Raw genomic sequence first — 72,089 nt, forward strand, 5'->3', positions numbered from 1 at the left:
CTTGGTAGGGTCTCCCATGCCAAACTGGTCAAAGGGTAGAGGAAAGCCTAAGAGGGTGGTCCTGCTCCTCCAGGTTTGGGGGTTCAGTTCAGGGCTAACAACTTTGACTGGTAAAACAAAACTATAATGGAAACAGCAATGAAGAATCCGACATCTGAGTGCAATTGTATTCCTCATTCTTCACCCAGGAATTGCATGACTGACAGTAGTGAGAACTGAGAAGAAGCGACTGACATGATGGAGGAACTCCAGCAGAGATGGAGGACCTTCATTGCTGCCCTAAACACCAGCAGTGTAACAGGCACTAAGCAAGTATGTAAATTTCAAAGTGCAGATAATAGCATGGAAATCACAAGGCAAAATTACCCAAGCTGACTGAGTGCACCCTAAGCATTAGCTCAACTTTATGTTACCTTAACTGGCACCAGTATGATTAGAGGCTGCCACTGGCTAAGATCTGCACCTTAAAAGGGAGATGCAGTGTGGTGGAACAACTTCTAATAAGGGTTCCATAGGGAAAATTGAACTGGGTAAAGCAAACAATGACACAATTGAATTAAAAAACAAAAGAAGAACAAATCAAGCAAGGAACTAGTACAATTGAAACACCATTGTGGCTTAAGGATGTGGAACTACATCACAGGACCAGGTGCTTTGGCCCACAATGTCTGTGCTGAACATGATGCCAATTTAAATTAATCCCATCTACTTGTATATCATCTATATTTCTTTATCCCTATATTTCACATGCTTGTCTGAATACCTCCTAAAATTACTATTATTTCCACTGAATTCCCCAGTAATACTTTGCAGGATTCAACCACTCTCTGTGTAAGAAACTTGCAATGTTGATTTCATTAAAACTTCCCTTGCCCCCACCCCACCCCTCTCTCATATGTTTCAGTAACTCAGTCAATGATGCTTTTGAACTTGGCATGGATACTTGGACGTATCACCTGCACACTGCCATTCAACTACTGAAGTTTGAGTAACCAGGTTCCTAAATGTATTCACCATAAATTGTGAAGATTGCATTGGCTCTGAAGATTAGCTCCACTCCGATTGGGAAGTTTGTTTGAAGGGAGATGCAGCATTGCAACAAGAAAGACTGGGGCAATGAAGCGGCTTTGTTTCTGCGGCAATCCCGTTTTTTTACTATTAAGGCTTCTATGTCATATAAGAATTCCTGTGGGCATCCAAATTGGAGGAGGATGCTTTATAGACCTTCCCAAAAGATGAAGTCAAAAGCTTTGGTAAGGCCGAAGAAGATCATGTATAATGGTTGGTGCTGTATTCTGCATTTTACTTGGTGTTTCACATAATGAAGGTCAAGGTCATGGTGTCAAGGTCAAGACAGAAAGTCATCACAGAAGTATCAAAGACCAATGGCCTCAGTATAATGTGAAGAGTGAGAGGTTTAGAGGGGATCCAAGGAAGAATCGTATTTTTGCCCATTGGCTGTTTGCATTCTGGAACACTTTGCTGAGAAACATTTGGCCGAACACTCAGTCAAGACATTGTAGGTCGTGGACCAAGTGTTGGTAAATGTGATTAGCACAGACAACTATTTGATGGTCAGCATGGATTTGGTGAATCAAAGTGGCTGGTTCTATGTTCAATTAATCCATGACAGTGTTCATCCTTTGATTCAGGAAGCAGCTCTTCAGTCACTGGGAGGACGCAGTTGAGGAGAGTCTGGTCATTATAATCTCTCCAATACATCCACAGTGACTCCCATCTTCACAGTGGCAGATCAAAATGCTCCAAGCTTTCAAAAATCTGCATTAACAGAAGAAATCTTTGCCAAAATTTTCCCAGATAAAATTCAGCTGCTTTTGTTTTTGTTGAGAGTTTTTATTCTGATGGGGCTTTCACAACTTTAAATAGCCACATGAGCCAAGGCTGAATCTCACCTCCACTTTATTAACAAGACATACAAGCCTATGTCAAATTTAAATATTAGGAAATATAATCTAAAAGGTCCTTATTATCACCTCAGGATTGAGCCTCAGATAGTATCCTCCTATCTGTATTAATTAATGCCCTGACTTTCTCTTTAGACCAACTGTACCCAAGAAGTGGATGTATTGGAGATGGCTCCATTTAATAAATAATACAACAGTAGCCAACGAGGGAAGTCAAAGCTAATGAAAAAACAAAAGGGAGGGCATACAATAAAGCAAAAGTTAGTGGGAAGATAGAGGATAGGGAAGTTTTTAAAAACCTACAGAAAGCAACAAAAAGAATCATTAGAAGGGAAAAGATGAAATATGAAAGTAAGCTGGCAAATAATATCAAAGTGGATAGTAAAAGTTTTTACAAGTATGTACAAAATAAAAGAAAGTGGTGAGAGTGGATATAGGACTACTAGAGAATAAGGCAGGAGAAATAATAATGGGGGACAAGGAGATGACAGATGAACGAAATGAGTGTTTTGCATCAGTCTTTACTGTGGAAGACACAAGCAGTGTGCCAGATGTTATAATGTATGAAGAAAAGAAGTGGGTGCAGTTACTATTACAAGGGAGAAGGTGCTCAAAAAGCTGAAAGACCTGAAGGTTCATTAGTCACCTGGACTAGATGAACTGCATCCTAGGGTTCTGAAAGAAGTAGCGTTAGAAATTGTGGTGGCATTAGCATTGATCTTCCAAAAATCATTGGACTCTGGCATGGTGCCAGAGGACTGGAAAATTGCAAATGTCACTCCATTTTTTAAGAAAAGAGGAAGGCAGCAGAAAGGAAATTGTAGGCCAGTTAGCCTGACCTCAGTGGATGGGAAGATGTTAGAGTCAATTGTTAAGGATGAGGTGATGGAATACCTGGTGACTCAGGACAAGATAGGATGGAGTCAGCATGGTTTCCTTCAGGGAAAATCTTGCCTGATGAACCTTTTGGAATTCTTTGAGGAGATCACAAGTAGGATAGATGAAGGGGATGCAGTGGATGTTGTATATCTGGACTTTCAGAAGGCCTTTGTCAAGGTGCCACACATGAGGCTGCTTACCAAGTTAAGAGCCCATAATATTACAGGGAAGTTACTAACATGGTTAGAGCTTTGGCTGATTGGGAGGAGGCAGCGCTTTGGAACAGAAGGATCCTTGTCTGGTTGGCTGCCAGTGACTAGAGGGTCGGTGTTGTGACCACTTCATTTTATGCTGTATATCAATGACTTAGATGATGGAATAGGTGGTGTTGTTGCCAAGTTTGCAGATGATACAAAGATTGGTGGAAGGTCTGGTAGTGTTGAGGAAACAGGTAGGATGCAGAAAGACTTAGACAGATTAGGAGAATGGGCATGAAAATGGCAAATAAAATAGAATGTTGGAAAATGCATGGTCATTCACTTTGGTAGTAGAAATAAATCTGCAGACTATTTTCTAAATGGGGAAAAAAATCCAAAAATCTGAGATGCAAAGGGACTTGGCAGTCCTTGTGTAGAACACGCTAAAGATAAACTTGCAGGATGAGTTGGTGGTGAGGAAGGCAAATACAAAGTTAGCATTCATTTCAAGAGGTGTAGAATGCAAGAGCAGGGATGTGATGCTGAGGTTTTATAAGGCACTGGTGAGGCCTCACCTTGAGTATTGTGAACAAGTTTTGGGCTCCATGTCTTAGAAAAGATGTGCTGACATTTGAGCGGATCCAGTAGAGGTTCACAAAGATCACTCTAGGAATTAATAGGTTATCATATGAGGAATGCTTGATGGCTCTGGGTCTGATCTCGCTGGAATTTAGAAGAATGAGGGGAGATCTCATTGAAACCTTTCAGATATTGTAAGACCTAGACAGAGTCAATGTGCAAAGGATGTTTTCCATGGTGGGAGAGTCTAGGACAAGAGGGCACAGCATCAGGATAGAGGGATGTCCAGTCAAAACAGAGATGTGGAGAAATTTCTTAGCCAGAGGGTGGTGAATTTGTGGAATTTTTCACCACGTGTAGCTGTGGAGGCCAGGTATTTGGGTGTATTTAAGGCAAAGATTGATAGATTCTTGGTTGGACATGGCATCAAATGTTACAGGGAGAAGGCTGAAAATGGAGTTGAGGAGAAGATAAAAAACAGGATCAGCTATGACTGAATGGTGGAGCAGACTCGATTGGCCAGATGGCCTAATTTCTGCTCCTATGTCTTATGGTCTTCTCCACTTCACCCAGTTTTGCTCTTACAAGCAAACTGCCTGGCCTCATAATGAAGCTTCCCCTGAGAATCACTTGGATTATGTTGTGAAAGATTTTCAGTGAAACATATCAGGAAATCAACATTTCACGTGATTTTCTGCCTAATAGTCTCACTTATCAGAAGATTGTTTAGTGAGGAAAGAGAGGAACTTCTGCCTTCATTCTTGATGTGTTCCTGGACAGGTAATGTTAAAGACAAGAGAGATTATTCTTCACCCATAATTGAAGCCCCACTTACTCACTGTTTTGTTATCAGCAGTGGACTGGCATCACAAGGGATGATGAATTTGTTTCTGTCTCTGCATCCTCAGGGAAACTGAGTTTTTTTTAAAACAGAACATGCAGTGGTTTGTACTATTTGCAGAACTTTTCTCTAGGCCTACTTACACCTAGAATGAGTGATCCACTGAATTTTTGCATTAAATGAATGATTATACTAACTTCTATCTTCAAAAAAACAGAAATAAATTGCTAAGTTCTTCATTTCTTAGATGATTCTTGCATTCTTTGAAAAATGTATTTGTTCCAACATCTGACGGTGTTTCTGCTGGGAGACAATTAGAACAATAAATAAACATTTGATCAGCGTTAAAGTCTGTACAACTGGATCTACTTTCAGCGTTGATGCACAATTGCTAAGCACATTTAGTTCACCACTCAGCATTGATTGAACGTTGTTACTGAGGCCTTGCACAATTTCTGAACATAATCATACATATACAACTAAGCTGATTATTGCATAGTTATTCTACTAAACCAAAACTGAGTTTACCACATCACCTCCTTTATCAGAACGTTGTGTGTCCAGGTCCTATTGCACGTTTAATCACACCAGATATTTTGGTACAGTGCTGCAAAATCAAAGGCGTAATTTCTAAAATGCGAAAAACAAAGCCCTCTTTCTGCCTGTAATGATTACAGGTGGCCCCCATTTTTCGAACATTCGCTTTACGACAGCTCGCTGTTATGAAAGACCTACATTAGTACCTGTTTTCGCTAATGATGCACCGTCAATAACTCTCGGAGACTGGAAGCGAACGATAGGCTTTTATTAACAACAAAAAGGGAGCACGACATCTCGGAGACTGAGGGAGGAGCAGTGCTCCAATCGCCTTTATACAGGGGTCTGTGGGAGGAGCCACAGGAGCAGTCAGCAGAGGGGCGTGTCCAGACAGGTATACATAGTTTACCACAGCTAACCAAAGAGGATTTTCACTTTTATGAAAAAAAGATGACCGCTTTATACGTGCGTTTACCCCAAGAAAAACTACCATGACCATGAAGCCTTGTGCGGGCAGTTGTGTGCGTGTGCATGTATGTGCGTAGGCGTGTACGTGCCGACTTTTTTTCCTCCAAATCGATTTTGGCTCACTGTCTTCCCGATTTTAATAAGTGAAACTACATCATACATACAATATTTCTACTTTATATAGGCTGTATATTTATTATATCATTCCTGCTTTTACTATATGTCTGTGTTATTTTAGGTTTTATGTGCTATTTGGTATGATTTGGTAGGTTATTTTTTGGTTCTGGAAACACTCAAAAATTTTTCCCATATAAATTAATGGTAATTGCTTTTTAGCTTTACGACATTTCGGCTTACAAACGGTTTCATAGGAATGCTCTCCCTTCGGATCGCAGGAGAAACCTGTATATTTCATTTCAATAGCTTCATTTGCAGAAAGCAAGCAAATTCTTCTCACGCTTGGCCCAAAACTTACCCTGCAAGTAACTCTGAGATAGATCAACTGGAAAGTTACCGCAATGTTACATGACCTAGCTGCATGCAAACTGGTTGTCATGTGCCTACACTACTTACATTTCAATACTAATCTATTTGTTGCAAAACATTCTTCCATATTCAAGGTATGTAAAAGGCACAATTTAAATTTAAACTCGTTTAATCCCCTAGGAAGTAATAACCACAAAAGGATCTTTTGTTTTATATTTCATTTTTTAGGGTAGAGGCAAAGCTTGAATTTTTTCTCATCACTAATCACCCTTGAGAAGGTGGTGATGAGCAACCTTGTTAAGACACTGCTGAAGGATATATTCTGCACATGCAGTTTCATGTACAGAGATTTTTTTCTCTCTAACAGGTCATTTTCTACAGCATTAATTACTTGTTTAATTTCTTCCACAACATTTATAGATCTTTAAAAAATAGTCAATGCAATGTAACTTCTACAATCCCCAACAAATGAAGCATATATTACAGATATAAACACAACTCACTATTGCCACTTACACTGATGTAATTTGACGTCCTCACTTGCACAAGTCGTTCATAACTTGCTGTGTCATAAGATGTAGGTGATCATGGTCTTGGCACTGTCATGATTGTTCTTGACAAATTTTTCTACAAACTGGTTTGACATTGCCTTCTTCTGAGCAGATGCCTTTTCAAGATGGGTGACCCCAGCCACTATCTATAGTCTTCAATGTTTGTCTGCCTGGTGTCAGTCATCGCATACTAGGACATGTGATATGCACCAGCTGCTCATATGACCATCCACCACCAGCTTTCATGGCTTCACGTGACCCTGATCAGGGGCCTAAGCAGGTGCTACACCTTGTCTAAGGGTGACCTGCAGGCTGGCAGAGGGAGGGAGTGACTTACAGCACCTTTCCGCCCCGCCACCCTACTTGCACAATACTTAACTGACAAAACTGTATGTATGCTCAAGCTTTGTTTCTGAGAATTTCAATGCTGCAATAATCTAACTTTGATGAAGCTGATGACCCTATATAGTTTGACAAGGTGAGTGAGTTGTCATGATATTAAGAAACACAGGAACACAGAAAGTGACTTTGCCTTGCATTATTTCTGCTTATGACCTGTATAAGGAAATGAATTCAAATATAGCCAGCAGATATGCAGTGGAAACATGGTGGTCTTTCATTGCCCTTATTATATTAACACAGCCATTCAGGATGAATGCAATGACCTGTTAACAATTATATTGTCTGCAAAACCAAGACACACTTGTCTTGAAAGTGATGTGCCTTGCAGCCAGATGATTTTTTTTAAATAAAAATCATTCAAGTGTAAATATGCACTTTATTTAATTCAGGTTCAACCAATATTCAGTGGTTCATTGGCTGAAAGAACCTGGCCCTGTGAATTGATTTTAGTAACACCAATATTTAAAGCTGGCACTTGCACTTGAGATGCCCCTCCTCCTTCCCTTTCTCCCATGATCTACTCTCCTCTCCTATCAGATTCCTTCTTCTCCAGTCCTTTGTTTTTCCACTTATCACCTCCTAGCTTCTTACTTCATCCCCCCTTCCACCCCCACCTGGCTTTACCTATCATCTTCTAGCTTGTTCTCCTTCCACTCCTATCTACCTTTCTATTCTGGCATCTTCCCCCATTCTTTCCAGCCCTGATGAAGCCTGAAACATTGATAGTCTATTCACTTCCATAGGTGCTGCCTGACCTGCTGAGTTCCTCCAGCATTTTGTATCTGTTGACTTGCACTTGAAAGCTTTTTGTAAAATTTCCCATTTTTGAGTTCTTAATTATTATTTGGTATGATGGTTATGTTTCATCCATTAACACTTGCTTTCAATAAGAGCTAAGAAAAAAGGAAAATAAAAGAAATCCATTAACATTGAAGAGATTCAAATAATAGCTGTTGGTGAAAAGTTTAGTCCTTAAAATATTTAACCTACTTCACACATCACACACTGTATTTGCTACATACAATAGAGGCATTTTGAGTGAGAACATCATGATAAATGCACCAATACACAGACCCCCTTTATAGTCTGGACACTTTGATCCTTTTTTCACCATCAAACTGCATGATCAATCACACTTACTGGCACTCAGACCCATGGACTAATCTAACACAGCTCTGCCCCACTTTCCTAAAGTAGCATACTGAGTTAATCCAAATGGTCAGTGCTTCTGAACATCTGAATTGATTCAATTTACAGATTGGCCCATGTGTAGAAATGAATTAACCATAATTTGTTTGCTGAATGCAAAACACATTCAGTTTTTTTGTATTTTTTTATGTACAAGATATTTCAAATTCACATAGCAGACCGAAATTTATTTTAATAATGCGCAAAAGGAATATAATCTATGGGTTTGGTGCAAATTTGTTGATTTCAATTTAATTATATCAAGAACTACAAAAATAAAAGAACAGGTCTATACTAATAGTAATAATATAATTTGTGATATTATAAATTGTGATACCAAATTAGTCAGCCATTAAACTTCTCACTTGATTATCCTTTCCACTGAAATCAAAGGTCAAAGTGTAAATAGCAATTCAAGATTTCATCACTTATCAAAGTTCAAAATACAGCTTAAGTTTAAATAAGAACTTACGTTTGGCTACAAGCACTATAATTACACCTACTTCTATTGATATTCATTCTTTTGCCTAGATTCATGATGGTTGCAAAGAAATACAGCATCTGTGTAATTTGAAGCAACCTGATCTGCCATGATGGATTGTGTTTCTAACTGATATAGGAGAGTTGACAGGTTCACTCTGTCTTCACCATAGAGTAAGAAGTGACTAAAACTTGGCTCTGCAGCTGATTCAGTTGTCCGCTTCACTGCCAAATGCTCTAGGGAGAGAACTTTGAAATCCTTCCTCTGTCTTTGGAAAACTGTGTACGACTATCACAAACACTAGCTCATACTTAATAACATCAGCAAAGCTCAATATATCACATTGATCTAAGCCAAAGCACTGTTACAGACCAGCTAAGTATGATGAGATACAAATTTGTTGTCAGATCAACATTTTAAATGAAATAACAAATAGCTAAGTTTCTCCTCTCAAAGACTAAATATAATATCTTCAAATTTCAAATCTTCCAAAGCTTGCGCAAATTGTCTACTATGTTTGCCTAAAAGTTGTGACTATTTAATATAACATAGTTATACATAGCTTTAGGTGTTTTGATGCTGTGATAAAGTGTTATATAAATGTTAAACAACCTTTAGATGATGTTTGGAATTCATCCTTGGGAAATAATTGAGAACTTAAATGTTTTAAAGTGGAGTTCAGGCTAGCAGAGTTTTAACTAGATGATAAACATCTCAACTAAACCCAACCAAATACTGATACATGCTCATCTCAATCTGCAATTCATTGAATGTCTTAAGGGGAATGCAACATCATCTGCCAAGAACAAATTTGGAATTGTAAGTTGGGTGACAAGTCTTTTGTTGTGAAATCGTTGAATACTAAACAAGGAAGCAGTTCACCTTTAAGTAAGTTAACAGGATGGATTGATCATTTTAACAACAATACCTGAGACAAAAATGGAAACAAGCATAGATTTAAGATGCAGCTCTGCTACAAACGAGTATCAGTGCCAAACACAGATGATGTTTCATTCCCATAATATATTGCTGCCTTCATTCTTTCAAGGAAGCCTTTGAATAGAGAGGACATGGCAATCAGTATCAGGATTGTCATGCTACAGAGAATCAATATCCCACCTAAGATTCATGTCAGTAATGAAGCTCTGTAAAATATGCTATCTTCAATTAACTCTTATCATTTCACTGAGCTTTGACTGATAACAGTGTAAAGATCGGCAAAGCATCTGTCACCTTCAGCAGACTTACTCCATGTGTGTGGAACAAAAATCTGCTAACCCTGAACATAAAGGTCATTCCATTCAGTTTTATCCTTCTTTACAGCAATGTAAGCTTGGTCACGTACACCAGGTAAGAATGAAGATTGACCAGCTGCCACCTTCAAAGTTTCAGTAAAATCCTTGCAGTCCCTTGGGACTAATGATTCACCAACAAGCCAAGAGGGCTATTGAGATAATGTTGAGTTCCTGCAGATTTCCCTGACCGAAGTATGTGTCAGCATAAGCCAAAAGCTCCAGTTACTGGTAAACTCATGAATTGTCAGAGGCAGAAATGAAAGCAAGCCTGACCTTGAAGTACAGGTGCAGTCATCTTGGCAAAACAACAGAGAGGTGAGACTGAGACTGACTGACAATCTAGCAAGTGAAGTATGTACCAACCTCCATCTGTCATGTGAAGCACTGGCCACTATGGGGAGGTTTTCCATCCAAGCATCAGCATCTCCTCCATCACAGCCAAAGCTCTATTGACTGACTGCTTGTCTTCTTTCGGCTGTCAAGGCGTTGGACACCCATCTTCTTTAACCCAGTGTTTAGCCTAACGGAAACTGAAAAATAACATACTCTACTAAGTATGTCAGAACTTTAATTAGTTGCTTAAAATACTAAAAAAAAATTACAATACAGAGCCAGGACTGTCTTGCAATGGAAATTCAAGATGTCTTAGTCTTGAAAGTTCAAGTGGGATTTTTCAAAAGAGCATACATACGTTACCAGCTTGTTCTGTATGGGTGCGCAAAGAAGACTAGGGCGTGTAGATCTAACTAAAATCTTCTAAATTCTTACTAGAAAATCTATTAAATAGTTACAATAATATTAATTCTACTTCCCTTTCTGACATGTTTGTCTACGGTCTTCTCTGCTGCCGCAGTGAAGTCACTCACCAGTTGGAGCAGCAAAACCTAATACTTCATTTGGGTAGCTTCCAATCTGAAGGCATGAACTTCAATTTTTCTAATTTCTTCCCCTCGCCCTTCTCTCTTTCTTCATTCCATATTCTGGCTCTTCTCTTACCCCTTCTCGTCTCCTCACCTGCTATTCACCTCCATCTGATGCCCCTCCTTCTTCGCTTTCTCCCATGGTCCACTCTCCTCTCTGATCAGGTTCCACCTTCTTCAGCCTTTACCTCTTCTACCTATTGCCCACTAGTTTCTCACTTCATCCCCACCTTCCGCCTCACCTAGTTTCACCTATCACTTGACAACTTGTACTCCTTCCCCTCTCCCACCTACTTATTCTGGCTTTTTCCTCCATCCTTTCCAGCATGATGAAGGATCTTGGCCCAAAATGTTGACTGTTCATTCTTCTGCATAGATGCTGCCTGACCTACAGAGTTCCTCCAGCACTTTATGTGTGTTGCTCTGGATTTCCAGCACTTTCAGAATCTCTTATGTTTAAAGTATAACTACTGCTGCCCAAGTGAATAAGGTTCTGTAAGAGAATTGTAATTTCCCTCTGGGTCTACCCAAGGAGAAAGATTCAGGAGAAAAATATATTAGCAGTGAAGGTGGAGTAGCACTATTTTTCTTAATGGTCTACGATTGAGAATTTATTTTGAGCATGAGGCATAAAACACAAAATGTAATGGACCTGGCCTTATACAGTTAATGGGCTTAAAGACCATTGGCATATGTATGCCAGATGCAGAACAGTTAGGCCATAAATCCAGGTTAAGTGAAGGGAATCAGAAAGAGATTTTCAGAAGTGAAGGATGTGCTTATAGTGGCACAGTCAGAACCTGCATTGAGAATAAGAGCAAAATGCCCACTTCCGAGTGGACGTCAGGTTTGGGGAGGGGGGATGCTTTCTTATGACCTATTGCTGATGTGGCACCAAAGGTGAAATTAGATTGGGGTTGAAGGTCACAACCACAGGGGGAATTGTGTGGGCTGACGCAGTTATTGTGATCAGTAAGTTTTTAACTGAAAGTAGATCTGAGGACATAGAACATAGAATGTGACACACAGTACAAGCCATCCAGCCTGCAATGTTGTGCATTTAACCTACTCAAAGATCAACTTAACCCTTTCAACCTACAGTGCACGAGGCTGAAAGCAGGCTTTGCCAAAGTGGCTGTTGAATTTGATGGTTTCCGCATGAAAGGTCCAAACAAGCTGCAACATGCAGAAACTTCACAAGAAAGTGGCTTTCAGCTGTGAAATGCTAATGCATATGTCTGGCTGCTCCATATGTTAATGAGCCAACACATGGAGGATCATGAACGTATTGGACCAATGGGAAGAAGACTGAGAAAATGAAAATCTGAGGCACAGGACCAGAGTAACAAGAGACCAGACATCAAAATACGAGCAGCAGAGGTCCAAGAACGGAGTGGAAGCCTAGGTGTAGAGGTTCAGTAAGAGAGCTGTGAGAGAGAAGACTATGGAGCCAGATGGGCAGAAGTACAAGTCCATAAACCAGACCAGTGACCAGAAGCAGAGGAATAGGATGGAGGCAGACTGTAGGCCAAAGAAGCTAAGGAGCAGAGCCTTAGGAACAGTGTGGTGAACTACATATACCTGTCTGGACACGCCCCCCCGCTGACTGCTTCTGTGGCTCCTCACACTGACCGTGGCTCCTCCCACAGACCCCTGTATAAAGGCGATTGGAGCCTGGGCCCTGCCCTCATTCTCCAGGATGTAGTGTGGTGGTCAATTGCTGCTTGTTCTTTCTTCCAGCCAATAAAAGCCTATATCTCGCCTCACATCTCGGAGAGTTATTGATGGTGCATCAAACAGAAAACCAAGAGTAGAGCAGAGGGGTGTTAAAGATCAAAAACAACAACAGAAATTAAGGTGAGATGCCACCAGAAAAGAGACAAGTATTACCCTGTACTTCACTAACCATTTGGCTTAAACAAAGAGCCAGTGGACTTTAAAAGATGGTAAGTGTGGTTAAGCAAAACAGCGCATAAGGTAACAAGAAAAACATTCTGCTTATTTCATATGGCCCTTTCTCCTGTACTGGCTCTCCCATCATGATTCATCTGCTTCACCGTCCTTTTAGAAGTCAAAGACCAGATAAAGATCTAATCCAGAGATTATCACCTTTAAAATATTTCCTCTTAATCTCCTTCCTAACCTAAAAGTGCCTGCCTAACCTCATGTCACAGATAAAGAAATCTCAGGGCATAAATCCTCATGGATCCTATGGCATTGAGGGAAGCAGGGTCACTGGCAGAAAGCTTGTATCTTCTTTAGGCATGTATGAGGTGCCTAAAGATTGGAGAGTGGCTAATGTTGTGTCTTTGTTTATGATGGGCTGCACAGGTTAGCAACATACAGAATTATAATATATCTTATATTTCATTTATAGAATAAGCACTTGCTTTGAAGCATTAAGACAAAATCTAAAGATTCAAAGTGTATTTACTATTAAAAAATGTATAAATTATACAACTTTGAGATTTGTTTGCTTAACAGGCAGTTGCAAAACAATGAGCCAGAAAAAAAAAACAATTTAAAAATAAGACCAACCCTCAGTGCCCACAGAGAAGAAAAAAACAAATCATGCAAAAAATAGAAGTGAACAACAACAACAACAACAACAGACTTCTAAACCAAATTGAGTCCTTTGATCCTCCTTTGATCCAAATCCCTGGAGCAGCTCGGAGTAGGCCCAAATCTTCAGTATTCAGTTCATTTATATTAGCAAGGTAAGTCGCTGCATAGTTTGCAGACGCAAACCACAGCAGCTGGGAGCAGTCTCACATCACAGAAAGAGAAGCCCTCAGATCATCTGGGCCAGTGTTTTTAAACTCTCCAAACCTCGCACTAGGAACCAGGCACCACCATGGCCACTCGCTCCAGGCCTAGATTTAGCTGCTGGAGATGCTGTTCTCAACCTTTCCAAATTGGCTCAGTGCTTAGAGCAATCCAGCCTTGCCCGACTCTGAACATCTTACCTTTCCAGTCTATCTGAGCTGGTGTTTAGATTGTCCAAACAACATACGGTATTGTACCTCACATTAAGACCTGGGCCTTGCTGAGGTGAATCGATCCGAGCCTAGAACATGCTGCCCAGTGATTCGCTTTGGACCTGGATTAAGCTGAATAATCCGTTCTTGACCTCACCAAATTGGCTCGGTGCTACTGTGATCCACCCTCACACCAGACCAGCATCAGAACTCCTCTATCCCATCTTCTCCCCTGTGAATCATTCACTGTAACCAGCACAGCTCCAACTCCAAGTGCAGTGCACCAGCAGGGCACATCTCTCAAGTTTGCTTTTCCCTCATTCACCTCTTCCTTGCTTCCAGTGATAGTTTACCACTATTGATTTTACAAAAGTGTTACTAAAAATGTTTTTAATTCCTTTGCTTTTGGACCACAAGCAAGCTGTCACACTTCTTCAATAGTGCCACCTTAAACCAGAAGTGTTTAAAGAAGGAGATGTAGAACTTGCACATAATGGGGGGGGGGGGGAGATGCCCTTTTTGGAAAGATAATAGTAATATTTTCATTCATTTACCATCTTTCTATCAATATGTTTAATAAAAGCATGCAATTTGATATAATTAGTAAGGAACTAACTAATAGTTAGTTTCAGAACATCTCTCTACTTAAGGAAAAAAGGACAACATGTGTTATCCTTTTTTAAATCTCAGTTACCAAGAAGGAGATCCCATTTTGTATACACCAAGGACAACAGTGAGCAGAGAGATTCTAATTTGCTGCTTACTTTACACACCCTCTGGGCACAGAATTCTGAATTCTGTCTGTACCAAAAGGGATGATTCATCCCAAACAGAAATAAATTATTTCAGGACTAGAAAGGAAAATCAGCGCCGGATTTTAAGTTTATAAACTTCAGTAATTGAAATATTTAGACTCTTCAATTGCTATCGAATGATTGGGATGAGCAAAGATGTTGGTATGCCAGAGTTAATCACTTTGATTTTATTCTCATTGCTATGCTAATTGCTTTGTAATAGGAGTACTAATGAGATGCATAGATGACCAGTGGTGTGGTGGTATCTGCATCAGAGGCGAGAGATCCTGGGTTCAAATCCAGCCAGCTTCTTGCATACTTTCCATTTTTGCTGGGTGGTCCGACAAGCTAGCAACTCAGCCTGGTGAAACACAGGCAAAGAAAAATGCTGAAGAAGTAACAAGGTTGCCGCCCGATGCACCACAAGATACGGAAAGGAACAACAAACAATGAGGTGCATGTATAGAATAGGAAAGAATTTATGGATGGAAACGAGGAAAGTAAGGACTTAGCAACACACACAAAATGCTGGAGGAACTCAGCAGGCCAGGCAGCATCTATGGAAAAGAGTAACAGTTGACATTTCAGGCTGAGTTCCTCCAGCATTTTGTGTGTGTTGCTTGGATTTCCAGCAGCTGCAGATTTGCTCTTGAACGTAAATACTTAACTTACTCAGAAGCATTGGGAAGTATGTATATCTTACAATTGGAATAAAACAGTTAAACCATGAACGGTGTTTAGTCAGATGCATTAGTCAGAGATTAAAGACTGTGAAGAACATCAAAATAGATGTGATTGTGTTACAATAAGAGGAGCATTGAATCTCAAGATATTTTGGCAAAAGTAAATGTAGAAGTGTTTATCCAGTCTAATTTTATTGATGAACATGGGGACAGTTAAGGGTAGGTGGAAGTAACAGCTCAGATAAATTGGTGGAGAGAGACACTCGGATTAAACCATGTGCAAAGGATCAAGAAAGTTGTAAGAGAAAAGAATGGAGGATCATGAGTTAACTTTTCTACAGAAGATGAAAGACATTAGTGTGCCCATTTCAAAAAGAGTGCTTGGCTTCGTACTGAGAGATACATGATACAAGACGACATGGTGAATTAACTTCTAAGAAGACAATGCCAAGTTTGCCTTGTTGCCTTGTTAAACGTAGGGCTAGAAATGAATGAAGTAGAAAGGCTAACTGCTTTAGTCAGATCTTCTCTGCTGATTAGACAGAAGAGAAATTATTCAGTTGCAATTGTACTAATTGCATGTAAAACTGTACGAGAGAATATTTCTCTTTGTGTTTGGGATTGGAAAATCAAGCTTTTAGTTTTCATGAAAAAAATACAAAAGCTGATCTATAAGCTATGCAGCATTTCAGTAGGTTTCAAATATATATTTAATGTCAGAGAAATGTATACAATATACATCCTGAAATTATTTTTCTTTGCAAACATTCATGAAAACAGACAAGTACCCAAAGGATGAATGACAGTTAAATATTAGAACCCCAAAGCCCCCCCCAACTCCCCCTCCCATGCATAAACAGCAACAAAACAACGATACCCCCCTCCCACCAGCAAAAAAGCATCTGCACCCCCCACCGAGCACTCAACCATGCATCAATAAAGACACAGGCTTGCAGTACTCGTCTAGTATTCGACATACCACAGGCTCTCTCTCTCTCCCTAATAACGAAAAAGGAGTGTCCCAGTTTCACAGCAAGAGGGGAGACATAACAAAACAACTTACTGATTTAGGGTGGTAAAAGTCTGTTGCGTCACTTTCTCTCAGCTCTGTGCCCAAAGCACTCGGGTCCCTGGGCTGACAGCTCAATGCTTTCAATTTTCCGTGTACTCCCACAACACAGCAGGCAGCAGCACTGGCCTCGAATCAGCCCATCTCCAGAGCCAAGAAGATCTGGCACCCTGAAGGTGCGGTAGTCTTCCAGGCTGTGTTCTCGGCATATCGAAAAGCTGCCAGCTGTGAGGCCGAGAGTAGGTCCCATTTCCACAAAGAACCAAAGTAACTCCAGATCTGGATCTTCAAAAGAACCTTGAAAGGGAAGGAAAGAGATATCAAAGATAGAAATAAAGCTGTTTCTGAAGATGCAAGCAAAGGACTCGCCGTTAGAAGCCATCATCCTCCTAAGTTCAACCCACAAAGTGTGACTTCCAGTATCAGAGGTAGATCCATGTGTTTAAGTTAATTTGAACAAGTAAGTTCATCAAAGGTAGACAGAGTTTATTAGAACCCAAATCAGATGGAGGACAAATACTTTGTTGCTAACAGTTTTGTAGATGGACCTTCATACAGGTTTCCCTATTAGACCATAAGACATAGGAGCAGAATTAGGCCATTCAGCCCATTGACTGCACTGCCATTCCACCATGGCTGATCCCAGATACCACTTAACTTATACACCTGCCTTCTCGCCATATCCTTTGAAGCCCTGACCAACTAGGAAACCATCAACTTCCGCTTTAAATGGACCCATGGACTTGGCCTCTACTGCAGTCTGTGGAAGAGCATTTGCAGAGTCATTTCTCTCTGACTGAAAAAATTCCTCCTTACCTCTGTTCTAAAAGGTTGTCCCTCAATTTCGAGGCTGTGCCCTCCACATGTGGATTCCTCAACCTGTAATAGCAATGGCACACACTCCTTCTCCCTCACTGGCTTCCGGCACAATGTTAGTATATTCCACAGTACCCATTAAATTCATCTGCCATTTCTTTGTTTCCCCATTACTACCTCACCAGCATCATTTTCCAATGGTTCAATATAAATTCTCACCTCCCTTTTACACTTTACAGAACTGAAAAAACTTTTAGTATCCAGCTTTATCTTATTGGCTAGTTTCACCTCATATTTCATCTTTTCCCTAAAAATTTTTTTAGTTGCCTTTTGTTAGATTTTAAAAGCTTCCCAATTATTCAACTTCTCACTCATTTCTGCTACATTAAATGCCCTTTTGTCGGCTTTTATGCAGTCCTTAACTTCTCTTGTCAGCCACGGTTGCCTACCTGCCATTTAAGAACTTTTTCTGTGGGACATATCTATCCTGCATCTTGTGAACTATAACCAGAAACTTCAGCCATCTTGGCTGCACTAGCATCCCTGCCAGTGTTCTCCTTCAATCCACCAGGGCAAGCTTCTCTCTCATGCCTCTGTAATTCCCTTTATTCCATTGTGATACTGATAAATATGACTTGTGTTATGAAGGTACCACAGCTCTGAGGGGCCGAAGGAGCGGGAGCAGCCCCCTCCTTCCGGAGAATCGCAAGATCGCTATTAATTCGGGACTCGGAAGTGAGAGACAATGCCACGGTTTTGACCATTGTTCTTAGAGGCACCTGTGTCACGTGCAAGTCCCTGCTACGTGACAACTACCATGAACCTGAACACCCTCGGGCAAAGTGGGGGTGGAGATTGCATCCCCCTACTTTGATGGACAGCTACAACTCTGCAAGTAAAGATAAAAGCGGACTGCAGGAGGCAGTACCCTAACGATGCACCAGAAGAACTTGCTCGCTCAACGCTCCCGGGAGAGCTGGAAGCCACTCAACACCACGTGCGCTCCTAACTCCTTTGCCTGGGGATCCTACTGAGGAGGACTTCGAACTAACAACGGGGAAACCAATGCTCCCCTGATTTTAATGGAGTGGTCATAAAGACACGGGCAAGTTTTCTTTTCGTTTTCACCGATCCCTCTAAAACACGTGAAACCCAATGATTCCTCGAAAGGCTAAAGTCTGCAGACTTCTGAATGACTTTTTATATTTCCAATGGACAAAAATATTATCCTCTAGACAACAGCCGAGATTACTTCTTAATGATGATTATGACTATACCCGCGCTTTAGATTGAGTATTGGTGATGTGCATTATCTGAATGCTTGCATTAACCTTACTTTTGTGCCCCTTTATAAATAAAAACGTTTGAAAATAGTGACATCAGACTTCAACGGACCTCTCTGTCTTTGCTGGTAAGTTCTCCAGTTACGGGATTCGTAGCGCTTGTGCTACTCCCTCTCAAATTGCAGTATGAATTCAATCATATTATGATCACTGCCTTCTAAGGGTTCCTTTACATTAAGCTCTCTAACAAGATCTGGATTATTACACAACAGCAATCTAAGAAAGCTTTTCCCGAGTAGGCTCAAGCATAAGCTGTCCTAAAAAGCCACCTCATGGGCATTCAACAAATTTCCTCTCTTGCAATCTGACACCCACCTGATTTTCCCAATCCCTTTGTATATTGAATTGTGGCATTACTTTATTAACATCCCTTTTCCAGTTCCTTTTGCAATCTCAACCCCACATATTGACTACTAATTGAAGCTCTATATATGATTCTCATAATGTTTTTTCACCCTTGCAGTTTCTTAATTCCACCCACAAAGATTCAACATTCTCTGACTCTATGTCACCTTTTTCTGAAGATGTAATTCCATCTCTTACCAACAGAGCCACACCACCGCCTGTCCCTTCGTGCCCATCCTTGTGATACAAAGTATATCCTTTGATATTAAGCTCCCAACTATGGCCTTCTTTCAGCCACGACTTAGTGATGCCCACAACATCTCTACTTGCTCCATGAGTTCATCCACCTATTCCAAATGCTATATGTATTTAAATACTGCACCTTCAGTCCTGCATTCATATCTGCTAAACATATTTGCATATGCTTAACAGATACTTCACCATTAGGCCCTTTACTAATATGTTTGGCATGCATTTTCAGCAGTCCTTCAGCCCAGTGCGACGAGTGGCAGAAGGCCCATGAATTGATGGATTTTAAATGTCTCTAGCTGTGAATTGTTTGCATGTACACCTGAAACAATAAATGATTTTTATTCTTTAGCTTTCAGATGCCTGCTAACTTACCATCCATTTACACTGTTCTCTGCTTGTAATTTGGTGAAATCTTTCATTGTCATGGATACAGTTAACATAATAATTGTGTCTAAACATACTCACACTGAATTAGCAGGTGTTGTAAAGCAGTGACTCTACTAGTTTCTCCATTGTATTGTCCAACTATACTATTGGCTTGTTAAGAAGCAAAAGTTGCTGAAATTACATGAAGGTTGTCGAACGTATCAGAAGATGGGTCACTTCTGCTCAACTGTGCTCAAGCAGCAAGAAGGGAAAATTCACAGCAGCAGCTACAGCTGCTCCAAAAGAGACTAGCACTCTGGCCTACCAGGTCACATCATTTGAGAGCATCACACTGAGGAAAAGGTGAGAAATGATACAGGGCAACAGAACACTGTGGAAGGAGAATATAACAGAGCACAGTTCAGTGGCTGCAAAGGAGATGTGTAACCCAGAGCCTGGGAAGGGTGTACCACTCACAGGAAGTGTCCAGAGGTGCCAATGTTCTAGTCATCAAATCCAGTAAGGCCCCTATCAACAATTACCTCTACAAATCAGCAAAAGAAACAATTTAGCAAATGAAAAAATATGATATGGTTAACACACCACAAAAAAAAAGAAGAGAGAAACAGACTCCAAAGTGCCAGGATCAGGAGGTCTGCTTGACCCCACCTTTGAGTCCGAGGATCAGCTGCACAAACAATAAAATATAATTACCCTGAAAAACTGGGTTCACTGCTGCATATAATACATTCCGGCTCCCAGAAATCAATGAAAAGAAGACATCCCAATGCTGGGAAACATGGAGTACCACAATACTAAATGCACCCCATCTCCTAGAAAATAGGAGGATCAGATTCCTCTTGATCATCGTCTAATCCAGAGACCACTCCAGTGCTAATGACTCACAAAGGAGCTTCTGTGATCAGTAAGCTTAAGGAAGAAGATGGCCCAGTAGCATCCTTGCAGCATGGAGCTACAGTATTAATGATTAACAAATCATTCAGTCCTGTCTCTACACTTTGAAGGTCATGAGTAGACTTTACCAGAATAACTTGTCCTTCATCGAATGCTTTATATGACGGCAAGTAGGAGAGCCTGGACCATTTGTTAACTCTGACATTGTCAATCCATCCCTTAGTTGCAAATAAAACTCCTAGAAGCAAAGGCATGCTCACTATGTTGCATGTGCTTCAGTGAGTTTGAATTGGCCCAGACCAGATAAAAGCATATGCTTGTAGCTGGCAGTATATTAGAACCCATGAAAGAGGGGCTCACCACTCTCACCTGCAAGCAAAGGTGAAGAGGAATGAAACCAGTAATTGTTAATGCAAATTTCAAAATTGGATCCAAGGTGAATGCCACTAAAATTTGTTCCAAAGTTCAAAGTGTATATACCATAGATAGCCTTGAGATTTGTCTCCTTACAGGCAGCCACCAAACAACAGAACCTGTTAAAAAAGACCATCAAACACCCAAGGTGCAGAAAAAGGATAAATCACGCAAACAATAAAAAGTGAACAAATTACACTCAGATCTAAAATTAGAACATAGAACACAGAAAACCTACAGCACAATACAGGCCCTTCAGCCCACAATGCTGTGCCAAACATGTACTTACTTTATAAATTACCTCAGGTTACCCATAGCCCTCTATTTTTCTAAGCTCCATGAACCTATCCAGGAGTCTCTTAAAAGATCCTATTGTACTTGCCAACGTCGCCGGCAGCCCATTCCACACACTCACCACTCTCTGCGTAAAAAACCTACCCCAGACATCTCCTCTGTACCTACTTCCAAGCACCTTAAAACTGTGCCCTCTCATGTTAGCCATTTCAGCCCTGGGAAGAAAGCCTGTGACTATCTACACGATCAACACCCCTCATCACCTTGCACATCTCTAACAGGTCACCTCTCATCCTCCGCCGCTCCAAAGAGAAAAGGCTGAGTTCACTCAACCTATTCTCATAAGGCATGCTCTCCAATCCAGGCAACATCCTTGTAAATCTCCTCTGCACCCTTTCTATGGTTTCCACGTCCTTTCTGTAGTGAGGCGACCAGAACTGAGCACAGTACCCCAAGTGGGGTCTGACCAGGGTCTGACCACAGTCCTTTATAGCTGCAACATTACCTCTCAGCTCTTGAACTCAATCCCACAGTTGATGAAGGCCAATGCACCATATGCCGTCTTAACAACAGAGTCAACCTGCACAACAGCTTTGAGTGTCCTATGGACTCTGACCCCAAGATCCCTCTGATCCTCCACTCTCCCAAGAGTCTTACCATTAATACTATATTCTGCCATCATATTTGACCTACCAAATTGAACTACCTCACAGTTATCTGGGTTGAACTCCATCTGCCACCTCTCAGCCCAGTTTTGCATGCTATCGATGTCCCACTAACATCTGACAGCCTTCCACATTATCCACAACACCTCCAACCTTTGTGTCATCAGCAAATTTACTAACCCATCCCTCCACTTCTTCATCCAGGTCATTTATAAAGATCACGAAGAGAAGAGGTCCCAGAACACATCCCTGAGGCACATCACTGTTCACCGACCTCCATGTAGAATTTGACCCATCTATCACTGCTTCTGTGGCAAACCAATTCTGGATCCATGAAGCAAGGTCCCCTTGGATCCCTTGCCTCCTTACTTTCTCAATAAGCCTTGCATGGGGTACCTTATCAAATGCCTTGCTGAAATCCATATACACTATATCTACTGCTCTACCTTCATCAACGTGTTTAGTCACATCCTCAAAAAATTCATTCAGGCTCATAAGGCATGACCTGCCTTTGACAAAGCCATGCTGATTATTCCTAATAATTTTATGCCTCTCCAAATGTTCATAAATCCTCCCTCTCATAATCTTCTCTATCAACCTACCAACCACTGAAGTAAGACTCACTGGTCTATAATTTCTTGAGCTATCTCTACTCCCTGTCTTGAACAAGGGAACAACATCTGCAACACTCCAATCCTCTGAAACCTCTCCCATCCCCATTCATGATCCAAAGATAATTGCTAGAGGCTCAGCAATTTCCTCCTTTACCTCCACAGTAGCCTGGGATACATCTCCTCTGGTCCCTGATGAAATTTCACAAAATTGAGTCCAGAGCCATGAAGCCAATTCATCACTGCAGTAGACCCAGGAGCTCGTTAGTTGCAGGCCACAGCCTCAGTTCTACACAGAGACAAGTATGTCTCATGGAGCATCAAGCTGAACATTGGCCTGTCCCTCAACCTCTTCAATCTGATCCGGTGCTTAAACCAGCCAAATATCAGCTCATTCCTCACTCTTGAGCCCTGGCTCTGCTGTTGCGATTTGGCCCCCAGTCCACTCTAGCAATAGCCAAACAATGGCTTGTTCCTCACTCCCAGCCCTGCCACCTGGATACAGTCTGCATGCACCCTGCCCCAACCCTTGAGATTCTAGTTCACACCGCAAAAATGTCAGGTTGTACAGGCGTTTCAAAAACCCAACTCCAAAAGGAGAGTTCCTGGCTATTGATAGCAGTGATCATTGCCCAAAAGAAATATGATTAATGGGGAAGTTATAGATTTGTTTGCTGCCAGTAAAATGTTGCTGTATCTCACCAGTGCCACCTCAAACCAGGCCTGGTGATTTACCAGGACCAGGAGACTTGGCACTACAGCTAGCTGCACTTGTGACAGCTGTAATGTCATTAGGATCATCATCCATCTCTTTCTGGAATATCTAATGCCAGGAAGAATGCAAAAGGTGCAGTGGCCTTTGCTTAGGTTCATTCCAAACAGGGCTGTGTGTTTGTATGCACTGTTCTCAGGAACACACACTGGGTCAAACATCAGCTGGTGTTGGAAGATTACTGACTAAACAAAAGATATCCTCAGTGTGCCCGTGTGAGGAATGGTTCATGACCAAAAGTAGACGATTTTCACTTTCAAGGTCCAGGGCTGTGTACAGAGGACAAAACAAAGGCTCAGAGCAGCCTCTACAAAACCTCTACAGTGAAAGAGCCTGCAGTCATTGAAGGTATTACACATTGAGGGCTAAATTTGTGTAAAACCCTTCAGTTTCCTCAAGGAATCTATATAACACATGTCAATTCACAAAACACTAACTATCCTTAATATAATTTTTCCTCAAAGACTTCATTAACAGTCTAAGTGCGGTTGTTTCTATAATGTAAAATGAAGCTGAATAAAATGGCTGGATCAGCCCTGCTTAATAGAAATGCCTTTGTGTCATGCAGAAGCAAAGGAGTCAGCCTAAGCCTTTTCACCCGGCGCATCGCTGACTTTTATTTTTAGCCTGAGGAATTTGTCTAGCTTGCGGGTTGGTGTTAGACCTTGATTGTGTTTTGATGTTTCTGCAGACCTATGATTGAGCCCAATTCTCGGCAGCCAAAACAGACATTTGTCATCCTTATGCAGTCAATTCCTATGGCACTCTTTCTGCAAGTCACGCAAACCAAAAGCTTCTGTAGAGCATGAGAATGATTCCAAACCACTGTGACCTGCAGAGAGCAGTGTCACATATAATTACCGTTATTTATAAGGATCAGTCAAAGCTTACTGGTATTACCACACCGGTTTTATCGCACTGAAGCATTTAAGTAAATATTTGCACGCGAAGGAGAACTGTTGAGAATTTCTTCGGTAGCAAGTGGTTCCACCACATGAAATATTAAACCGTGAAGTGTCTCTGGTGATGTGGAGTGGCGGATTTTATTCTGATTTGATTATCAGTGATGATTTTTTCATGAGCTGTGACTGTCCTTTTAAATTACTATCAGCACAGAATCTTTCTTCCAGTCACGAAAAAGGCAAACAGGGAGAAATTCACTCATAAGCACATTTATAACCTTGCATTTACCAAGCCTTCCCTGTGCAGAATTCATATCACAGGCCACAAAGGTGCAGAGGGTCTGCTTTTATATTAACATGAAGGAGGCCAGAGCCTATTATATATATTGATTGCAAAGGTGTTTTTTAATCTTTGGAAAGATACATGTTAGAGCAGTAGGTTGTTTCATACATAGTATATGTACTTCAGCTTTCAGTTTTGAGAAGTTGTGCCTTTTCATTAAACAGCACATTGTTTGCAAAACAATAGAGGTTTGTGTACATTTACCAGCAAATAACAAAGTAAAACCAGTCATGAGAAAAAAAACGACTCTCTCTTGCCACTCTGTGTAACATTTCCAATGAGCTGCATTACATATCCGAGCAAAAACAACTTGTGTTTTTTCAAAGATGTCCCCTAACTACAGATTCTATCCTACTCCGGCAAATGGTAGAGTTTGAGCGAGACTGCACAGTCATGGTGTCATTTTTGATCTGGATATGAGATTTTTGATCGCACGTATCCAACATAACAGCACCCAAATTTACATCTGAACATTTCATCTGCTGCTGGAATCCTTATTACCTTTAGTCCTGCTTATTCTTCCCACCTTTCTCCTTCATAAACTTAAGCTAATCAAAAGCTGTAAATACTGTAATTTGTACCTATGCTTGTTAACCTGTGTTGGGTCCTGGCTAAAGAGTGTCTCACTTTAAATAACCCTTTGGTAGTTTTCAAATCCTTCCTCTCCCTAACTTTGTAACCTCCAGATGTTTGACCTTGATTGTGCTTCAATATTTTTCTGAAGACTGGCTTTCCTGCAAGACATTAGTCATCCTCAAATCTGGTCTTTTGCTGAAAAACAACCTTAACTGGTCCACCAGTGGGATTCAGAGCTCTAGGTGTGTGCAGAGGCCATAGGCTTCTGCTGCAGAATTTTCTCCTAATCCCTCTTTATTCTTCCTTTAAGATGCTTCTTAATCCTGACCCGCTTTGACCAAGCTTTTGGCCATCAGTCCTTATAAAGCCATGTATGACAGTGTAAATGTAACATGGTAACACATTTTGACACTACTTAACTTCAAGTTGTTACACAAGAACAAGTAAATGTTATTGCTTTTGTATTGCTATTGTATTCAAGATGATTTTTGATAGTGTAAAGCCATGTTCACTGACAATTGTTACATGTAGAATATGGTTTTGTTTATTGGTGATAAAATTGCCAAATTGTCATCAACTTGAGTATTCATTGTAATTCAAAAAAATTGGAAAGACTTATTAAAAACCATATATTTCAATAATGTCGCTAGACATTAAATCTACTGCTGACTCCAGATAAACTTGAGTAAAGAGATTATAATTTCTTAGTTTCAAATGAAGAAAGTGGGATTCTATATTTAACTATAAGAATCAGAAATTTAAATATCATTTAATCAATTAAGGTGTAGTTCTATTCTTACATTAGAATTATATTTGGATCAGATATACTTTGATCTAAGGTAGGTTGAATAACAGAACTTTGTAAGCATTGTTTGGGTCTAGGATATAAATGTAAAGCATATATAAACATACTTAATTTTTTAAAATAATGAATTTTATTAAATAATGTGCTGCTTTTAAGTTTTGGGGAACAGAGTTCTCATATCTGAATTTGATCATCATGGTGAAACAAGGATGATAGATCTGGATGAAAACTGTACAATAGCTTTAAAAGTATTTTGTAGAATTATAGAAAAAATACAGTACTAAAGGGGACCTTAGGCTCACGATGTCCATGCTGCTTCTTTACAAGAGCAACTGTCTAGTTCCAACAACCAGTCTACACTCCATAAGTCTGCAAATTTTTCTCCACATACTGTGCATTTCTCCCAATCCCTCCTGAAGGCTCAATGGAACCTGCTTCCACCTCATCTGAAGGCAATGTTTTCCCATTTCTAACCACATGCGATGTAAACAAATGATCCTTATATCATTTCTAATTCACTCTCCCATTCACTCCTGGGACTTCTTGTCTTTGACTCCTCAACATGAAAGAATATTAATCATTCTGTCCAGATCTCTCATCATTTTATATATTTCTGTCAAATCTCCCCTTGGCCTTTTTTTCTCCAAACAAGATAGTCTATCCTTATATTCCTCTCCAATCTATCCTTATAACTGATTTCTCTTGGTCTAGAAAACATTCTTCTAAGTCACTTCTGGACCTTCTCAAATGTTTTTTTTTTCATCCTTCCTATGATGTGGCAATCTGGCTGGATGAGTGTTTTACAGTGATTCAGCATGACTTTCATGATTTTATATATTCCTTATTTGATAAAAGCTTTTGTGCAAATTATTAACTGTTTTCATAATTTGTCCTTACAATGATAATAACTTGTGCACTCCTGCATTCATGGTAGGACAGCATCCCTTATTCCATATTGCCTCTCCTCATTTTACTAAAGTACATTAGCTTAGAGTTCCCCACAGTAAATTTCATTTGTAATGTGTCTTTTCATTCCATAAGGCTGTTTATTTCTTGCTCTAATCCAAGGGATTCCCAACCATTTTTAGACCATGGACCCCTATCATTAACCAAGGGGTCCATGAACCCTGGTTTGGGAACCCCAGCTCTAATCTATCACAAATCCCTTTGCAGTTTGAAACAATGACAAGTTTTGTTTCAGCAGCAAATTTAGAAATTCTCAACTGTACCTTCAAGTCTAGGTCATTAATACAAACTATAAAAGCAAAGACCCTGACAATAAACCTGGGGAATGCCATTCAGAACTTCAATCAGTCTGGAAAAACTCACAAAGATTTACCAGAATCCTCTATGTCTGTTCCTTACCTAACTTCATAAGTGTGCCACCAATGTCCCTTTTATGCCATGAAATTCCAATTTGCTAAGCCTATTATGTGGCACTTCATTAAAAGCCTTCTGGAATTCCTTGTACATCACATCAACCGTGTGAGACTCATTAACTCTATCCATTAACTCATAATAAAATTCTATTAAACTGGTTAATTATGATCTCCCCTTAACAAATCTCTGCTGACATGCCTTAATTAATCTATTTCCCTCCAGGTAACTATTAATCCTATTGCAGATCAATACTTCTAAAAGCTTTTTCACTGCTGAGCTTAAAATGATTCTTCAATTTGTAGCATTTGCTACTCTCCAATTATCTGGCATCAATTGCCATATTCCCACCTTTGTTTCCACGCACCTCATAAAAAGAACGTTGGAAAATTATTGTCAGTACCCCCCATGGTTACCTTCCAATTTTCTCTCAAAGTCCTAGAATATGTTGCATTAAGTCCTTGTGGAGTGCTAACATTAAATTCAAACATTGTTTTTCTAAAATCTCTGATTTATCAATTGGAGATTCAAACTAGAGGACATGATTTGAGAGTTAGGGGGCAGAAGTTTAAGGGAAACACGAGGGGGTATTTCTTTACTCAAAGAGTGATAGCTGTGTGGAATGAGCTTCCTGTAGAAGTAGTAGAGGCCAGTTCAGTTGTGTCATTTAAGGTAAAATTGGATAGGTATATGGACAGGAAAGGAGTGGAGGGTTATGGGCTGAGTACGGGTAGGTGGGACTAGATGAGATTAAGGGTTCGGCACGGACTAGGAGGGCCAAGATGGCCTGTTTCTGTGCTGTGATTGTTATATGGTTATATAGTTATATGGTTATCAATTTTAGTCATTCAATTACATTATCCTTCACCATTACCATGGACACACTTTCTTCCCTGGTGAAGACAGCTTTAAAGTACTCATTTAATAATCCATGTGCGCGTTTTCTTTATGTCCTTATAGGTTGTTATTTTTTTCCTTTTTCAATTTTGCACCTATAGAATACTGAATGAATTTAAAAAAAAATACTGCAGCTGTTTCAAGTTTAAAATAAAAGCTGACAGCACCAGAGACACTCAGCAAGTCAGGCAGTATCTGTGGAAAGAGAAACAGAATTCATCATTCAGATTGAAGACTCTTTGTCCAATCTGAAGCATTAACTCCATACTCCCATCCACTGATGCTGCCTGCCTTCTTGAATGGTTTTCCACATATTTTGTTGACACTTGTTTAGAACACTTCTGGATTTACATTTATTTTGGCAGCTAATTATTTTTAATATGCACTCTTTGCCTCTCCTATTTTATTTTTACTTTCCTTAATTCTCTTAGCTCTCACTGGTATCTAGAAGCTAAATTTTAGCACATGCACCCTTTCTTTGTCTTAATCTTTCTTTGCATCTCTTTCAGCTTCCAGGGAGCTCAGAATTTGTTTGTTTTTTCTTTGTCCCTGATGGGAGTGTGCATCAACTATACCCAAATAATTTATTTTCTAAAGGTTACTATTATTTTTGTTACATGGAACACAGAGCAGAACCTTCAGCTCATGATGTTTAAGCCAATGATTATTATTTTGTATGACTCTTGATTCCTTAAGTCTACTAAGAAATGAGACTCTAAAATTATTTACAAGCTCATTGAGCAGCATGAAAATCAAAAATATGGCAAAGCTGGAAATCTCCAACAAAAACAAAATATGCTACAAATACTCATCAGGTGGCCCGACTTGCAGAGCATTTCCAGCAGTTCTGTTTTGTGTCAGTATAAAATTTGGCCAAAACTGGCTGCAGTGAATTGGATGGAATAAAAAAAAACACTCACTTTCAACCAGGCCGAGACAATAGAATCAGCTTCCTCCATAAAATCAATCTCTACTATTATAGATTCAAATTAAAGCAATAATTTGGAGACCATCTCTAACTAGCTATGTGCAGCTTCAGAAATTATTCCAGTCTAACACAAAACTAATTGAAGGCAGTGTTTGGAATTTTGAATATGCTAAATTATACGATGAATAAATGCACTTTGGCTGAGGCCTGAAACTGAAGTGCTTTACCTGGATGAGCACATACACAGCTAAGAAAAACAATTGAAAGTTACCTTTGTTCAGACAATGTCATTTGCACTGTCTTCATTTTTCAAAATACCAGTCATAGACAGACAAGCAAAGTGTCCCTTTGCTACATGTCATAATCTTTGGCCATCATTTTTCAGATGCTGTTGACATTCTGAATTCCAACCAGCAATGGTAATGGGCTGGAATCCATCACATCAACAACCCACACTTACTACTGCACTGCTTCAAGCACAATCAGCAGTGCAATACAGATGGAGTTTAAGATGCTGTATGGAGTTTTAATATGCATCAGTAGGACTAGTGCTGCTTTTCCTAAAGCTCTGAAAGTGTTCTCACATACTAATAATAATCCTCTTCAACATTGCTGGCAGCAAGGTTAGACTGGTCATGATAAACCCAATGCAAGTTTTACAACCATTCATCACATGACAAATATTGTTCAAGTTTGTCCAATCAATAAGTAACTTCCTGTAATTACCATAATGCTGACAAGTCACTTGGATTCTTTTAAGAAACATTTTCCTGTCAATATACGTTTTATGGAACATATTGTTTCAAGTCATGAATAACCACGTTTTTTCCAAACAGTATTATAAATGCAATGTAATGATAATTATTTTTCTATTTTCTTGATAATCATTTACTTCCAAAATACTGAATGTGGAATATCTCTTCCTTTTTAGGTGCAAGTGTGACAAGCTAATAAAAAACACTTCATCCAGATGAGAAGCCAATGAGTCTGATGTGAGCAGCAGGCGGAAAGGATATCTTTCTTAAGAGGCAACCGTGATTTGCTCCACTCCAGTTCTCATGGAATCACAGCACAGGAGCAGCCTTTTCAGCCCAGCATGTCCATCAAGTTCCATCAATACAATACTACTAATCAGTACTTGGCCTACTGCCTCCTCTATGATGGCAATTCATGTGGTTATCTGCATACTTATTAAATATTGTCAGAGTACCCACCTTCAGCACTCACCCAGTCAATGTTCCAATCTCTGAGCTAAAATCCCTTGTCACTTAACCTAAACTTACACTTTCCAGTTGTAGGTAGCTCTGCTGTAGGGAAAAGTTTCCAACTGTCTTTCCTATCTATGCCATTAAAATCTTGTATATCTCTAACTTGTCACCTCAGCCTCCTCCACTCTAAGGATATCAAAGCCAAGCCTTCAGGATGTTGTCTGGAATGGAACATTTCATTTGTGAGGAGTCCAGCTTCCATCCCAGACAACATCAGGTGATACCTCCCTTGTACCCTCTCCAGCACAATTGCATTATTTCTATAGATGTGATGTGGTCCTCTAGCTGTAAACTAACCAAGTGTTTTATTGAGTTGAACCATAAATTAGCTTTATTTGTTACATGTACATTAAAACATCCAAACATACCATAACATACTATAAAATGTGCTGCTTGCATTGGGAATGTGCAGGGGGACAAGCCCACCAGAGTTGCAATCATAGCATATCCATACCTAAACCATATATCTTTGGAATGTGGAAGGAAACTAGAGCATCTAGAGGAAACACACGCAGTCACAGGGAGAACGATCAGACAGCGGCAGGAAATTGACGCTGATCTTGCAGCTGCCACACTGTAAAACATTGTGCAAACCAGTAAGCTACTGTGCCACTCTGTCTCATTGTTTTTATATCCTATTGCCCAGCCAGTGCAGGCAAAACCCCTTATCTGTTTGTGTTGCCTTTATGGCATTTGTTTAGTTTATAATATTTTCGCTTTAGTAATTCGTTTGTTAGCATTTTTCTAGTTAAAGTTAGGATTGTTTAAAGTAAATTCATTGTCTGTGATATATTGCAGCATGCGATGACGTCACATCCGGTTTCGCCGCGTCTTGTGGGAAAATACCGGTTTGGAGAAACGGGAAGGAGGGGGCTCACATGTGCAGGATCAGCGCGAGAAAAGTTGTCTTTCTACGCACTAGAAACATAGTGAAGCAATGCCGTAAGTTCATGAGATAATCGATATGTTGAATTAAAATGTTAACGCTGATTCTGTTAAAAGTAATGACGGTTGATAAGGTTTATGTTTTCGTTAGCTAAAGAGTTGCGGATAGTTTGTGTTGAAGTGTATTTAAAGCAGTCGATGGCGTAAGTAGATTTTGACTGTATGCTGCACTTTAATGTAATGTAGTTGTTGTAGTTTACTTTTGCAAGTATTTACGATGTAAATGTGATATCAAGAAGGAAACAAATACTTTACAAATCTTGTATTGTTTTATCAACAGTTTTCACCATACGTTAATGAGGAAGAGTGAACAGTAAACGGTTAATCTTACTGTGATCCTGTTTTCATTGACTACGGTTAACCTCGGTGTTTAGTTCGGCGTTCTCTTACACCCGAGCGAGAACACTACACTGTTCCCACTATGTTATCTACATATGCTACCCCATTCAGGTATCCTTAGCTTTGTATTTCGAGGTCCTCTCTTCCTGAATATTCCATAAAACTTTACTTTCATTGAAATCTGTGAGCTCTAATGTACTGAGATTTCGTACATCTTTCACATACATGAGGAGTAAAAATCTTTATGTTACACCTCCATTTGAATGTGCAATGTGCAAATTATTGTGATTTGTAATAAATCGCATGTACAGTAAGATATACGACAGCACAGTCAATATAGCTTAGAAATACAGTTGAGTCAGCATGAATTAATCAGTCTGATGGCCTGGTGAAAGAAGCTGGCCTGGAGCCTGTTGGACCTGGTTTTAATGCTGTGGTACCATTTCACTGATAGCAGCAGCTGGAACAGTTTGTGGTTGGGGTAACTCAGGTCCCCAATAACCCTTCAGGCCCTTTTTATGCACCTATTGCTATAAATGTCCTGAATAGTGGGAAGTTCACATCCACAAATGCATTGGCTGTCCGCACCACTCTCTGCAGAGCCCTGCGATTAAGGGAAGAACAGTTCCCATACCAGGCAGTAATGCAATCAGTCAGGATACTCTGAATTGTGCCCCTGTAGGAAACCCTTAGGATCTGGGGACTCGTGCCGAATTTCTTCAACCATCTGAGATGAAAGAGTCACTGTTGTGCTTTTTTCACCACACAGCCAGTACATACAGGCTAGGTGAGGTCCTCGGTGATGTGTATATTGAGGAACTTAAAGCTGTTCGCCCTCACAACCCCAGATTCATTGATGTTTATAGGGGTGAGCCTGTCTCTGTTCCTCCTGTAGTCCACAACCAGCTCTTTAGTTTTTGCAACACTGGGGGAGAGCTGGTTTTCTTCACACTGCTGTGTCAGGGTGATGACTTCTTCTCTGTAGGCTGCCTCATTTTTAGTTGAGATAAGGCCAATCAATGTAGTATCATCAGCAAATTTAATTTGTGGGTGGTGACACAATCATAGGTATACGGAGAGTAAAGGAAAGGGCTTAGGGCACAACCCTGGGGGGCTCCTGTGCTGAAGTAAAGAGGGACAGAGGCAAGGAAGCCCACTCTGAACACCTACCAGTGATCTGACAGGAAGTCCAGGATCCAGCTACACAAGGCAGGGTGAAGGCCAAGGTCATTGAGCTTCTTGTCAAGCCTGGAGGGAATTATGGTGTTGAATGCTGAACTGTAGGCCAAGAACAGAGTTGTCACATAAGCAATCCTCTACTCCAGGTGTGTAAGGATGTTTATTATGTCATCTGTCCAGTTTGGGTGGTAGCATGCTGGAGATGTAATCCTTGACCAGCCTCTCAAAGCATTTGCTTATTATTGAGGTGAGTGCGACAGACACCATTCATTCAGACATGTTACCTTGGTCTTTTTAGGTATAGGAACAATGGTGGATGTTTTGAAGCAGGAGGGCACTATACCCTGGGAGAGGGGAGATTAATAAGGTCTATAAACACACCAGCTAGTTGTGCCATGTACATCCTGAGTACTTGCCCTGGGATGCCGTCCAATCCTGCAGCCTTGCGGCTCTCCACGTGTTGGAAATGCCTGCTTACTTCAGTCTTAGAGGTGACCAAGTTGAGGGTCGGACCAGCAACTCTCCTCTGAGGGCTCAGTGTTGGCGACATCAAACCGAGCGTAAAAAAAAGGAAGACTTATCTCATCTGGGAGAAAAGCAATGATGTTGGCAGCACCACTGCATTTAGCTTTGAAGCCTGCGATGGTATGCACACCTTGACATAAGCTGCATGTGTTGTTGGTGGAGAGCTGTGTTTGGATCTTGTCCCCGTATTGTCATTTCACTGCCTTGATGTGTATGATTTAAGAACATGAGGGTATCATAAGTTTTCCTACAGATGAGTCAGGTGGTGCCAATGTAGGTAGCTTTCTGCACTTAGGTGAACAGATGTGTTCCTACTGCAGAACCTCTGTGTTTTTGAAAGACGTGACCTCAAGATCCTCAAAGTTCAAAGTCAATTTATTATCAAAGTACATATACGTCACCATATACAACTGTGAGATTTATTTTCATGTGGTGCGAGAGATATTCACTTATTCATTGTTGCTTATCTCAGCTTTCTATACAAAGCAGCTGACATTCTTAAGATCAAACAGATTTAAGTAAATTTCCAACTGCTATATATTGTTTAACTTCTAGTCATAAATGGGAGCCTGTCTTCATCTCTTGAAATTTAATTGGAAAGCAGTAATCAGCTTGACATTAAAAACACAGCTTTGCAGACAATCTCAGTTTATAGCACAGATGATATATCTGTGAGAAATAAGATGTATCTCATAGCATCTTGTATTACTGTTCGAGTGTAAAGTATAAGAGAGTGAGTTGTTTAATTTCTGGTGTCTGAAACAGACAAGCTGACTCTAAATTGCTTAGTTCAAGGAAGCTTGCAAATCTGATGGATAGTATTATTTAGCATATCAATCTAATATATTTAGATTTGGAAGGTTTCATATATTTGAGGATGTTAGCTTCACAGCATTTTCAGCATTAATTGTGGAACTATGTCTCAAGATGCTTTTAAACCATCTCTGTTCAAAGGATATTACATATATGAAGTCACCAGAGTGGAGAAAAAGGTTATAAATATTGAGAGCTATTAGGAATTGTCTAAGGAACACAGGCTGGACTAGAATCCATTTCTCTAGCTTTAATTTCTGCGATAAATGACTTGTTTGTCTGCAACATGTTGGCATGACTTTTTAGTTTATATGAACTATACCTGTGTTTAAGAAATCCTTTGTCCTTGGTGTTTTTAGAAATGTTTTGTGTTTTAGAATTGTTTGTAATTTGGAACTGTTTAAGACAGAATTCCTCTTCAAGTTAAAATGTGTTTTCAAAATGTTTGGATTTAGATGTGTTATCACTGTAAATAAATGAACTGCTTTGTTAGCTGGAAGTACCTTCTCCTTGGCTGTGAAGGAGGACTCACTGCTTGAATAGTGGGCAGCTAAACTGGCCATGGAGAATAAACGGGGAAGTGAACTAGTCTTTGAAGATTGATTAGTTACAGTACAACCTCCCTTCAGTGAGAGAACTTACACATCGGAGAGGGCTTAAGGTCTTTGAGTTTAGAACTTTGCAGTCAGCAGACCCATTATCATCATAGTCAGTGCCCAATGTACCAGAAGTACTATTTCAGAAAGAATTATTATTTAGCAGTAGCCCAACTCAGAGAGTTCTCGACAAGTGCTCTGACACCCCCACCTAGTACTATGAAATGGTCAACATCCTGATTTCCAGCAGTGGTACTGGTCGATATGATGAATGTGATAACAATATATCAGGAATATGGGATAATGCCCTGACTGTTCCTCAAATAGAACATGATGAATATTTTATTCCTCAAGTCAGAGACTGGAGTGCTGAAGGATCCAGGTTAAACAGGTCAAACCCACTCTGTACGATCTGCCAGATTCAGATCATCACAATTTCTACCAGCTACCACCAATGTAGCAATAATTTGTGCTTGCAGACAACAAATTGGCCCCTTTGTAGATAGAAACCAAGCTCCTGGGTGGAGACCACATGCTTATCTGATAGAACCTGGAGACCCATATCTTAATTCCATGCTTGGGGATATCGCGTACTCCTATCAAGCACCCATGAAGCAGCACCCCACACCAGTAAACCCGAGAGGTGCTAATGAAGCCTGGAGGGAAGCTGCTTGGGAACATGCACTAGAATTACTAAAAAGATGGACTACAGCCAGCTTAAAAAATCAAAGAACAAATGGCAAGTGCAGACTGGGACTTAGTTCATTCTGTAATGTTACCCCTTTATCCCGGTGAAAACCTCCGCACTATGTAAGGAATAGCCCTTAATCAACACCCAATACATGAAGAATTTCAGGTTATTGATAAGATCCTGCATACACCCACGTGGTGGTAGCAGAATTACCATTCCTTCTCACACAAGGCAATGAGGTGCCAGCACAGAGTCCGCCCCTTTTCCCTTTAATGCAGGGATTCCCAAACTATTTTTATGCTATGGACCCCTACCACTTTCCGAAGGGATCCCTGGACCCCTACCATTAACCGAGGGATCCATCAATCTCAGATTGAGAACCCCTGCTTTATAGGTAATGTGGGGAAGATGTAATTAACAAACCAACGAGCTCCCTGGGGTTCGCCTACCTTAGGAAGTGATATTCACCCACAACGTAAATGGCTAGACGCCAGATATAGGTCACAGGATTTGCTCCATCCTTTTCTTTGTGGAAGAAAGTCTTATACCAAGGTACTCCTTCTGGGACAGAGGGAACATTGGAGGCTCTATCGATATTCTGGAGAAGAGAATGAAACTGAGCACACACCATGAGGCTTGCCTCATCCTTCACCCTCTAAATATACAAAGGGACAAGGCCCATCCCAAACGTCCACTCCCTCCGCTGCAGCTCAAGGAAAACAAAACATAAAAAGAAGGAGAAGGCTAACATTAATGAAATGAAAACTGCACAGACGTATTTTAACAGCAACTCTAATCAAAATGCTCCATCTGGCCAATAGGAAAAGGCATAGCTAGTCTTGCCAAGCTCATATTTTTTGGCAAAATTCTACCATGCCATTTCGATGCAGCAACAGCCATTATAACAAATGCTGCAAAGATTGACTTGTAAAAATATATAAATCTTACACAGATCAAGTCAATGTCTTCTGCTTTCATTCCTTCTTGAAAGTAACAGATGGAAGATATGTGATTAACAGTAAAAAGTTGCAGTTCTGTCATACGGAAGTAAATTTCTTTAAGTGTGACAGTTAGCAATTGAGGACGTGGTTTAATCCCTGAATTTGGAAAACAAGGGGCTAGAGTAGGATATCGAAAGACCATAAAAGCTTTACAATCAATACTAGACTTATTGAATTAAGTTAGAGCTTCCATGCCTACTGATGCTTAATTGTCAATATCATTATAAAACAGATGTAAACAGGAAAAATGCAAAATCCCTGAAGATGATGAGGCATTAGAGAAATTGAAATGTCTTCCCTGTACTAAAAGAGCAGTCAGAAGGCCACCCCTGATAAGACAAACAAAACCAACTACACCAAGGTAGGTGTGAAAATTTATTATATAGGCCTATTTCCGGCAACCTACCTTAACAGAAACCTAATAAGTATATTCCTGTGTTAATTGATCTCTGTACAGGCTACACGTGGTTCGTCTCCATCACTTCTTGTAGTGAGACCACAACTGTCTCAGCTCTTCAAAACTCCATATTCCCATATGTTGGCACCTCTGTCTGCATAGGTGCTGACTAATGGTCTTCCTTCACTGTTAAAGGCTTTCAAGCCATGTGTGAACTAACAGGCAAACAAGCACTCCATTCCAATCGCAATCGAATGGCATAGTTCAGTGAAGGAATCAAGAGATTATAAGAGGCCTGGTAGAACTTGTCTACTCTAAAGGCAAAGTAGGCTTTACTCATCCTTGAAGTGCAACTTTCCATAAACAAAATACCAATTGCAAAAATAGGAGTACATGTGGTGAACTACATATACCTGTCTGGACACGCCCCCCCCCCCCTCCCCGCTGACTGCTCCTATGGCTCCTCCCACGGACCCCAGTATAAAGGCGATTGGGGACACCACCCCAGTCTCAGTCTCCAGGATGCAGTGTGGTGGTCAATTGCTGCTTGTTCTTTCTTCCAGCCAATAAAGGCCTATATCTCGCCTCACGTCTTCAAGAGTTATTGATGGTGCATCAGTACTTAAAAAATTTTACACCTTATTTCTTAGTGCTCAACTTCCACATAAAAACATCCCTAACTGCTAACTCAGGCCAACCATCACCGACACATAATACAACTCTCCTCAAGGAATTGAGAGAGTTTACGGGAATTAGGAGAAGGCAAAAGAACTTGACAAGGAAGTTTGGAGACCACAAAAAGAAATTCCATAAAGATAATTCTGACCCTATTTTCCATCCAAAATGGAGACCTCCTTTTCTCATTACTGAGGTTAACAATGATAGAACTGTAGTAATCAAGGCAGGGAGGCGAAATAAGACTGTAAGTAAAACTATTTACATACATAATGTCAAATCTACGCCGGCCAAATTTATTCCTGCATTTGAGTGGAACCCTTATATTAGACCAATGCATGGGTCCACCACAGACCCCTACACCCTGACAAGAATGGTGGGGGGAATGGTGAGATGTATTGAAAGAGAAAACACGTTTAGATCTGCAAAACAATGAAGCAATTCCTGCTCACTTAAGGAAGATCTCACAGATATATTGCATCCAATGTATATATCCTGAATGTGTTGTCGTTTTCTGAGTAAGCCACACACAAACTCCAGGATGCCCTCACCCCATCCTCCTGCCACCTCACCAGGGATAGGGTTCCTCTTGTCCTCACCTACTACCTCATCAGTCCAGCACATAATCCCCTGCAACTTCCGGCATGTCCAACGGGATCCCACCACCAAGTACGTCTTTCCCACTTCTCATTTTCCACAGGGATCCCTCTCTACGCTACTTCCTTGTCCATTCGTCCCTCCTGGCACTTATCCTTGCAAGCAGAATACCTGCCCCTACATCTCCTCCCTCAATACCATTCAGGGCCCTAAACAGTACTGCCAGGTGAGGTGAAGCTTCACCTGTGAATCTGTTGTAGTCACCTACTGTATCTGGTACTCCTGGTGAGACCTCTTGTATATCAGTGAGACCCGGCGTTGATTAAGGAATCACTTCACCAAGTACCAATACTTCATCCTTTACACAAAGCCGGATCTCCCGGAAGCCATCCATTTCAATTCTACTTCCTATTCCCATTCCAATATGTCACTTCATGGCCTCCTCTACTGCTGTGATGAGCCCACCTACTCAGGTTGGAAGAGCAACACCTTTCGTTCCATTTGGGTAGCCTCCAACCTGTTGGCATGAACATTAATTTCTCTAGCTTCCAGTAATTTCAAGTCAAGTCTCATACTAAGTCCCTTGCAGACTCATACTAAGTCCCTGACTGGCTTAATGCTCTAGCTGAAAGTATAGCTAAGACCTTTCCAACTGTTGCACATTTAGCTTCCATAACAGTGAATACAGCTTCCAAATGGATTGGCACTGCTTTAAATTGGGTTGAAGATTTTTTTTTGTAATTTTCCAATGGACAATTACCCTCATAACCATTATTTGTGTAGTGCTCTTTCCATTGAGACATCAAAATCGACAAGGAAGGAAGTCTGGTGACATATGTTTCTTGTATAACAGCTCCACTCTTTGGACTTGGTTAACTCCCATACCTAATCTGCACTACTATGGGTTATGTCTCATATGTTTACTATGCTACACTGTACACTGCAACAAACTCACCTCTTTACCTGTTCCTCTGGTTCGTCCTTCACTCCAGAAGAGTAAAGAGCAGGGACGGCTCTGATTCTTTTATCCTTGCTCCTCTCCTTTCTGTAGTCCTAATCACTAACAGTTAGGGGCATACATCTTTCTCAACTCATCGTGATGGGGGGTTGGGATGTGTCTGTTGTGAATAATTCATCTAATAACACAATCCCATGGAAAGATAAGCAAAAAAACATTATTTTTCGCTTACCTATTTGGATGTTACATATTTACCTAAAGTGGGTACTTTTTTATATGTATGGTTCTTAAGATTTCATGTAGTGTACTTTCTAAACTGCTAATGATAATATTACACTATCATGGTTTACACCTATGACTTTAAAACCATCTAATCTATTATATTTTTGTGTTATATTATAGAATGGTGGAAGACGTACCAGGAGGAGAAAGATAGCCACCCCTGAGGCATGCGATACGCTGATAACCTCTTTAACTATTCCATCGTGATTTCTTCAGAGGGCCTCCGAGGTCAATAAACCGTTATATTGTTACAAGGTAGAAGTATTTGTATGTGCTTTACTTACCATTTAGGTATAAACATATATTGCACATGTGGTACTCCTACAATGCAACAAGCAGGATCACTGAGCCTAATATTATTGTTATTTGTTTTATATTTAAATGTAACTAGAACAAATAGTGTACTTAGTGGATAAAATCCTATGGTTTGACAGAACAGACCGAGTAGCCTTGCTCAGTTAAAGTTTTCTGCAAAAAAACACAGAAGTTGGGAAGGTGTGTCAGTTCTCCTCAGTTAGGCCCAATCCTTAACAAAGTAAAGGGGGAAATCTGAAAAATTATACCCAGACTTCAGAATTCCAAAAATGGGAAGAAACTTGTGTGGATGGTATGAGAGTATTATTGCAGCAGACCAATGTGTGTTCATGGGAGGGACATAACCAACCCCTATGTTTTAACATCTTTTTTCTTCTAGGACCTCAGAACTAAAGATATAGATAGAATCCCAAACAACAGAACTGTATTCTTCCTTACTCTTGTGAATGTTTCAGTTTTTATGTATATTATTTTATTGTGAAATCATTGGTAGTGGGGACAAGCTCCACTACCTAAAAGTGCTCCTCACAACATGCGTTTCAAACAGCTTCTGACAACCGAGTCCAACTCCTGGCCTTCTCGTCTGACTTAGACTCTAAGTCCAGCGGAACCATTTCTACTAACAGTAGAAGGGGCGAAGGTGAGTCCTGGTGCCTTAAAACCAGTGCTTCGGATAGATGGAGCTCATCAGCCTGGGAAGGCAGTCCATCTAAGAGAGGGAAAACTCTGATTTCAAACCTCTGCTGCCTTGGGGCCATACCCCTTTATGGGAAAGGCTTCGGGAGTAAACCCTGAGGACAAATCCAGAGCTGGAGTCCCTAAGGCAGTCCGACGTTGCCTTCAACCTCGTTCTGGCAACTCCTGTGATGTCACTGGTGCCAAGCTGTATCGGCCCTTACCCTACCCTTGGACAACATCAGTGGCACAGAGAGGGGAGACTTGCTGCATGGGCAACTGCCGGTCTCCCATACAACCTTGCCCAGGCCTGCGCCCTGGAGAGGACACTCCAGCGTCGCCTCACCGTGACGCTGCTCTAGCGCAAGACTGTCCAGGCACAGATCCATGGTCTCACAAGACTCACGGATGCCACAAAAAAAATTGATGTAATTCTCTGTGATTAAAACATGAGATTTCTATGGCTGCTCATGATTTTTTAAATTTTTTATTGTATCTGAAGTCATTTTAAACCTTTGTATTTAATGCATCTCCCTTTGACTTGTGTATTACTTTTATCTTCAAGTAGTTATTGAATTTCAAAAGGAAACATGCTTAAAGTATGTAATTGTAAAAACCTATTTGTTCCAATGTGGCCCCCCAGCATTGCCTTGTAGCTGGGAGGCCAGGTCTCTGCTGTTTGGTGTCACCCTGTGCAGTGCAGGGACTGTATGCTCCGTGCAGTGGCTGGGCCTGCATGCTTTCAGCTTGGTGCTGCCTCATACCCAGACTCATGGGGCCTCAGTACAATCTGCACCACAGAATGCTGGGTATCAGGGTATGTTACAGCAATAAATTATTATTGAAAGAATTTTAAATGTATACTTTTTGACATCTATTGTAGACATTTAAAAACAGAAATACATAAACTAAAGTACAATAACATGTTTTATAATTAATTTAACTAAACAATAAAATCATATATATGTACACCCAGGAGGCAATCTGCCTTACATTTGAATGGGAACTACCATGCTTATTCTATACCTAATCCAGCATCAGTTGGGAGCAGAATTCCCAGCCTGATTGCTGAGACACTTGTGAAAGATTGCTCTAACCTGCTGTTGTCCTTGAAATATACACCAGGGCAGTACAAAGCAATCACAGCTGACGAGGACTGGGTCAAAGGTTCTGATTCAGATTTAGACTGACATCAATGCTACAAAAGAGGATTTCTGCACAAGTGCCCAGTAATGCTCCAGCCTTCACACAAGCATTAAGGAGGAAGGTCTGATCAGGCTGAGTTGTAGGAAGGTTGTAGAGTCCACATGTAGTATTCCAGGTATTATCCTGCATTGCTCCTGAAGCATAAACCAAATCTCCTTTTCCTTTTACTGGACTGATTACACTCGGATTGTTAAGGTATTAAATACAATCAAACTTTAAAGAGTTCACGCAAAAGTAACGATCGCTGTTTACTGTTGCTTCAAACTTCATTGAGTTTACAAATTGCTTATCCATTCATTAATCCATCAAAGTTTATGTCAATATAAACCTTCAGCCATCTCTGTATTCTGAGACTTTGTAACTGTGCAGATATTAGATTTAATCCAACAGCTATAATGCAATGGCATTGACAAATATATTTCCCACAGAAATTCATCTGGGATATTATGATATTAAACTTAAATAAACCATTTGTATATAATGATGTCTTGATTGAGATAGCCTGAAATAGAAAGAAGCTTTTTTGAGTTAAATCAAGTGTTTCTTCATGGACTGAAATTGTTCTGATTTTCTTTTTTGTTCCTTTCATCTCCATGTAATCCTGCATCCTATCTAAGATTCAAATAATTATGTGTAGAACCACTACTGCCAGTTATGAAGAACACCGCAGTACAAATTCTTTGTGGTAATATATTGGCATTATTCTCAGACATGTTAAAGAACAATGCTGGCATTTTAAAGAAGGTTTAAAATATTTAAAAATATTTTCCAACAACATTCTTCACATAAGGGAAGGGAAAAAGGGAGGATAAGTTTACCTAAATTAGCTAAATTTTGTAGATTTGATTTCCTGTACATTTTATCACTCCAAAAGACAGTAGTCTTTTTGACCTGTACATCAAAGACAGCACTTTAATTGAACCTTACTAATAAATCAATCATGCCAGTCCAGGGCATAACAGTTCCACTGAATTATCTGTGAATGTCAAGCAGACTGGCTGTATTATCAAAGCCCCATTTAAAGCTGCACAATTCCAGGCCACTTACTCCTTTCTCTGTTTTTCTTGGAGTCTTAATTAAGGACAAATGATTGATTGATTATGTTTAGAATCTACTCTGGTTGTAATCTATTGGATAAATTATTGAATGTTTCTTCTCACTGTCTAATAGGTTTCAGGTTAGCTGTGTAATTGTGCCCAACATCCACCTCAACAAACAAGAGGCAATAAATAATTAATGCATATACAATATTGATGCTTACCATATGTTATACTCTGGTGTAAATACTGGTGTTCCACAGGTTCATATTTGTTTCTCTTACTATCATTGCGCAGAAATTCTTTAAAATCCAGCAAAACTCAGTCATCCCATAAATAATTTTAAATAAGTTGTGCTCCTTGACACCCACTTTCTGACAACACCATCACTTAGAGTACATTCTGATACACAGCAGAGTCCCTGGCAAACTGCGCAGGACATGGTGCATGTAGGTGTGACACAATTCCTACAGCATGCACCGCGCATGCAATAGTTGGTGCTGTCTGGTCCAGTGCAGCCAATCCTTTTCTGGAAACAGCCATAAAAGGGATTACGAACAGCATCAAACTTTTAAAATCAATAACCCAGTTATATCTATTGAACAATATTTAACAATAGAACAATCGTTATAACTGCTTCCCTGCCTGCCGATTTATTCCAAAAATAAACAAATGTTGAGAAATTCAATACTGAACTTGCTTTTTAGCCGCATTGATATTCACTCCAGGGTGTCTCTATATAACACACTTAGCACTGCTAAATGGGAATGGATTTCCAGATCAAAATAATCCCCATAACTTCTTTGAAGGAAGACTACTAAACATTCAGTGGGGGCACTTCAGAAGACCATGACGGTTGACCATGAGAAGCTCAGGTTAAAAGCATTCATTTTTCTGGAGCTGATTATTTAGTTTCACTTGAACAGAGTAGCTATATGTTCTTGTAATTTATTTTTTTATTGAAATTCATCAAACAAACATTTCCATAAGATGTATTTCAGACATTATACATATAAATCATATAATCATATATATAACAAAATCTCCACAAAGTATTTATCTGGGGTATACACTTATAGAAAAGAGTGGAAAGAAAAGACAAGCAAAAGGAAAGAACCATGTACAAGTAGGGAGTGATCTTTTTTTTACAACAGATTCATTGATTTGTCAGAATAAAATCAGGCCTATGAGGCATTATGTGGTTAAACCATTTTTCCCAGTATGAATCAAATTGTTCCAGCTTATGATTAACAGATGCTGTTATCTTCTCCATTTTGTAAATGTCCATTGTAATTTCCATCCAAGTATTTAAAGTTGGGCTCTCCTGTGATAACCATTTCCTGGTAAGAGTCTTTTTACCAGCCACCAACAGTATATTCATTAAATATTTATCTCTTTTCAACCATTCTTGAGGTACATATCCAAAATATATGGTCCCAACAAAATATGATAATGATTTGCATTTTGATTTCCACAATTTCTCCAGCAAACGGGGAGGTTACTATCATAAAGGGATTTCTGAGAGGGTATCTTATCAAGATTTTCCATCCAAACTTCCTCCATTTCTGTGAATTGGTATACTTCCATTGATATCTCCATATTGTTGTCCATTCTTCCTCAGATATAATTATCCCTCCTTCCTTCTCCCATTTTGTTTTAATGTATGAAGTCAAATGTGTTTTAAGATTTGACAACCCCTTATACATGCTTGAAATGATTCTACTACCATTATCTGAATTATATGCTTTTCTAAAGAGCTCTATCAAGCATGTATTTGCCTTGGTTACATTTTTAAGTGTCTTATTAACATATTGTCGCATCTGTAAATACCGATAAAAATCTTGTTTTTCTAATAAGTGTATCTCTTTAAGCATTTCAAAACTGAATTTTGCCTTCTTTCTTTATGTTGCGAAGAACTGTTATTCCTTTAGCTGTCCAGTCCTTAAATCTAGCATTCAATTTATTTGGTATAAAATCAATGTCATATGCACACCATTTAAGAACTGCAATATCTAGATTATATTCTTTTATAGTAGTTTTCCATATTTTAAGAGTCAATTTCACCCATGAGTTATCAATAGTATTTATGTACCTTTGCAGGTTGTTATCAGCCAAAATTGCTTGTATGGGGATGGGAAGTACCCGCTCCTCAATGTTTTTCCATTGAGCGTCATTGGAAAGCAGCCAGTCAGTGAGTGGGCCAGTGAAGGAGTGGAGATTTGAGGCTTTGACTCGAGAGGCTTTGACGAGAAGAGGCTGAGGACGAGCTTCACTCCAAGTGAGGTAAGGCCGGGTAAGCTCCTTTCAAAGGAGAAAGTTTCAAAAGTTGAGGCAAGTATTGGGTAGGTCATGGCAGCTGAGATCGGCCCCGTGGTTTGTTCATCTTGCAGCATATGGGAAATTAGGGATACTTCCAGTGTCCCTGACGACTATGTGTGCAGGAAGTGTGTCCAACTGCAGCTTCTGGCAGACCGCATTGAGTGTCTGGAGCTGCGATTGGATTCATACTGGAGCATCCGCGATGCTGAGAAAGTCGTGAATAGCACGTCCAGTGAGTTGGCCACACAGCAGGTAAAGGCTACACATTCAGAAAGGGAAGGGGTGGCCACTAGACAGCGTAGCAGTAGGCAGGTAGTGCAGGAGTCCCCTGGGGTCATCTCCCTCCTAAACAGATATACTGTTTTGGATACTGTTGGAGGAGATGTCTCATGAGGGGAAGGCAGCAGCAGCCGAGTTCATTGCACCATGGGTGGCTCTGCAGCACAGGAGGGAAGGAAAAGGAGTGGGAGAGCTGTAGTGATAGGGGACTCAATTGTAAGGGGAATAGACGGGCTTTTCTGCGGCCGCAAATGAGACTCCAGGATGGTATGTTGCCTCCCTGGTGCAAGGGTCAAGGATGTCTCTGAGCGGCTGCAGGACATTCTGGAATGGGAGGGTGAACAGCCAGTGGTCATGGTGCACATAGGTACCAATGATATAGGTAAAAAACGGGATGAGGTCCTACAAGGTGAATTTAGGGAGTTAGGAGATAAACTAAAAAGTAGGAACACAAAGGTAATAATCTCTGGATTACTAACAGTGGCACATGCTAGTCAGGGTAGAAATAGGAGGATATTTCAGATGAATACGTGGCTTGAAAAATGGTGCAAGGGGGAGGGATTCAAATTTCTGGGGCATTGGAACCAGTTCTGGGGGAGGTGGGACCGGTATAAACAGGATGGTCTGCACCTGGGCTGGACTGGAACCAATGTCCTGGGGGAGCATTTGCTACTGCTGTTCAGGAGGCTTTAAACTAATGTGGCAGGGGGATGGGAACAAGTGCAGAGAGACAGAGGGGTGTAAAATGAGGGTAGAAGCAAAAAGTAGTAAGCTGAAAAGTAAAAGTGGCAGGCAGGCAAATCCAGGGCAAAAAACAAAAAGAGCCACTTTTCAACATGATTGTATAAGGGCTAAGAGTGTTGTAAAAACAAGCCTGAAGGCTTTGTGTGTCAATGCAAGGAGCATTCGTAACAAGGTGGATGAATTGAATGTGCAGATAGTTATTAATGAATATGATATAGTTGGGATCACAGAGACAAGGCTCCAGGGTGACCAAGGATGGGAGCTCAACATCCAGGGAAGGATAGACAGGAAAGAAAAGGAGGTGGGGTAGCATTGCTGGTTAGAGAGGAGATTAACGCAATAGAAAAGAAGGACAGTAGCCTGGAGGATGTGGAATCGATATGGGTAGATCTGCATAACACTAAAGGGAAGAAAACGCTGGTGGGAGTTGTGTACAGGCCACCTAACAGTAGTAGTGAGGTTGGGGATGGCATTAAACAGGAAATTAGAAATGCGTGCAATAAAGGAACAGTAGTTATAATGGGTGACTTCAATCTACATATAGATTGGGTGAACCAAATTGGTAAGGGTGCTGAGGAACAGGATTTCGTGGAATGTATGTGGGATGGTTTTCTGAACCAACATGTCGAGGAACCAACTAGAGAGTAGGCCATTCTAGATTGGGTATTGAGCAATGAGGAAGGGTTAATTAGCAATCTTGTCGTGCAAGGCTCCTTGGTTAAGAGTGACCATAATATGGTGGAATTCTTCATTAAGATGGAGAGTGACATCGTTAATTCAGAAACAAAGGTTCTGAACTTAAAGAAGGGTAACTTTGAAGGTATGAGACGTGAATTAGCTAAGATAGACTGGCAAATGATACGTAAAGGGTTGACAGTGGATATGCAATGGCAAGCATTTAAAGAACGCATGGATGAACTACAACAATTGTTCATCTCAGTTTGGCAAAAGAATAAACCAGGGAAGGTAGTGCACCCATGGCTGACAAGGGAAATTAGAGATAGTATCAAGTCCAAAGAAGAAACATATAAATTAGCAAAAAAAAAGTGGCACACCTAAGGACTGGGAGAAATTCAGGGACCAGCAGAGGAGGACAAAGGGCTTAATTAGGAAAGGGAAAAAAGATTATGAGAGAAAACTGGCAGGGAACATAAAAACTGACTGTAAAAGCTTTTATAGATACATGAAAAGAAAAAGATTGGTCAAGACAAATGTAGGTCCTTTACAGTCAGAAACAGGTGAATTGATCATAAGGAACAAAGACATGGCAGACCAATTGAATAACTACTTTGGTTCTGTCTTCACTAAGGAGGACATAAATAATCTTCCGGAAATAGTAAGGGACTGAGGGTCTAGAGAGATGGAGGAACTGAGGGAAATACATGTTAGTAGGAAAGTGGTGTTAGGTAAATTGAAGGGATTAAAGGCAGATAAATCCCCAGGGCCAGATGGTCTGCATCCCAGAGTGCTTAAGGAAGTAGCCCAAGAAATAATGGATGCATTCGTGATAATTTTTCAAAACTCTAAGAGATTCTGGATTAGTTCCTGAGGATTGGAAGGTGGCTAATGTAACCCCACTTTTTAAAAAAGGAGGGAGAGAGAAACCGGGGAATTATAGACCGGTTAGTCTGACATTGGTGGTGGGGAAAATGCCAGAGTCAGTTATCAAAGATGTGATAACAGCACAGTTGGAAAGAGGTGAAATCATCGGACAAAGTCAGCATGGATTTGTGAAAGGAAAATCATGTTTGACAAACCTTATAGAATTTTTTGAAGATGTAACTAGTAGAGTGGATAAGGGAGAACCAGTGGATGTGGTATATTTAGATTTTCAAAAGGCTTTTGACAAGGTCCCACTCAGGAGATTAGTGTGCAAACTTGAAGCACACAGTATTGGGGGCATAGTATTGATGTGGATAGAGAATTAGTTGGCAGACAGGAAGCAAAGAGTGGGAGTAAATGGGACCTTTTCAGAATGGCAGGCAGTGACTAGTGGGGTACCGCAAGGCTCAGTGCTGGGACCCCAGTTGTTTACAATATATATTAATGATTTAGATGAGGGAATTAAATGCAGCATCTCCAAGTTTGCAGATGACACGAAGCTGGGCGGCGGTGTTAGCTGTGAGGAGGATGCTAAGAGGATGCAGGGTGACTTGGATAGGTTAGGTGAGTGGGCAAATTCATGGCAGATGCAATTTAATGTGGATAAATGTGAGGTTATCCACTTTGGTTGCAAGAACAGGAAAACAGATTATTATCTGAATGGTGGCTGATTAGGAAAAGGGGAGATGCAACGAGACCTGGGTGTCTTTGTACACCAGTCATTAAAGGTGGGCATGCAGGTACGGCAGGCAGAGAAAAAGGCAAATGGTATGTTGGCATTCATAGCAAAAGGATTTGAGTACAGGAGCAGGGAGGTTCTACTGCAGTTGTACAAGGCCTTGGTGAGACCACACCTAGAATATTGTGTGCAGTTTTGGTCCCCTAATCTGAGGAAAGACATTCTTGCCATAGAGGGAGTACAGAGAAGGTTCACCAGATTGATTCCTGAGATGGCAGGACTTTCATATGAAAAAAGACTGGATCGACTAGGCTTATACTCACTGGAATTTAGAAGATTGAGGGGGGATCTTATTGAAATGTATAAAATTCTAAAGAGATTGGACAGGCTAGATGCAGGAAAATTGTTTCCAATGTTGGGGAAGTCCAGAACGAGGGGTCACAGTTTAAGGATGAAGGGGAAGCCTTTTAGGACCGAGATGAGGAAAAACTTCTTCACACAGAGAGTGGTGAATCTGTGGAATTCTCTGCCACAGGAAACAGTTGAGGGCGGTTCATTGGCTATATTTAAGAGGAAGTTAGATATGGCCCTTGTGGCTAAACGGATCAGGGGTATGGAGAGAAAGCAGGTACAGGGTTCTGAGTTGGATGGTCAGCCATGATCATACTGAATGGCGCTGCAGGCTCGAAGGGTCGAATGGCCTACCCCTGCACCTATTTTCTACGTTTCTATGTCATATGATGGGTTGCACCAACATATCACAGCTCTCAACAGTGCTGCAAAATAATAATCTCTAAGAGAAGGCAAGTCCCATCCCCACCTTTTCCTTTGCTAATTGTAAAGTTTTGAGACAAACTCCAGGCCTTTTACCCTGCCAAATATACCTTGATAGCATCTTGTTCCATTCATTGAATTGATTTTGATTAATCTCTATTGGTAGGGTCTGAAAGAGATATAACAGTCGGGGCAGTATATTCATTTTAATAGACACAATCCTTAGACTGAGACTGAAAAGAGGAATCAGGCTCCATCTTGCAACATTTTCCTTAATTTTTTTATATGAAGGCTGATAATTACATTCTGATAATTTTGCCAAAGCTTTTGGCATAATGATGCCCAAATATTTGAAAGACTCTGTGTGCCATACCCAGGGGTATCAACTTTCAATTTCTCTTGGTGGGATATAGTAATATGAAAGTAATTGGGTTTTATCTATGTTGATCTTGTATCCTGATGATTGACCATATTGTTCAAAGGATTGCATCAATTTAGGTAAAGAGCATGTTGGTTGCCCTAGATAGATCAAAATGTCATCTGCATAACAAGCCAATTTATGCTCTGTCCCTCTAATAGTAATTCCCTTGGTATCTTCATTTTGTCTGGTGTATTGAGCTAATGGTTCCAGATATAACGCAAAGAGTAGCGGTGACCATGCACAACCCTGTCTCATGCCCCTTTCTAGGGTAAGACTATTTGATAAATATCCATTGATTTTAATCCTAGCAGTAGGATTGTCATATAGTGTCAGTATAGGTTTAATAATTGTGTCTTGGAAACCAAATCTATGTAAAGCTCAGTAAAGAAAATTGCAATTAACCAAATCAAATGTTTTTTCAGCATCCACGCTTATCACTATTGCTTCAATTTTTTTTTGTATATGATCCTTAATTGAAGTGTCCTTCGTAAATTGTCTTGAATCTGGCGTTGTCATATAAAACATGTCTGATCATTACGTATCAGAATGGGTAGAAACTCCTCTAATCATTTGGCCATGATGGAGGTAAATAACCTATAATCTACATTAAGAACGGATATTGGTCTAAATGACCCGCATTCCATTTTATCCTTACCTTCTTTCGGTATAGCTGAGATTATCACTTCCTTCCAACTGGGTGGCATTTGTGCCTTTTTTAGAGCCCAGTTCAGTGTGGGGAGTAAAACAGGAATTAACTCATTTTTAAATTCTTTGTACCACTCTGCCGTATACCTATCTGATCCTGGCGACTTGCTTAATTTAAGCATACTAATTCCAGCTTTTAATTCAACTTCAGTTATGTCAGCAGTCATCCTTCTATTTTGTTCTTCGCTTAAAGTGGGTAACTCTAGATAATCCAAGAAGGTGTCAATTTGGGTTATGCTTCCCCCTGGAACTTTGGAATATAGCATTTTGTAAAACACTTCAAAAGCTTCTTGAATTTCACTTAGCTTATTTTTGTATAATTCTATGAATTGTATTTTCTGCAATCCTTTTTTTTTCAGTTTTCACACCAGTATTTTCATAGATTTTGATCCTCTTTCATAATGTCTCTGTTTCAGAAACATTAAGTTTTTCCTGATTTCTTGCGTAGCCAAATTATTTATTTCATTCCTAATTCTTTTAATTTCCCCTAATGTATCCTGTTGCAAATTCAATTTGTATTTTTCTCTGGTTCCTTCAGCCTATTTTGTAATTCCTCTAATGTTTTATTCCTTGTTTTTTTCTTATATGAAGATATTGTTATAATTTTCCCTCTTAAGACTGCCTTCAGAGTATCCCATAAAATGGGAGGTGAAACCTCTCCATTATCATTAAATTCTAAGTAGAGGCCAATTTCTTTTTTAATTTGTTCCTTAAAGTACAGATCGTTGAGTAGACTTGAATTTAGTTTCCAAATAGTATTCTTTGGTTGTAGGTCAAAATCAACAGATAAATATATAGGTGCATGGTCACTTACATCTATTGTCCCTTATTAACCCTTTACATCCCACAGATGTTTATTTTGTCTTTGTCTTTTCCAAATGTTATGAAATAGTCTATTCTTGTATATACAGAATGGGGAGCAGAATAATGAGTGTGATCCCTTCTGTCAGGGAAAAGGTCCCTCCATATATCAATTAAATCAACATCCTCAAAAAGTGTATTAACTTTCTTATGTAAAGATTTTGTTTCATAGGTTTTTCTATTGGAAGAGTCTAAGTTTGGTTGTAATTGTAAATTTAAGTCTCCCCCACATATCAGGGGACCTTCTGTTTCCGTTACCATAATATCAGTAATTTTCTGAAAGAAACCAATATCACTTCCCAGGGGTGCATATATATTCAATAGAGTAACTGAATTGCCGTCTATATTCCCCCTTACCAGAATATATCTGCCTTCTTTATCTCCCATTTCAAACCAAGAAACTCAAATAATAACAAAAATGGCAACAAACATGTCATTCCAAGGCTGAGGTCTCTAGTAGATGACCCTGCGTTGAGCTAGAGGAAATGTCTAGCTGTGGGGGATAACCCCTCCTACTTGTGAGTTGAGGGCCCCCATTGTAGTATTCATAAAAGTCAGAGAACAAATCCATTACACAGAAAAGATTTCCCTGTGTACTCCTCCTATATATACATTATACACACACACACACACACACACACACACACACACACACACACACACACATATATATATAGTAGCTATATGTTCTATGTGGAGCCCTAATGCAAGATAGAGCAGTGCTTCCAGATCCTTGAAACCATCACATGAAAACTCACCTATAGACTAATATTGGTCTATCCCCTTCTCAGTAGACTGGAGCTCAAAGTCTCTTCTGTGTCTCCTGCAGGAGAACAATTTTATAATATCACTATCAAAGCCGAACAGAATAGCTCACATTAACATATTTAATGCATCTTTAATACCTGATAATAATTACACTGTCTGGATGAAGAATAACCCTTTAAACTTCCTTAGTAGGCTAAATCCCCAAAGCCCCTCACCCTACTGCTCACATCCCCTTCTTCTCTTTCTTTCTCCCTCCTTTCCATCTGGGTAGTCCAGAACAGAAAAGGTGAGTAATGAATAGAGAGTCACTGTGTCAGAGAGTGAGAACGGCAGCATTTAGCACCAATAGGCTTGGCCAAAAAACTGCAGTGAATGCACAGTGTAGTGTAGATAGAGATAGTTAATCACTGTTACATCAGAGGGAACATAGGTTTTCAAACCTAACCAGAATAATCTTCAGAAAAACCATAAGGCCATAAGATATCGGAGCAGAATTAGGGAATTTGGCCTATTGAGTTTGCACTGCCATTTTATCATGGCTGATCCATTATTTCTCTCAGTCCCAATCTCCTGCTTTCCTTCCATATCCCTTCATGCCTTTACCAACAAGAATCTATTAGATTAGATTAGATTCAACTTTATTGTCATTGTGCCAAGTACAGATACAAAGCCAATGAAATGCAGTTAGCATCTAACAAGAAATGCAATGAATTGTTTTATTTACAAACTTCTACCAAGCTCTGCCTTAAATAAACACATTTCTTGTGGCAATGAATTTCACAGATTCACTATAGCTAAATAAATTCTTATCTCCATTCTAAAAGGACAGTATCTCTATTATGAGGCTGTGTCCTCTGATCTAAGACTCTCCCAACATAGGAAACATCCTCTCCACATCCCCTATATCAAGGCCTTTCACCATTCAATAGCTTTCAATTAGTTCTCCTCTAATTCTTGTAAATCCTGGTGAATATAGGCCCAGAATCCATATATCAAGCCATTCAGTACTTTCTGTGATACCCCTTTGAACCCTCTCCAGTTTCAGCACATTCTTTCTAAGATAAGAGGACCAAAACTGCACACTATACTCCAAGCAAGGCCTCACTACTGCTTTATAAAGCATTAACATTACATCCTTGTTTTTAAATACTAGTTGTCTTGAAATGAATGCTAATATCAGATTTGTCTTCCGCACCATCGACTCAACCTGCAAATTAACCTTCAGGGAATCATGCACAAGGACTCCCAAGTCACCTTGTGCCTCAAATTTTTGAATTTCCTCTCCATTTAGAAATTAGTCAACCCTTTCATTTCTTCTACTAAAGTGCATGACCATACACTTCCCAACACTGCATTCCATCGACCACATATTTGCCCATTCCCCTAATCTCTCTAGGTGCTTCTATAGCTTCCCTATTTTCTCAGAACTACCTGCCCCTCCACTTATCTTCGTATCATCTACAAACTTTGTAACAAAGTTATCAATTCCATCATTCAAATCATTGTTATAGAATGTAAAAAAAAGGGTCCCAACACAGATCCCTGTAAAACATCACTAGTCACCAGCAGACAACCAAAATGACTTCCTTTATTCTCACTCTTTGCCTCCTGCTAATCAACCACTGCTTCATCTATGATAGAATATTTCCCGTAATACTATGGGCTCGTAGCTTGTTAAGGAGCCTCATGCGTGTCACCTTAAGACTTCTGAAAATTCAAGTACACAACCTCAACCACTTCTCCTTTGTCTATTCTGCTTATTATTTCTTCAAAGAATTCTAACAGATTTGTCAGGCAAGATTTTCCCTTGAAGAGACCATGATGGCTATGGCCTATTTTATCATGTGCCTTTGAGTAAACCAAAGCCACATCCTTAACAATTGTTCCAAAATTTTCCCAACCATTGAGGTCAGACTAACTGGCCTATAATTTCCATTCTTCTGCCTCTCTCCCTTCTTAAAGAGTGAAGTGACTTGTATAATTTTCCAGTCTTCTGGAACCATTCCAGAATCTAGTGATTCTTGAAAAATCATTACTAATGCCTCCACAATCTCTTCAGCCACCTCTTTCAGAATCCTGGCTTGTACACCATCTGGTCCAGGTGACTTATCTACCTTCAGATAAGTCACCTTTCCTTTCCTAAAAACCTCCTCTCTGGTAACACACTTCACAACTCCTGAAACCTGAAACTTCTACCATACTACTAGTGTCTTCCACAGTGAAGACTGGTGCAAAATATTTATTCAGTTCATTCTCCATTTTTGTCCCCCATTACTGCCTCTCCAGCATAATTCTCTTGCCTCTCTTTTACACTTTTATGTATCTGAAGAAACTTTTGGTATCCTCTTTAATATTGTTGGCTAGCTTATTTCTGTGTTTCAGCCTTTACCTTCTTAATGCTTTTTTTGGTTGCATTCTGTTGGTATTTGAAGCTTCCAATTTCCTGACTTCCCACTAATTTTTCCTCTATTTTATGTCCTATCTTCAGTTTTTATATTGGCTTTGACTGCCCATGTTAGCCATGGTCGTGTCATCTTGTCTTCAGAATACTTCTTCCTCTTTGGGATATATGTATCCTGTGCCTTCCGAAATTCTTCTAGAAATTCCAAGCATTGCTGCTCTGGATTCATTCCTGCCAGTGATCTTTTCCAATCTATTCTGGCCAATGCATCTTTCATGCCTCTGTAATTTCCTTTACTCCACTGTAGTACTGATATATCTGACTTTAGCTTCTCCTTCTCAAAATTCAGAGTCATTTTAATTATATTACGATCACTAGCCTCTTAGTCCCACTTGTTGGGGCAATAATATCAGCGCCGGACTCCAGAGCAAAGGTTCCCGAGTTAGAATCCAAGTCAGGTTGAGCATCGAGCTAGCAACTCGACCTCATAAAAACAAGAATAGCTTGCTACAGAAACACCATCATGATGGTGCCCCAATAACTCCACTGCCGATTTAAGAGCTATTCTTCTTCTTCTTCTTCTTCTTCTTCTTCTTCTTCTTCTTCTTCTTCTTCTTCCTCTTCTTCTTCTTCTTCTTCTTCTTCTTCTTCTTCTTCTTCTTCTTCTTCTTCTTCTTCTTCTTCTTCTTCTTGCCTTTTAGGGTTCTTTTACCTTAAACTCTCTAATCAATTCTGGTTCATTTCACAACTCTGAATCCCGAATAGCTAATCCTCTAATGGGCTCAAAGTTGAGCTGCTCTAAAAAGCCATCTCATATGTGTTCCCACACCAACCTAATTTGCCAATGTGCCTGCATGTTGAAAATGTCCATGACTATTGTAACATTGCCTTTTCTATTTCCTGTTGTAACTTGTAGCCCACATCATTACTACTGTTTGGGTGTCATTTATAACCCCATCAGGATCTTTTTACCCTTGCAGTTCCTTAGCTCTACCCACAATGATTCAACACCTTCCCAACCTATGTCACCTATTTCTAATGATTTCATTTCAATTTTACCAACAGAGCCATGCCACTCCCCTCCCTTCCTGCCTTCCTTTCTTTACAAGTTGTGTCCTTGGACATTAAGTTCCTAGCTATAATCTTCTTTCAGCCATGATTTAGTGATCATTTTGCCCTGTCATCAGCCTCTCCTTGCTAGGAGTCTCGCTACACATTGCCTCTGTCTGTAAACCAACTCACTTCTTCCTCACTATCACTCTGGTTCCTAGCAATCTTTTTATGTATAATGACAATAAGAATATCTTTAATATCTGAGCACACCATGAGGCCTGACCTTGAGACATAGCTTGAGATTAGCTATTTTCCATGAAGATATTCTGTTGTTAACTCTGTCTATTCAAGAGCAGGAACAATACTTGTGGTAATATCAAGAAAAATAAACAGACTCAAGAAGAAATTTGCATGTGTATAACAATCCTCCCGGTAAAAATTTCAGAATATATTAAGTGTTTTATTGTGTAGTTATTGCTGTAATTACTGCTCAGGAACATCACTAGCTCTATCAAATGTAATTTATATCCATTAGTTGTTTCTTCCTGAGATAAATATTTCATTATTTGACATTTTAATATACTAAAAATATATTTACTTTTATCCTTAAATCATATTCTTGTGATATTTTAGCTGCATATTTAACCACACAAATATGTTTCAATCTTTGACCTGTAAACTTTTTTTTCAAATGTCAGTCAAAAATTATACTATTACTTTCTGGTTTTGTGCCTGTAAATATTCTTCAATTTTATAGCCTGCTCGATGTTGCCACTATTGTTGAATGCCAGAAATCCTTTGGAGATCACTAAATCTTCCTGGGCAATTTTATTTAGGTCAGTGGCCAGCACTGTTACTTCTACAAAATCTAAGCTGTTAAATTCACTTCAATGATGAGGAGTTCTTTTTGTTTTATCCATGTACGTCGTGTAATGTCTTTACTTTAACTGATATATGAATGAAAGGCATTGGAACTGCAAAGTCAGGGCTGATGCGAGCACTAGTCTTTGATCAGTACTACTTATCCAATACAACGCACACTCGGTAACTTCTGTATAGGCTACCACATGCCAATGACTAATTTCATAGTAATTATCAGGAGAATTTTCATTAGCTTTGCTTTTCCATGCCTGTTACTGATCACTTCAGAGTGAATTACACTAAATTCTGAAAGCCTCAGAGGTGACTTGGATCTGTTTCGTTTTGCCTCCTGCCACAACAGGTCCACAGCAGTTGTTATTTCTCTGGGCCTCACTTTACTCTGCAACATCTGGACAACAAGAACTCATATGTCAGGCTGCTGCTCTACATTGACTACAACTTGGTGTTGAACACAATCTATTCAAACTCATCATCAAGCTTCAAGACCTGGGCCTCTGTACTTCCCTCTGAAACCGAATACTCAACTTGCTCATCCGCAGACCTCCGGCAGTAAGGACTGGTAACATCATCTCCTTCTCGCTGATCATCAACACAGGTACACATCAAAGCAGCGTGCTTAGCCCTCTACTCTACTCTGTACACACATGATCACATAGCTGAGAATAGCTCCAATACCAACTTCAAATTCACCAACAACACTGCTGTTGTTGGGCAAATCACAGGTGGCAATGACTCAAGTTACCTGAGTGAGATTCGACACCTGGTTGAGTGGTGCTACAACAACAACCTCTCATAAATAACATCACCGAAACTAAAGAGCTGACTGATGGCTTCAGGAGAGGAAGGAGAGAAAACATGCACCCATCGACTTTGGAGAATCAGCCAGTGAAGAGAATCAGCAATTTTTAAATTCTTAGGTGTTAACATATCAGATTACCTGTCCTGGGCTGTGCACATAGATGCAGTTATAAGGAAAATGTGCCAGCGTCTTTACTTTCTTAGGAGGTAAAGGAGGCTTGGCTTGACATCAAACCCTCTAACAAACTTCTATAGATGTACTTTTGACAATATGGTGACTGCATGAGTCATGGTCTAATACAGCAACTTAAATATAGAGAAATATTAAATAGCTGCAGAGCGTGGACGCTACCCAATACATCACAGGCATAACCCTCCTCACTATCGGTGATATTTTTCAGGAGGTGCTACCTCAAGAGGGCAACACCTATCATCAATGATCCTCACTGTCTGGATCACGCTATCTTTCTGTAGCTACCATCAGGCAGAAGATAAGAAGTCTGAAGTCCAGCCACTAGGTACAAAAACAACTATTTCCTTTCAACCATTTGGCTCTTGAACCAAACAGCAAACCTTCACCATGACAACAGTTTAGGAACACCATGAACAGTCCGATTCGTTTGTACTAAAACACACATTGTGTCCTTTGTTTCAATTGAGTTTTTTCTGCTTGTAAAAATTCCATTAATTCATGTTTAATTCACGTTTTCCTTATCGATGCTGCTTATTTTGATGATGATGTGTGCCTGTGATATTGCTGTAAGAAAGGTTTTCATTACATCTGTGCATACATGTATTTGTACATGACAATAAACTTGACTTTGACTTTGAAGTAGGTTACTTTTCACAGTAAATGTTAGTATGAAACAGAATATTAAAATGAAATTATGTCAAGTGACAAAGTGGATAATGTATGGGATTTTTAATTATAATCTTAAAACTGGCTGAACTTCTTAATATTTTAAATTAATAAAAATAAATTTTTGAGCTCTAAACATAGGAAAGCTATGGATAATGAACTGGTTCCATTTCTACTGACATCCTGGTCAATTTTACCCATAAGTCAGAAAATACACAAAGATCATGCAATGTGGTAATCATACCTACACATTTTAATGAATGGCATCAAAAGCACTTAAACTGATAAGAAACAACAGTCAGTAAAAATGAAGAGAGAAAGAACTAATTCAGCCATTCATAGAAATTAAGGTATGTATCTACATCAGACTATTGAATTTAATATTATTATAAGATCTCATTTATATGTAGATGTTCTCCAATAGTCAGGGGTTTTTAACCTGGAGATGGCCTGTAGTCATAAATAAATAGATATCACATTTTTCTAATTATAGTAATGCTTCCTAATGTTACACATTTAATATATTATCAAGATATTTCCATGAATTCCCATTGCATCCAATTCTTCCTAAAGGACTAATTTAATTGTGCTCAGCAAATTTGGAGCTAAAATAAAAGCAGAAAATACTGGACAGACTAAGACAGGTACTGTGGAAAGAGAAACAGGGTTAAAATTTCAGGTTCAAGACTCATCGATACAGGGATGGAAAGAAAACAATCCCATTTCAGTAGCATCATAGGTGGGGTAAGGATGGGTAGAACAAAGAAATTGTCAAAGCTATTAGAAAGAGACAGACTGAGATTTGAACCTACCATTATACTGTGATTTGGTCTCTGTTTTTTTTTCCTTTTTTTGTATACTCTGGCCTGCTTAGTATGCCCACAGTCCTGCAGGTTAGCGTCACATCACCTGGACATAGAAGTACTAACTTTCAACTGGCATATTAGCTCATACGGTCAAACTCTTTCAGAGAAATACTCTTTGGTGTGCACATTCCTCCTCAACTTCTCTGCAACTAATAACTACACCATTTCCACTTTTCCTCAGTCTAATAATCTGTTTCCCATATTAGACCTGCCTGACCTGTGAGAATTTCTAGTATTTTCTTTTTTTACTATAAGATTTCCATCCAGCATCTGCATTTTTTTCTTTGATAGATTTATATTTAAAATCAAAATTTGCTCCCTTTTCGGTTAAAACAATTTAAGAATAAAAGCGTTGTTATTTCATTTTGAGAGGGTTTTTTTAACCAAAAGGCACACAGCTTTGTTCATATCACTAAATAATCATAAATGATTATAGTAGTGTTTGCTTAATCACCTTGATTAATGATAATGGATTAACTTATACAGGAAAGCTATCTGCAACGTGCATCTTTATTTTGCGTCAAGAATTCATCAAAGAGCTTTTGCACCTCACTGCCAGAAAATCATTGCCATAGTTAAAACTGATTAAGTGCATGTTAAAAACATTTGGAAATAATAAGCACAAGCATTTAAAAAACTTAATTTACAATTAAACCTATAATCCCACCTTTATATATCATTTAAGAATGAAAATTTATTTTAAAAACCGGTGGTAAAAATCAGTCTAGGTTCTATTAATCTAACACATATGCTCCCCTGAAAATCTGTTTTGATCACTGTTACTCTTGTCAATATTTCTGTTTATAGCATCAATTAATATGGCAGAGCTTCAAAACTTAAATAGCTATTATTGTCTAAAATGCTTAACACTGCATGTAAGTTGGCCTTTGTGCAAGTGCATTTGATTAATTCACAACAGTGAAACAACAAAAGCACTGAGAAGATTAAGCTTAAACTAGAACATGAAATAGATTTGATATCTGTTGGTGAAAAACTCTTAAATGCATTGCAATATATTATGCTTAATGATATATAATACTCCACCTCTGAGTCTATAAAAGCACTTAAGATATCACTTATCTCATTAATTCTTTTCAAACTATTGCACTGTACACTTCACCTCCTACACACAATGTTTCTCTGCCCCTTCAACAAATATTCATTCCATGAAATCCTTGAAAACTCTGTGACGTCAATTATGGGGTGCTCACACCTGCAGATCGGAGACTTGATAGAGGTATTTAAAATTATGAGGGGGATAGATATTGACGTGGATAGGCTTTTTCCATTCAGAGTAGGGGAGATTCAAACAAGAGGACATGAGTTGAGAGTTAGGGGGCAAAAGTTTAGGGGTAACACGAGGGGGAACTTCTTTACTCAGAGAGTGGTAGCTGTGTGGAACGAGCTTCCAGTAGAAGTGGTAGAGGCAGGTTTGGTATTGTCATTTAAAGTAAAATTGGATAGGTATATGGACAGGAAGGGAATGGAGGGTTATGGGCTGAGTGAAGGTCGGTGGGACTAGGTGAGAGTAAGCGTTCAGCACGGACTAGAAGGGCCGAAATGGCCTGTTTCCCTGCTGTAATTGTTATATGGTTATATGATTGGAAAGGCAACACAAGAAACTACAGTTACTGCAACCTGGAGCAAAACAAAAGTGTGGTTAAAAGGTCAGCGGATCAAGTAGCATCAGTGGATCGCTGTCTGTGGTCGAAACTCTGCATTAGCACTGAGAGTATAGAAAGAATGCAGCCAGTGTAAAACGGTGAGATGGAGGTGATAGCTGGAACTAGTTGAGGGAAGGTTGATGGGCAGATGGAACCTGTTGGGGGAGGGGATAGCAAAGCTGAACCAAGAGAAAAAAATCCAGGTAGATAATCATCATCTCACCCATATCTAGTTCTGTCTACTGTGCACCAGTTTCTAATTCTACCCTACCTGTAACCAGCTCAATCTTTCCTTACATCTCCACCTATCACTTATGAGCTTTTATCTCAACACTGTATCTTCTCCCTCTCCTACCTGGCTCCATTTGCCTATCATCACCCCCTCATCTACCTCTACTCACCCATTCCTCTCACTTCTATATATCTTCCCTCTTTTCTCTTGGTCCTGATGTGGGGTCTGGACCCAAAACTTCAAGCACCCCATTGTCTCTGCTGATGCTGCTTAATCCACTGAGTCCCTCCAGCAATTTGTTTTTCTCAACAGAACAGGAAGGTCTTGCTTTTGGTTGTGTTTCTGTGCTAACTGAACTAGTATCTTCCTGGTAACACATCGTAATTGGAAGGAGTTGGAGAATAAAAGTAATAAGAACTTGAAGAAATTGTACAGGGTACTGCTGAGGCCACATTGGGGTACTGCATTCAATATTGCTCTCTGCACAGGAGGAGTGGTATTCCTTGAGTTGCATGATTGATTCCTGGGAAGTGGAGGATGTGTGAGATGATACTGAGTACAATAAGCTTTTGTTCACTAGAGTTTCAAGAAGCAGAAGATTAACTCATTGAAACATACAAGATTTTGAAAGGCTTTCACTGAATAGAGACTAAGCAATTTCTTTGCAGTGAAGACTCCGGAACTGGAGAGCAGCTGCAGGGTAAGAGCTCAGCCATTTGGAACTAGATGAACAGAGGGGTGTGGATATCCAGCAACTTTTCAACAATAAAATTGGTAGATTTTTGCACACTAAAAGGATCAAGGAATGTGGCAACAGGGAAAGGGATGAGCAAATGGTAGGGTGAACTCTGAAGATATTATGCTTCATTCTTGGATCATTGTAGTCAGTAAACATATGCTTCAATATGCCTCAGCATGTCTGAGGAAAGGATAGGAAAAGGACACTCCACGGAATGTGTGTGGCTGAAGTCAGTTGTAATGCTGTACATGATGTTGAAATTCAGAAACCTATGTCCTGCTCTATGTTCTCTGTTACTACGTTACTTACTTGTAATGACACTGTAAGGAGTCTTTCAGACCTTCACATCCATGCCACTCGAAACAAGCAAACCCATTTCACTCCCCTTTTCTCCCATAACCCTGCAATTTATTTACCCCACATGCTCAGCAACACTACTCAGGTTATTTTTACCATTAACCTACATTAAGGGATAATTACAATTGTTCACAAACATACCCATCACAGTCCGGGTCCGTGGACTCCTCATTCCAGCTATTTCCTTTTCCCCGTGTTCCATTGGGCGCCTTGATTAAGACACCTGATCTTCATTTCAAACTGGCAATGTAAAAGGCTCTGGATTACAGCTACTCAGGGCTGGACCGTCATCAGAAGTTCGTCACCGGTAACTAGTTACCGGTAACCAGTCACCGGTAACCAGTCATCTCAGCAAGGCGGCTATACTTGTCTCGGGGCCGCCGAGAATCATGGACTGTAGTTGCTTCATTGCCGTGGCCGCCAAGTGAATTCAGTCATTTTCATGTCCAGCTGAGTTGCTGGCTGTTTTACTGTTACTCCAAGTAAGATATGAATTCTAACACAAAAATACAACTGCAGATACTGTGGACCAAAGAATACGTACACAATGCTGGAAGAACTCAGCAGGTCAGGCAGCATCCGTGAGAAAAGACTAGCCAACGTTTCAGGCCGAGACCCTTCATCATCACCGTCATTCTGTCGTTTTCATGGCTGGCTGAGACTGGGTCGAATCCAGAGCATGTTAAGTGCAGTTTCTGGGTTGAGTCAAGAGCCTGCTGTTCGCACTTTCTGGGTGAAGTTGAGAGTCTGTCATCCCCTGTTCCCGGGTTAAGTCGAGAGCCTAATGTCTGCAGTTCCTGGGTCGAGTTGAGAGCCCGCTGTCCTAGTCCTTCCAGCTGAGTAGATTAGGCAGTTGGCCGCTACTCTGAGTTGGGTAGTCTGTGTCCTCGTTGTCATGATCCTTCATGTCTAGGCTCGTGGTCCATGTCCAAGTCCAAGCTCGTGGTCTGTGTCCATGTCCAGGCTCATGGTCTGTGTCCAATGTAGGTTCCAAGCCATGTTCCAGTTTTAGGTTCTGTGTTCCAGTTCCAGCTTTGTGTTTCAATTCTAGGCTCTGAGTCCAGTTCCAAGTCCAGGCTGAGTCCCAGTTAAGTTCCGAGTCCAAGTCAAGGTCCAAGTTCGAGTCAAGTTCCGAATCCAAGTCAAGTCCGCGTCTGAGTCAAGTCCGAGTCCAGGTTTTACCAGTTTGTTCCAATGTTTATGCCCATGTTGACATTTTTGTCCTCGCTCCCTGGCCTTCCTAGTAACTATCAATAAACACTGTTCTGTTTATACTACCCCTGTGTCTGTGTCCTGCACTTGGGTCAGCTCCCAATGCCTCCTCCTTGTAACAATACCAGCACATTTTTGACATGTGGCTGAAAACAAGAGCACCTAGGGAAAACCTGCGCAGTCACAGGGAGAATGGCCAACTCCACACAGACAGCACTCAGGATCAGAATTGAGCCTGGGGTCCCAGAGCTGTGAATCAGCGGCACTCACCATTATACCACTGTTCGGTGAGATATTGGAGAACAGCTAGTGCCTGTAGCTGATACAGAAAGGAGGAGCGAACATATTGCAGCAGGAGGTGAAGATGGCAGAGATTAATGAAAATAACCAGGAATTTGGATTTAACTATGCAGTAAGTCTGCTTTATTCCCTGCTACTGTGACATGCAGTATTTAACTTCCAATCAAGAAAAGATTTTTTCATGATTTTCTTCTTCCTTAGTTCTATCTTTGAAGACTTTTTCATTCAGAAATGTAAGTTTCAAAATACGTTCAATCATCACCTGTGTATGAATGTCAAACAATATTAGCCTCTCTTTCCCCTAAATGGAAAACCTCATTCCCGTTTTGATGTGTCATGTTACAGTAGAGTCTATTATAAACACAGATGAAAAAAGAAAGAACTACTCTGTGAAAACACAGATAAGGAGGTGGAAATGTCTAAAGCCCCTTTCAGATAATTAATCCCTGATATTTAACTGTTGGAGATTCTTATACAGCAGGGGCCTGGCATCTAACTGCCTTCTGTACCCTGTCCAACAGCAACAGTTCTCATGTGTGTCTTCATAATTAATGTTGGCCAGCCAGTGAATCATGGAGACCACACAATCACATAAACCCAGAGGCATCTGAAAAATCAGTGCTGCTAATATAGAGCTAACTGTGTTTCCGACAATCGTAAAAGAGCCCGGCATGACCTTCAGAAATCAGAATCTGCTCCCTGATTCCCTCTTACTTGGAGCTTCCATTCTTGCTCGATGTATATATTTTATGGTTAGTATTTAACACCGAGCAATCAGAAGAGGAACATTCCACCAAATCGTATCTCTCATCCTGTCATTTCCAAGGGTAGCTGCATCACATTTTTTTCTTTGATGTCTAAGGAAACTTCTTTTGCATTGAAGTAGAAATTCCAGATGTATTGCTGCCGCTCTTCTATGGTGAGCCCGCTGCATATATAAAACAGTAAATAGTTTAGTTTTTGGCATTGGCAGTGGACCAATCGATTAGGAGAGAGCGAGAGCTTCACACACGTCATGAGTTTAAAAAATGGAGTGTTTTGTGGCGATTGGTGCCTTAGCAATGGACCAATTGATGTGCGATTCATTAGCAGGAGTAAATAAAAGTAAAGCAGGGTCAAAGCACATGACTTTCACTCCTGGGGTAGCAACGCTCTCCCACTCTTCGTCCCTGTCCGGCCCTTCGTGCACACTTCGGGACAAAACATCTGATTCATTGTTCCTGCTTCCCAGCCGGTACTTCAAGCTGGAATCATAGGCAGACAACGCTGCCAACCACCAATGGCCTGCGACATCCAATTTCGCCGAGGTCAGGGTATAAGTGAGGGGAAAAGCTAGCCCAGGTGCCTGGGTCAGCATCTCCTTCGGTGACTGAAAGGCCTCTTCACATTTTCACATCCCACCTCGGCCCAACAGGCTCAGAAGGGCTAAGATACTCTCCACCCTCCTCTCCTTTTGTCCTCCTCCCTTTCTTCCCCAAGGGAGGCTAACCACACAGAAGCTGATTCACAGGTGACTCACTTTCGCATAGCTCTTCACGAACTTCTGATAGTAACCACTGAACCCAAGGAACAAGCACAAAGCGTTCACAGTCTGGGATCTTGGCCAAGAGGTCACTGCCTCTAGTTTAGATGGATCCGTAGCAACTCCGTCCTGTGAAACTATGTGCTCAACATGGGTAACAGACGTCTTGCAGAACTGGCACTTGTCCAGGAAAAGTTCTAACCCTTCAGCTTTCAGGCAATCCAGCACCTTCAGCAGGCTCACTTCATGTTCCTCCAAAGTGGACCCAAACACTATGAAGTCATCCAGATACACCAATACCTCAGGCAAGTTCATATCTCCCACCGCTTTTTCCATGACACGCTGGAAGGTTTCAGGGGCTCCCAATATGCCCTGGGGCATCCTTTCACACTAGAAGAATCCCAGTGGACATATAAATGCTGTCTTCTCTTTGTCAGCCTCACTCATGGGGATCTGAGTGAATGCCACTTCTCAAATTCAGTGCACCGAACCACTTCACTCCACTCAGACAGGCTAGTGTGTCTTCAGCCCTTGGGACCATATATTGGTCGTGGACGGTGCACCTGTTCAGATTCCTATAGTCCAAACACATCCATATCCTCTCATTCTTCTTCCTGGCCACCACTATTGGGGACGCAAAGGGGCTTTGGGACTTAGTAATGATCCCAGCTTCCTTCAACTTATTCAAATGCTGCCGAACGCTTTCTACTTCTGCAGGGGCCAGTCGCTGCGACCTCTCTCAGAACGGGGTGTCCTCAGTCACCCAGATAGTGTGACGAGTGCTCTTGAAATAACTCACATCAAACTCATCAGTGGAAAAGACACCTTCCAGCTTCAACATCTTCTCCATCAATCTCCTTTTCCAACCCACAGGTACCGGGGAGTCCCCGAAATTGAATGACTCAGCGGTCAACTCTCCCTCTTTTTTCAGATAGTTTCTCCCCGGCTTGACTCACAGGGACATTAGACACTTCTGTCATTGGGAAAAGATGCGTCAGGGGCATCCCCTGCTTGAAGGTGATCTCCTTCTTCGTAGTGTTCCTGACAATCACTGCCATCCTGCTCGCCTGTACAACCAATGCTTCTGCAGTTCAGGCCTCACCAGTACCCCAGCAGGAAATCCCAACTCCACCTCATGGTCTTCCTGAGCGTCCACTAAGAGGACCCCGCCCTCAGGCAATCCGGGAAAATTGGGGTTTCCCATCACTCTCTCTACTTCCCAGGGCCATAACACAATTGCCTGGGATTGGGTGAACGACATAGTTCCTCATCTAAACTTGTTATCTGGCCCAACGCAGACACGCACCTCCTCAAAAGCAGCTCGAAACACCGGGTGAACGGACAATGTTTTCAGAAACACTCACCTAAAGGGTCTTTCTTCACCACAGTTATAACAGATTATACCGGCCGCTCCCCTTCTCGCGTGACACCGGCTGCAAGCAGCCCTCCTCATTGCCAGTTCCTTAGAGGATCCACCTCCCTATCAACTCCATCATACGGAGGGGGGACACACCCGCTGATAACAACCAGTTCTCAACTCTACCACAATCTCCTCTACCACTCCCCGAGGCAGGCTACCTGTGGTCACTTCACCGCAGGAGACCATTACTGAGGACTGTACCCTGCTGATGGAGGCCTCCTGTGCCTCTGACGCATTCTCCTCCTCTTGTACCTCTTTACCTCTTTGATCAGCTCAATAAACAAGGGAGGGGGGCACATCTTACCAGACAGTCAGAGACCCCAAGCGATCAGGTTCTGGGACTGGGCTCCGTTTGCTCTTTGGTCCATTCTTAACTGATCTACCTCAGCTGTATGAATGCTCCCTCTACACTGCCTCTCTAGCAGAAAGATGTAGGCAGAAACCTTCTTCCTCTTTCTCCAAAACCCTGTCATGAGCGCCATTGGGCTTTCTGTCACACCTAACACCTTTTCTAGTGCTTGCATGTAGGCCGCAGAAGTGGCAAGGGGCTTCTGTGCCTTTACGGCTCTCACTACGTCAGTAGCCCGCCCTCTCAAACCCTCAACCAATCGCTGTTGTTTTATGTCATCAGAACACTGCCACTCGTCTAACAACTGAGAGGTCTGCTCCGCCCAAGTCTCATACTCCTCTCCCCCTTTAGAGGTGGGCTTCGTTCCTGAGAATAGGCAGAGCTCACGATAGCTGAAACTTTGAACCTGGGCATTTTTCCATTTATTCACAAGAGAGGTACTATCTCAGAATTCTCACTCTTCACTGGGGGATGGGGAGTCAGTAGACATTCCATATCAGACCACTCCTTGCCCTCGCTCCACAGAAACAATCCATGGTCCTTTTGGCAATTTGCTCACTTTGAGTGCACAGGCCTAAATTGATTGCCTGGATATCCTAGCCAGGGAGGGGATATAGCAAAACAATCATTGGTAATTCCCACCCGAGCCCTCACAAAAGGTTGAGAGAACTGAATAAAATGGAATTTACATTTTTCAGCAGAAACGGATGTTAGGAAAAATCTGTGAGGAAAAGCTCCACCTCAGTGCAAAGTTTCCCACACAATACAGCCTTGAGAGGAAGCCCTCACCTTTGACGAGTCTCGTGGGGCATGGGCATCTGTCAATCCCAGCTAATATCAAGTATGGCCTTTGATCCTGAGGACACTGCCAGGACTGTCTTTGTTGCATTCCAGCAGGTGGCACAGCACAGATGATAGATCTTTAGCATCTCTATCTCTTTGTATCATTGCTCTAGGGAGGTATTATATTCAACATTTAACAAAATTATTTCCTTCTAATCACTTATTTGAGCATTCCAAAAACAAGTCCATCAAGATCAGCAAAAACAAAAGCCAGGTTCATAACTTGGGTGTAAAATTTTGACCCAAAATACACAATGTTTTTTTTATATCAGTAACTATTCATTCATCATCATCATGTGCTGTGTCATATGACTTCAGCAATCATGATTGTTCACTGCAAATTTTTCTGCAGAAGTGGTTTGCCACTGCCTTCTTTTGAGCAGTGTCTTTACAAGGGGGGTGACGCCAGCCATCATCAATACTCTTCAGAGAGATTCTGCCTGACAACAGTGTTTGGATAACCAGGACTTGTGAGGTACGCAGCTGCTCATACAACTATCCATCACCTGTTCCCATGGCTTCATGTGACCATGACTGGGGGGGCTAAACAGGTGTTACACCTCGCCCAAGGGTGACCTGCAGGTTAGCAGAGGGAAGGAGCACCTTTCACCTCCTTTGGTAGAGACGTATCTCCCCACACCCCCCGCCACCCACTTACTCATTAAGTTGCTTAAATAAAGAGCGGACATCTCCCCTACAGAATATCTCACCTGCTCCATGCCTCCCAAAAACTCATCCTTCCATCCTACTAAACTCATGCCCACTTCAATGAACAGTGGATGTCTGATTTCTGAATGAGGATTGTTGGTACACATGTCCCCAGCTAAAGTCACAATTTAAGACTACACAACATCCTAGCCTTTGTATGCCAAGTGCTCCCTCGAGCACCAAAAACCCCATCTATCTCCTGACGGTAAATTGCTATCAGACTTTCATCACTGTAGCAGAAGGTACAAACAGATTTATTCCTCTCAGCTCCATAAAACACTTGCTTTTTTTTGAACTGCTGAATCTATGCAGCAAAAGTCAACAGTTCATCAGTCTTTGTGGTTCATTGTGTGGTCCAAGGATTTTTCATCCATTTGTATGACTGCATGCCAACACAGAATGTGAGGGGGTGGGGAGAGGTGAGGGAGAGTGGCAAAGAAATTACATTTTAGAATAATGACATTTTTGCATGCAAGTGGAAGGCTGAAAATGTGAAAGGATTACACTTATTGATCTTTGTCATGCAGTATCTATTTTGTGTTCTGTGTTGTACCTGCTAGCTATTCTTACATGGATTTTATTATAAACAATTGTTTAACCTTAATAGAGATGCCTTATCTCTCTGTAATATATGCATAATCTCCTTTTGCTCAGCAGAGCTCTTTTTTTTTCTTTTTTTTGCTCATGCACTGGGGTTTCTATTTTAAGTGAACAGATGAGAGATTTATTTGTGCCTTAGTTGATTTGTCTCATAACAAAGTTTACGATAATTGATACTTGCAATCTTTCATTGAATCTGGCACTAATACAATATGTTGACAATTTGATAACAGACAAAATCGACAAGACATTTTTGAACAACCCTTTGTCAATTAAGGATATCAGGTACAAGATTTACATTCAGTGGCCATTTTATTAGGTACGTCTGTACACCTGCTTATTGGTGCAAATATCTCATGAGCCAATCGTGCGGCAGCAACTCAATGTATAAAAGCATGCAGACATAGTCAAGAGGTTCAGTCGTTGCTCAGAACAAACATCAGAATGGGGAAGATATGTCAACGAAGTGACTTTGACTGTGGAATAATTATTGGCGCCAAATGGGTGGTTTGAGTATCTCAGAAACTGCTGATCTCCTGGGATTTTCACCCACCACAACCTCTAGAGTTTTCAGAGAATGGTGCGATAAAGCAAACCCAGCCAGTGAGTGGCAGCTCTGTGAGTAAAAACACCTTGTTAATGAGGGCGGTTAGAGAAAAACAGCCAGACTGCTTCAAGCTGACAGGGATGTGACAGTAACTCAAAGATCCACGTGTTGCAACAGTGGTGTGAAGAAGAGCATCTCTGAATGCACAACACATGAGATCTTGAAGTGGATGGGCTACAGTAGCAGAAAACCACAAGCATACACACCGTGGCCAATTTACTATGTACAGCAGGTACCTAATAAAGTGATGAAGTCTGATTGGTGCCAAGGTAGGGAATGAGATTGGACCAGACAAGAGAAAGATGCTGCTAATTGTTATATTGCTAAATAATTGTTATTTTTCTGTTGTTTTATCTCAGAATCAGAAGCAGGTTTAATATTACTGGCATGCTGTAAGTCATGAAATTCATTGATTTGCAGCAGCGGTAAATTGCAATCGATTATAATAAAAAAAAACTAAATTACAATAAGAAATACAGGTATATATACATAAATTAAATTAAATAAGTAGTGCAAAAAGAGATCAAAAGAAAATAGTGAGGTAGTATACATGGGTTCATTGTCCATTCAGAAATTTGATGGTGGAGGGGAAGAAGCTGTTCCTAAAAAGCTGAGTGTGTCTTCAAGTTCCTGTACCTCCTCCTTGATGGTAGTGTAACCCTCAGGTTCGGCTGGCAGTGTTAATCTAGGGAAGACATGTGAAATCTCATTTGTGTGGATGCTATGTGATAGGTTACCCTATTACAAATCACTAACACGAAATATCAGACAGTACACCATATGCAAGTAAGTGATTAAGCTTTATAATTCTTAATTGGACTATATGGTTAGTAAAGAAAACAAAAAGAAAAAAGGCCCATTTTAATGACAGTCTATTTCCGTCCATTAGTCCTCCATCGATTTCCTCCGAGAGTCATTGACTCCCGGACCTTCACTTCAAGTCCACTCCGTCCTGAGGTCTAGGAGCTGTCCTTTTTGAGGCATCACCTTTTGAAGATATCCTCGCTGCTGGGAACTAGTGCCCATGAATTTACAACTTTCTGTGGCTTTTTCAGATCCTTCCTCCATATTAGTCAGTGATGTATGTTCTACACAGTATAACTGTAGAAATTATGAGAGTCTTTAGTGACTCCTGGTCCCACTGTAAGCCTACTCTTTTCTGACATCTCCTCTCTCCATCTTCAGGAGACTCAGTTCACCTCGGTCTCAGGCCCACAACAAGAAAAAAAACACTCCCCTCATTGGATGGCACACATTCCAAAGCCCTATAATTTCTAGTCATAACCCAAACACTGCTGTTACAGAGAAACCATAACATTAACCATGAAACCTCTCCCAGGGTATTACACTCTTCTCCCACCAAATTTAGTTATGTCCTCATGACTTTGAGATAATTTGCCAACCCTTCCTGCAATGCCCAAAGTCCAACCCAGGTTTGAAAAGCAGTGACATAGCTCCCCACAGCAGAAGGGGACACACTCTGTTCCCCCAGTGCTACATAGGCCAGCCTATCTGGTGGTCTTCTAATACTCTGAGACCCCTGTACCCCCTCATCTGCCTCTTCATGTTCCCACACTACTGGGGATGCTTTTGGTTTACCTGGCAAGGCCCCACCCAGTCTATCGCTCATGCCCACCTGCAACTTGGACCTCTCTGTCCCTTGGCTAAGCCCTGCTACATCACTTGCATGGTCCCACTGAAACCCAGGCTGTCCACAAATAATCCCCTTCCCTCCCTGATTTCACCTGACTCAGCATGAGAAGGGCTAGGAGTCTCTTCCTCAGTCAGAAGGAGTTTGCAAAAGGCAGCATACACCACACCACCATTTTCTCATCGTTCAGATCAGTACCCCACTCAGGGGCAGGGGTTGGCCTAATCTCTCCTGCTGTTGGTTCTGCAGTCACCCCATGTCACTACAGAGTCCTCTTACTAGATATAGGCTCCATGTCTGGCTCTGGGTCAACCCGCAACTCTTGTCACAGAGGCAGAAGATGGTTCCGATGGAGAATCTTGACAGGTCAATTCCCCTCCTCTGGTTTCACCCAGAAAACTGGTACATTTGGCATCTGACTCTCCCCACATAGAGTGTAGCTGCCCACTGGTCAGCCAGCTTATGCTTTCCAGGTAGCCCCAAATTCCTTCAGAGGACTCGGTCTCCCAGCAGAAGTTGGGAGAACCTCACCTTCTGATCGTACCTCCTCTTATTTCCTCGATTCTACTTGGCAGCTGCGACCCCAACTAATCCATAAGCCTTTTTCAGCTCCCTTCTCATATCAGACACATACTTCAGATATGTCTGTGGTGGTAAGTCACCCCCGTCAGTCCCAAAACAAAGGTCAATGGGCAACCTCGACTCGTGCGCAAACATCAAATAATATGGCGAGTACCCAGTTGCTTCATTTTATATACAGTTACAGCAGTGGACATATAACATATTGGAGCAGATGTCCAATACGTCGACTCCACCTGCTCTTCTTCCCGACCTGGTCCCAGGCATGTCCAGCAAACCTCTCGGGCTGGGGATCACAGCCCGGATGACAGGGAGTACTCCTTCTTATTGACTACAAGCATGCTCAGTAACGCATGGATGAGCCTAGTGTCGAAATCCCATCCCTGATCACCATGTATCTAATGGGGGAAGCCATAAAAAATGAAACACTTCTCCCATGACACCTTGGCCACTGTGGACGCCCTCTGCTCCTTGGTAGGAAAAGCCTGCGCATATCTGGTGTAGTGATCAGTAATGATTAAGTCATTCGCCATGTTGCTGGCATCTGGTTCTATTGACTGGAAATCCATACACACCAGGTGTAGGGGCCCTGCACTCTGCAAGTGGGACAAGGGAACTACCCACGTAGGCAGCATCTTCCCCCGTCTGCATTGAATGCATGACTTACAGCACTCTTTGACCTCCAGCTTCATTTGGGGCCAGTAGAACCGGTCTGTGGGCAATCCACAGGTCTTCTCAATCCTAAAATATCCAGAATCATCATGAAGTGACTTCAACACAATCCTCCAATACTTCTCAGGCTGAACCAGCTGGGAACGCCGAGGTCGGTCTGGAAGTGACGTGACCCGGTATAGGATCTGGTCCCGCAACTCCAACCTGGGCCATTCTCTCAGTAATGGAGG

Source organism: Hypanus sabinus, chromosome 4, assembly GCF_030144855.1.
Source record: "Hypanus sabinus isolate sHypSab1 chromosome 4, sHypSab1.hap1, whole genome shotgun sequence".
Taxonomy (NCBI): Eukaryota; Metazoa; Chordata; class Chondrichthyes; order Myliobatiformes; family Dasyatidae; genus Hypanus; species Hypanus sabinus.